At 35.2% G+C, this 72,089-nt stretch overlaps 1 protein-coding gene across 3 annotated transcripts; it reads right to left on the bottom strand.

The window, feature by feature from the left end:
- Window positions 1-2,022: 2,022 nt before the first annotated feature.
- Window positions 2,023-59,602, bottom strand: LOC131069146 (protein BTR1). 3 transcript variants are annotated; one of them, XM_058004494.2, is made up of 9 exons: window positions 59,115-59,602; window positions 50,309-50,547; window positions 50,072-50,175; window positions 16,312-16,505; window positions 13,378-13,487; window positions 10,323-10,487; window positions 10,155-10,216; window positions 2,942-3,051; window positions 2,023-2,759 (listed from the first exon to the last, which is right to left on the bottom strand). In XM_058004494.2, the coding sequence occupies exons 1-8, from the start codon at window positions 59,227-59,229 to the stop codon at window positions 2,964-2,966; spliced, it is 1,077 nt and encodes a 358-aa protein (XP_057860477.1). In that variant the 5' UTR covers window positions 59,230-59,602; the 3' UTR covers window positions 2,023-2,759; window positions 2,942-2,963. The 3 variants fall into 3 exon arrangements, with proteins under 3 accessions (XP_057860477.1, XP_057860476.1, XP_057860475.1); XM_058004493.2 differs by having other exon boundaries at window positions 2,918-3,051; window positions 50,309-50,550; window positions 59,115-59,601; XM_058004492.2 differs by having other exon boundaries at window positions 50,309-50,550; window positions 59,115-59,600.
- Window positions 59,603-72,089: the final 12,487 nt, after the last annotated feature.

The following is a 72,089-nucleotide window of genomic DNA, read 5'->3' on the forward strand; positions in this document are numbered from 1 at the left end:
TTTTTATTTTGCATCATTTTCTTTAGACACATTGGCATATTCAAACCATCATTTACACTTTGTGGCATATCTATTTACATCTCATTAACCTTGTAGTTAACCAAGCCACAATTTGGATATAACTCAAGGTTTATCATGTCATAAAAACTAGACATTATCAATTGTCAAGGTCTATTTTACTTAAACCTGCTCCTCTTTCTAATTTATTTAACTTTTTGTAGCAGCCAAACTCCCACAAAGGGAGGTTTAACATGCAAAATGTGTGCCTAATTTTATTTTGACCCATAAGACAATGCACACGAGCATTATAGATTTCAATTGATCTTTAAAAAAAAAATCTAACACCAAAATTTATCTATTCGAAAACATTTATTACCTAACACAACCTTCTCTTAACCTTTTACTAGGCTTGTCAACATATCATATTCTTCATTTGTTTAATTTGTGACACGCTTTTGTATTATTTCTCATCAAATTGTGTCCAAAATTTTGATAGAAAATTTGCATAATTTGTTTATATCGTCAACAATTTCAAAGAGATTATCGTCAACAATTTCAAAGAGGGCATCACCACTTGATGGTTCCAATTCCATCCTACAAAACATTCTATTGACTTCTAATTTTAAGAAACTTAATTCAATTTTTTGATAGAAAATTTGCATAATTTGTTTATATTAACAATTTCAAAGAGTGCATCACGACTTGATGGTTCCAATCCCATCATATAGAGCATTCTATTGACTTATAATTTTAAGAAACATAATTTGATTAAGAACTTTGTAGAGTGCATCACCACTTGATGGTTCCAATCCCATCCTATAGAGCATTCTATTGACTTCTAATTTTAAGAAACTAAATTTGATTAAGAATTTTGAAGGCACCACTTCCTATATGTCATATAATAGATCAAGCAAAGCGAACATTCTAATTAAGGCACGACTTGATGATGCACAAAAGTGCTTGATACCAAGTTAACTTACAATCCAAGTTTTATAGAAAAATGCATACCTAATATTTTACAAAAAGATACATAATTACACCTTACTAGGTATGCACATTGAAACAACTTGATTCAATTTTATGCGCATGTTATGAATGTGAAATTAAATAGTTTTATAGAAAAATGCAAACTTAAATTTTTTTAAAAAGATATGCACTAATAAGACACGTCCATTCACACAACTAGATTCACTTGGTGCGCATGCTATGACTGAAATTAACTGCTAAATACAACACTATCTAAAATGTTTGTATCTTTTTCCTCAACTAATTAACACTACACTAAGACAAATCAAGTAATATCTAATGCATACAATTAATTTGGCTTCTGCAATCAAATTCCTTTAGACTGTTTGTCATAAGTTTATATAGGCCATTGGCTTATTGAAAGTATTGTCCCATCAAATGTGCACCCACTAAGAGGTATGCTCTTACAGTTTACATTGTCAAGACTACATAATCGTAAACTTTTTTCCTAGCATATCTCTGTATTTTTCATTCTCTATCCCACTTTCGCAAAAATGCTTAGAGGTCCTATGCTCTTACAGATTACATTCCTAGAAATGGATACCAAAAAATAATGTATTTTCCATCTGCATTTGCTACCTTTTCACAAAACTTCCTACTCAGAGGTCCTACAGTTTACATTCTCAGAACTAAATAAATAGAATGTTCCTTCTAAATGATGTGTCTTTCCCACTCTTGAAAAATTGCAGTATAGATTCGCTATCAAATCAAGTGATGGCTGGTATAGGCAAAGCTATATCATTGCTGACTATCTTTAATAGTAGCATATTTCCCCTTATTTAATGAATGAAAGTTTACCTCACATATTTAGCCTTGTAGAATTGCACAAAACACAGAAGAGAGAACATGATATTTTTAGCCAATATACTGCTTTTCCTTTGACATTGTGAAAAATGCATTCTGAGACTGCTAATGTTGCTCTGTTAATACACTAAATTACTGGAAGAGTGCAACGAGCTAGACAAAACAAAGCAATACAAGTTTCTTTAGCAAGTATTTTGATGATCAATATTGTGACTCTTTTTCCTGTCAGCATTATGATAAAAATATAGCTTTAATAGTTCTTTTACAAATTCTGTGCTTTGCAAACCAAATAACATCAACACTTAGCAGCTGGATGTTTAATATTAAAGATATCCTACTTTGGCTCTTAATTTGGGGTTTATGGGTTTCATTATAAGGATTTAACATAGATCACATTGTAGTATCTTGTATGTTTTACCTTATACAACATGAAAAAAGCTGACATTTGGCCCATCTATGACAACTTGTTACTAAGCCTATTTTCAGGTTCCCAGGTACAAATCCCATTTAAGAACACAGTTTTGATCTTCAAGAATCTCATTGGAACCAATCCAAGTGTCAAATATGAGACCTCCCTCACTCCCCCTCTCCCCACAGAACGAAACCTCCCATCCCATCCAAAAAAAACAAATAAAAAAATAATAATTTGGGGGAGCTTTGAGAATGGACAGCATTCAACTACAAAACCATTTTTTTCAGTCTCCGAGTAAAATAAAATTATCATGACTACATAGATAAAAACAATGACAAGTAATCAGATAAAATATTAAGTTTACTGATAATAAGCTCCCTCTCCTCTTTCTCCTGCCATTTTTATGACCCGCATCTCTGCTTTGCATATCGATGTTACTATAGTTCAAGCTAACGGTTCAAATGAAGATCAAATCTTGAAAAACTCTTAAATATTTGAAGAACTGGAAATGTCTTCCCTGTTAACCCAAAAAAATTGATAGAATCAGTAGATAGAAACTTTAGCACCTAGACAAAAGTATAGCACAAATTTATGATATGAACATTGGAATGAAATCATCCCTCTGTTCAAATCCCTTTTACTAATAACAGATTAAATAGCAGATAGAAATTTTGCCTCAAACCCAGACAGGGCACGTGCCTTTAAAGACAGCTCCAATTTTTCATCTCTCAAAATCAGACTTAAGTCTCTGTTCCACCATACGCTGAGCAATTTGGATTGCGTCCACTGTACCCGATATTAACACTTCCCTGAAAGGAATACCATTTACTAGAAGTCATAATGATATTACGAAACAAGAAAACCTGACCTAAAGTCAGAACTGATAGCAACAATAAAGATACATAAATAATTATGTAGCAGATATTAGTCATTTGAATGCAGATAACATATACAGAAAAGGAACACTAGCTTGATCAAAGATTTCAATTAAGGAAATTTAATAAAGCAGTTGAGTTTTAACTTAAGTTGCCAGATCAGGTATGGGTATGCAGTATGGCAAAAAGAAATTCCCTAGGTTCATATATATATATATATATATATATATATATATATATAAAATAGTGATAAAGATAATTGATAATTCAATGTTATATCACATATGTCAAATCATCAAAATAGTAAATACAAGAAAAATCTGCATCACTTCTCATCAAAAGCATCTACGCCATCACTTAATTCAACTTCATTTGAGCCACAAGCAACCGCAGTGGCACTCCCAGTAGCTACGTTATGTGTAGGAGCCTCCTCACTATCTAAAGCATAGTTTAAAAACTCGTGGACTTGCCACGGACTCGCAAGTCCATGGGAGCCACAAGTCAACTCGTGAGGCGAGTCCTGGCGAGTCCATCTGAAAGACTCGCGAGTCCGAGTCCATGGGAGCCACAAGTCAACTCGTGAGGCGAGTCCTGGCGAGTCCATCTGAAAGACTCGCGAGTCTTTTGCACGGACTCGCGAGTCCCAGAACAAACGTAATGCAAGCTTTAAAAGTGAGTTTTATTTTTTTTTTTTTGCCTTCATTTGGAGTAATTGAGGGAGTGAAATATCTCATGAAGGGTTTTTTTGCCAATAGAAAAATAACGTCCGATGCCTATATAAAATAATAAAAGTATTTTTGGCCTCGCGGGGCGCTGCCCCTTGACCCCAACTTGGGGGCGCTGCCCCCAAACCCCCGTCAAAAAATATAGGGGGAAACTGCGCTGATGGAAGTAGTGAAAATTTAACCTCCGAGTCTGATTAGACTCCATATAACAACATAATTAGCATTGAAGAAATCTGGGTATTTAGATTTAGTATTTCAAATTTCAAATATTGCGCGTTTGTAAATCATATGACATGTGTAATGTTTCAATTATGGCTCTTATGTTCTCTAAATGCATTAATTTATTTATGTTTTTTTGTAAAATTACGGTTTTTTTTTTGCCGAGTCTTTCACGAGTCCCGAGTCCGAGTCCAAATTTTTGGTTTGCCGAGTCCGTGGCGAGTCAGAGTTTTTAAACTTTGATCTAAAGTGATTTTGGCTCTAAAACAAATGCATCTAAGTTTTGCACATTCAAGGGTTATCTCCTAATTCTTCAATACCTCTTGCTCATAGTCAACCTCCTTATGTGATAGGAGGCAGAGGTTAATAAACCAAATCTTCTAATTTTTTGTAGCCAACCAGTTGCACTAACTAGGTGGATAAAGTAGTATGAATATCAATTCCACTCATTTTAAGACCTCACAACCTATTGAAATTGGAGACAAAATCAATGACTTAAAAATGCAAAAGAACAGTAGAACTGTTAAAAATTAAAAAAAAAACTTACACCTTATAAACTTCTGATTATAAGAGACTGGAGGTACATATAACCTTGCTTGTGGAGGTACCATCCTGTATGAGTGCCCTCCTTATGCTTGTGTCAAAGAAAACAAATACTGTGATTTTGTGAGGAGATGAAGCCGCCAAACTCATTCCTAACAATATCGTCAACTTCTAGATTTGAGATGACCATGCATTTGTGTACCCTTAAGCAACTTCATACTCCTAAACAAAGAAAATATATCCATGCTGTAATGTTTCACCAATCAAAAATGATTTTTTCACCCTTCGTAAAAATGTCTCTTGGGTAATTATCGTATCTACTATTATGGCCCTTGCTTTTCTATCATGTAGTTTCCATCACCATATATTTCTCCCAAACATGGTAATCCGTATTCGCAAACCTGATGATAACTCATGTTGGGCTGAAACTCAAGATGCAATTCACACAAGCCCACCACTTACCTTCCAAAATTAATAATGTGACTTTTGAGACTGAATTTGCTTACATACATGCGCGCCATTGATTTATAATGACAATGGTGCATAAGACCTCTCACACCTTCACAAATCATTTCAAAACAATTGTATGTGAAAAGAAGTGAGTCTTAGCAACCTAATGTACAGTAAAAATAACAAATTATTATTTGAAAAGGTCCAAATTCGAGAGCACCTTAAAGATTTGTGGCATATGATGGTTTGTCACAAATATCTGAATCTCTATCTATGTGCTCCAGCCATTCCCACCCAACCTTTTTCGGGCCCTTAGAATTGTAGGACCCAATCTTCTACATTGCCAAATTGAGGGAGCTAATGATACATGTTCAAAAAATGTTTACCTTTCCTCAAACCAAACACCCATCGCCATACAATTTGTAGCAATGCTTGTTATGATATGTACACCATTTTCAACACCCAACATCTCTGAATCAATGAGGAATATGAAAAATGAAATTTGCATCATTAACTTGCCTGTCACAATAAACCACCTTCAAATCTATATCCCCTTTAGGCAACAATACAATGGCATTATCTAAAGGTCATTGATTTGTACAATCTTTTAACCCATCAAAAACAGTGTGCACCCATGTCTCAACCCATGAATCCCAGATTGATTTTAATGATGTCTGCACTTTCAAATAGACCAATTTAACGTAAGGGTGTTTGACTAATTTGTTCTCATCATTTCCCACTACTAAGGTGATATCACTAAAGTTGACAGGAAACTTGTTCACATAAATGCAGTGCACAATGAATTCATCTACACTGTCTATCACCTCATTCTGAAAATGTATTATCCAATGGGTGTCTTTTGTAGAAAGAAAGAGGTAAATCATCATTGCACTTGGTAAACATCATTGCAATCATTTAAATTGAAAAAAACCAGCAAGCTTCTAAAATGCAAAATGCCAACTTGGAATGATATTGGAGATTTTTGTGGCTTGTGATTGTCAAATGAAGTAAAAGCCAATGCTTTGTGTCACTTTTAGGGTTTTTAATGAAGATTAGGTTAGTATATGCCTTTTGAATACTTTATTTAATGTTAAAAATTTGTTTCCATTTTATTCACTCGTTTTTAAAACAGGTGGCTGTGGATTATCCTGAGTTCAGTTGGGCACAGCCCTGCTGCCCTGGGTACCCAAGGTGGCACCCTTCCTTGGCAATTCCAAATGTATTCCTACTCCTATTCAGTTTGGCAATGTGACTCAAACTTGCAGAGCCTGGTAACATAGGTATTAACACATTTACAAGGCAAGAAAGGAAAGCAATGATTCCCTTTTCTCACCTAAATTAGTTAATTCTATGATTAAATTTGTCAGAAGCAATGAGAAAAAACCAACAAGTTGCTGGTTATAATGCAAATATTATAATGCAGTTTAAAAAATTAAATATACAAAAATCAAAATACAGATTTGCAAAGTGGAATTGCCTTTGCATGCATTGCCCCATGGTAAAATGAACAAACTATCGAATTGGCGAAAATTGAAGACAACAATGTGCTCAATGGTGATCCCTGCTGGCATGAAAATGGGATTGTCTAAATTAAAGTATTGTAACAAGATACAAAATATCTGCTAATACGTATGTGTGAATAGGTTGATCAATGTAAGAACAGAGCCATAAAAACGATGGATAAACACAGCAAGAGCAATGTTTACACAAAATGTGTGTTTCTAATGGAACATTGCTTCTTGTTTAAAATATATATAAACCCACAAAAACTCTGCATGGAAACATCTACAGTGTTCATAGAGATAGACTACAGAAGAAATCCACATGGTAGATATACAGAAACGAGCAAACAGAATGAAAGAACAGCATGTGCTAATTGACCAAATGCAAAAAAAAATGTCACCCCCAAGACCAATGATAGTTTGATTAGGTTTATGACAACCCCAAATCTAATTTTAACTGAAATCTGCCTTATTTATAAGAATACAAGGGTCCATAAGATCACAAGAGCATAATTTTGACCATTCGATGGACAATTGAATATACGAAGAGTGGCAAAGGTTTAAAGGGTAGAAAATAACAATGATTTGGATGATGTCAGCCCAACTTTATAATAGTGCAAACCTTTGCCAAGTCTAATAGAGCTCAAAAGAAACTAATAAGTGTGAGCACAAAGAAGTTTCCCACATTTTGTTGCAAACCCTGAGACGCAGAATGCAAAGACTCAAGAAAAAGCACAGAACATTCAAATCCAACTCCTGAAAAAAAATTATGTGATACTTTCTAAGTTGCCAGATTGGACCCAAATTATAGTTAAAAAACAGGAATTAACTTCAGAATACCACATAGTATATAATAAACAAAACTGTGATAAAAATTAAAAATACAACTTCACTATCAATTTTAAAATTTAATAATTATTTAGTATTAAATATCAATATTCAAAATTTATTTATAAGAAATGAAATGTCTAAAAGCTGCTTTAATAAAAAGTATGGTCTAATTATTTTTTAAACAGTCAAACTCAAAGACCAACAAACAAAAAGTTTTACAAATTCAACAAACAATAAACAAATCTTCAAAAAGAAACAAAAAGAGTTGACCTAATCTCATTGTCGGTCAGTTAAAGAAAAAACTTTTCTCAAATAATTCACAGGTCAAGCTATTTGTAATTATAAATCAGAATCCTTTTATTTTATTATAATAAGACCAAGAAATTATTCACATGATGTACAAAAGTTCAGTAATACATGCAGAGACTCAATTTGTTCCCCACAAACAGGCATGGTAGAGCCACTGCAGGTACCAGACAGGCTAAACCTCCGCTCTACTCAAGCATTGGAGGATGTCGTGCAAAAGGAAATATAGAATTGAATGACATTGATGAGGCTAAGGAGTAGTCATTGTCATCTACTAGCAGGATAGAGGTCAAGCCAGAGCCACAAGCACAGCCTTCTATGCCAAGCAAGGATCCACAACAGACTCTAGGTTTAGAACCTCAACATCTCCCCATGTTTTCAATAGATTAGGGAAGAGGAAGGCATAAAATGCTGTATTTTGTAACATGTATTTTATGAATTATGATGATAAATCATAAATTCATAGTAGTCGTCAGCTATCTATTATATCAGCCATCAGGATTCCACACAATGATTTGATTTTGTACTCAAAATGTATTCAAATTAATCAAATTTAATAGAAAACACTTGTGCAAACATTTATGGACTCATTGGATACATCATGTCATTAAATTTTGCAGAAAAAATGTGTTTCTAAAGCAATTTAAGCAAATTTTTAAGTTGCCGAGTTTTCTCCGTGACAAAATTTTGAGTCTGCCGTGTCCAAGCCTGCAAACTATGCTCATTATATTTGAATTTAATATGCCAAAAAAATAAATTTTACAACCTGCAATCTTAGAGTCTACAGACAACTAGCCCACAGTGAATATGGAAGTTATCCATACAGTTATGTTCAATGATAAGTATCTTTATGCTATAAAGGCAGTATATTCAGCAAGATTTAGCATATTGATATAACTCTAGCTACATGAACATAGATGTGGAATGGGATTGTATATAAGGCCAAGGACCAACCAAACACCGTAAGGATGCCAACAAGATGAGTGAGTAAAGAATACAAAGTGTAAGTGGAAAGAGGCTTGTGAACCACAACATTAATCTCCTTATTCAGAAGAATGTCAGCCAACACAAGCTGTTTCTCTCAGATAATGAGAGACCAAGTGTTTAAGGATGACATAATCAAAGGAGGAGAGATATAGCATTCTTCTACTTATTACCTAAGCATGCCTTTCACAAAAGAGTTTGTCAATTTTTGTCTCACAAACACTAGGCCAAACTTGATTCTTTACCGCATCTAAATTAATGTCATGAGCCTAATGACAATTAATTTTCACTGAGAAACATTAGACTCTTTCCCTGATATATGATTTTAGCATTTCACAAGTCCGAATGGGAAACTCGAGCTGCCCAGAAAATAATTAGGAAATGTTTCAACTGAATCATTGATGTGAAAGAGCACAGTTAGATTACTATTTTAATTTCTTATGACAAGAGCTGCTGAGTGGAAGGAAGATCTTAAACTGTTGATATATGCTAATTATTTGATCAAATGGATATGTTAGCTTAATCATACTTAGATGGGCACTTTGATTTCATCATCACATGAGCCTTAAGATATGACTATGGAACAAATAGAAAGTCAAGACATATTCTAGAAGGTTCACGACTAGTTTACTCAGGTAATTCAGTCCCTGTTGAACAAAACACCTACAGTTGTCATTTATGAGACTTCCCATACCTTAAAAAACGGTATCCAATGCAGTGTACCCACATATTCTAGAAGGTTCACGACTAGTTTACTCAGGTAATTCAGTCGCTGTTGAACAAAACAACTACAGTTGTCATTTATGAGACTTCCCATACCTTAAAAAACGGTGTATCCAATGCAGTGTACCCTGGTAGTGGAGGGATATTAAAAACTGCAAGAGATGTTGAGCTCTTCATGCAGATCAATCTGTAGAATTATCCATCACAAATAGACTGCAGCTTGCTGAATAAGACAGACTTCGGCCCATAAAAATTTAAAAATTTCTTCGAACACAAAACAATATTGTGTCCACAGCTCATTCAATCTTAGCATGGAAGGAAATCTCAATCAAGAAGTATGACAGTAAACTTTATCCAAAAAATCTGCGAAAACTTCTTCCTTGTAAAAACTGGTAAATAATTCGTCCTAACCCCAGCCTCATGTTCAGTTTGCTAATATGACACTATCCACCACATCATAGCAGGCAGCTACATAGGGAAACGCATAATATAGTCCATGGACTTCCAATGTTTTATTTATTTAAAGAACTTGTGATATGAAATGACCTATAGGTAAGGCTGTAGAAGAATTTAAAAACTTCTGGAATAGCCATGCAATCCTTTTAACTGTCATTCATGAAACACTGAAAAAGTGCAAAATTCAAGACAATGTAATAATCATTTTATTTTCAAAATGATATTGATCTATAGCTGTATTTAACAAAAGTCTTTTCATAAAATGCAGTTTATATTGTAATCATGATTTGGTACTCACCTATCAGTTGTACCTGACACAAAATCTCCACGATCTGATATTTTTATTTTGGCACCGCTGATCTGTAAAACAAACAAGTTGCATTCTCAGGGCATCTATGCACAACAAGGTAACAACAAGAGACAAGATATAGAACTTTACAATGTTTCACAACAATGAGCACTCTACCTGTTGGATCTCAAGAATAGTTTTTCCACCACGCCCAACTATTGCACCAACACGCTCATCAGGAACTTGCATTTTGACTAATGTGTGTGTGCTATTAGTAGTCGGTAATACAGGTAACCTAACAGGCATAGGGGATCTCAAAGGAACCAGTGGTGCCATCAACCCCTAAAATAAATACATAAACGAGTTTCTGGAGTTTAGTTAGTATCTTTCTTGATTAGATGTCAAGTATGATTAGTCACAGCAAACATGTCTCCAATAAAAATTTCACACAAAAGGCCTGCTCTTATGCCATCAGAATTCTAATCTTCCAATCTCACAAAGCAAAGCTCTTATTTAATTCAATCATGTCAAATTAGATAAAGGATAAACAGCCTAAAGGTTAGGAGTCTGGATAACTCAGGTAAATTCCACAGTATCAAGAAATGGCACGGGAGTCAGTGACTGGGAAAAGGCTCTCACTTAAATAAAATACACGTCTGTTGGACCTAAATTAATAATTAAACATTTTATGTACACAGCAAGATGACTAACAAAATACAAGATCACTAAACCACCTTTAAAGATGTCAATGTACAGGATAATTCATACAAGTAAAATTAAATTTCTTAGAGTAGAGTATTTTGAAATGCATTCCATTAAAATACAGAATTTTCTTGAAGCTTGTTGTATTTTGTAAAATAACATTGGAATATTGTTGCTATGAAAATCAATAAATTAATAAGCATTCAGGCATTCAACGTTATTTTTAGATGCATGAGTCTTATAATCCAAAAAGGTAACATCCTGCTAGTGGAAACCAGCCATAAATTTTGCATAGAAATAAAATTAAAATGTGATCAATGTATAAATTATTGTCCTTTGTCAAATGTTATCCATGATTTGCAAAAGGCTATCACTGTTGGTTGTCTTAAAAATTTTGCTTGGCATTGATTGTTTAATATGTTAGTGAATATTTAAACATCACGGAAGAACTGTCCCATTGGACTCCTTGATCACCAGTGCTGGCTTAAGATTGAGATGTTCAGGATGTTGAATCAGAGTGTTAATTGGGTTCTTGTATGGCAGACCGAATTAGGTACAACTTACAGTGCCAAACTATTACCAAACTATTACTGTACGCTAACCTATCAGCCTGAGAAATAATCATTCATGGTACTAAATCAATGCTCCAAGGCTCATCAGGACTTGCTCAAACTAGACAAATCTCAAGCAAAGCAGACCAAGCCAAGTTCTGGGAACCCATGACATTGGCACCCAGTGAGTACGGTAAGACTCGCCAAGTCCCAACTGGTAAACTTGGCAGGTCTATAGATATCTATGGGAAAAAACAATAAATTTTGAAAATGATTAAACACAAAAGCATGAATGTCGGTGTTTTATTAAGTATTCTTTCAACTTTTTCCCAATTATATTCTAAGTAAGCTCCTAAGACTGTAGCAAGATACAAGCACATAACTACACATAGAGCTAGCAAAGTTGGGCTATGGTATAGAAGCTCCTTTCTACCATAGCTTGTGACTCTGTCTTGTGAATTTTGTTTCTGATGCCATGGATATCATAATCCACAAGTTTTGTACACCTGAAACACTTGACAACATTTATAAATTTAAAAAGGTTATTTCCTTACGTTAAAATCCACTTTATACTCATGTGATCAATGTATAATCGTGTACATGATCGAAGTAGCTTCTAATTGATTACTATATTGTGTCTTCAATTTTACTTTTGAACCATGTGTGATATTAGTTGTATATCCTTAAAAAACTTTATATTTCATGGTTTTTTCAACTTGCCGAGACTTTTCTTTAACGAGTCCGAGTCTTTTCTTTGCTTAGTCCAAGTCTTGTAACTAGCACACACATGAGAGTTCTATATCATTCATACCATGTCTCTCTACTGCTGCATGTTACTATGAATATTTATGAACTGCATGCAAATGGACTGAATTGTTCATAGCACCTTTGAATAAATCTTGAGGCAATAATAAGTCTCTTTGGAGATTGTAATGAACCCATCGAACTAACACCCCAAAGCCATGGAAGGCAAAGGGATGCACTGTGACTCCAAAATTGCAACAAGGGCTTCAATGTAGAACTCCAAAAAGCAATATGCATTTCTGGTGAAGCATCTACTAAAATAGTCACAGCCATTGATAAACACATACAAGAGAAGCCCACAGAATGAACAGTTTTATTGCTAATTCTTCCCATCTTGCAACTATGTTTTAGATTTTTCAATGAAATTCTAATTATCAATAATTCTAAAGAGAATTCAACTATACTCACTAAATTTTAAAATAATACTTAAATAAAACAAGGGGATTGAAATTTTGTGCTTCTTAAATCTTCCAGTTTCACTTTATTGCCCACCTGTATTTGCAGTCAATTAAATCAACATATTTTCCTCTAAATTTGCAGTTGTCATGATTCTAAATACTTTTTAAAATTGTTGCCAACAACAACTAGCTATTAGGTGACAATCAACCAGCAATTGGGAATAGGTGGTGGTTAACTAGTGAGGTGGAATATAGAATTTGAAGCCAGCAGCAGAAAATGTGGCTGGCTCCACCACCAACGGCAGAGTAAAGAGTTATCTATTCAAAGGCAGAGACCATGGGCAATGCTACAAACAGCTGGAAAGAGCATAGAAGACTAGAGGTGGCTCCACTGTCCACAAGACTAATGAACTCAACAAGCCATCTAATATATCAATATGACAACACAAACTAGGAGTTTGTCTCCTGTCATTTCATCAACGAGTAGCATGTAATGATCTTTATACCTGTAATCATTAATTTCAAATAGCACCTAAGCATCAATATTCTTCTTGAAAGTAGATGCTACTATCATTCCCATTAGGTCCCCAACATTTGTGATTGACAAAGTAAAGAACTATAAAATTTAGCAGAAAGCAAAGATATTATAGTTTATACAGTACTTTTGTCATGACCATCACTGCATGAAACACAAATAAATGTTGTTACAAAGAACGCACTATAATCAAGATTACTAAAGAGGAAATGATCAATTAGAATATAAACTCACAAACAAACCTTATTGTTCCGCAAATGGCCTCCAAAAACAGTAGGACCATAATTTGCCACCCCATACGCAATTGGGGCATAACCACTAGGGATCCCTTGCATTCCAGACATGTTTATACCTGTACAATAATAATATATTTTCTTCAAATTTAAGTATTTCAAAGAAATGAATAGGAAGTACCCTTTCAAAAAAATCACGCAGACATGCTAATAGAAGATACATGCCAAAAGAGATCAGATAAATTAGTGCAAAATACATGTTTTGAAGTTCAGGATAACGAAAGGAAGCATATTTCACAGTGATAAAGAGCCCTCTTAAAATGTCAAACAAATTACAATAGACAATTCCCAAGCATTCAAATCAGATCATGTAATCACATAAAGCATGTATGTCGTATGACTAATTCTTCAGGACCCTGTATGTGGTTTGTAATTTAAATATAGTTTAAAAACCATCATGGTGGATGTTCCATCGATAAGAGCGATGTGGAATAGGCAGCTAAATACCATTTTTTAACAACATGAATGAGACATCCATAGGCAGTTTGTAAAGGTTTAACAAACTCAATTTACCTTCTTCAATGTTATAATTCAGTTATAAATTAAAACTTAGATATTTTTATTTGCTAGTGTTAACAGTGAAATGTAGCAATTGTTTCTAGCCATTCTTGATGAGATGTGCCAGGCTCAGGCCATGTTCCTTCTTGAAATATACAAGACCGGTTTTGGTTTTTTGCTAGTGTCATATGGATGTTCATGTTACATGATGTCTATGAAGATAAAACCCATTTGTTTGAAGAATCCTACAGAATGTGGAAGAATAAGATAAGAACTCACAATTTGGTAAAGGGGGTGGAAGTAGAAAGATCGCTCTTCATAGAATATGCTTTAATTCCCAACAAACTACAAAAGTGTGACTTGAGTTGATCGTGAGGTAAATATATTGCCACCAAACAATACAAAAATGTGTTCAATGCGTTTGTAATGCCCCCTCCTTAAAACTAAAAGAACATTAACACAATGCGCAACATACATTCCCATGGGTCTTGGGAATTTGACATTTAGGGGATGAGCTGTGATTATAACAACAATACTTGGTGAAATTCACAGAAAATGAAAAGCTGGTCACAAGGCTACCGTAGTAGACGAGGAATAAATGAAAAAGGAGCCATTAGTATTAGGTAAATTGCAGAAAAAAGAAATCATTAGAGTTTCTAAGTCTTTCAGTTGCCACCAACTTAAAAACAGATCTGCCACCCCCTGTCATAACTTGCATAATTTAATCACTAAAAAAAATTATTAGAGCTGCCAATCCAAGGAGAATTGAATCATAAAGAGTTAATCACTATTATAAAATGAAATTATGATAGAAGTTTGTTTTTAAATGATAATATCAGTCAAGGTGCATTTTGAAGAGTAAGGACTGTTGAGAATAATCTCTTAAAGGGAGTCCAATCAAGGAGAAGTAAGGATTGTCAATATATTTTTGTATCTAATTATTACGCTTTGTGAGCATGGACTCTGGTTCAGCGACCTGACAAAAAAATCCCTTAAGGTCTGAAAGAGTTCAAAACCTCCCTAATTTCCGTTGCTGAGTTAGTGGATGAAAACCACTAATTCAGAAAAATTTAGAGACATTTCAAAGGCATTTATTGAAGATAAATCACTGCAGAAAAAAGACTTTTAGTGACTGTTGGAAGCAGACAATTTGCTCATTCTAAAACTACTTTTCGAGTATTAAATCTGATTTGAAAAATTAATTATTAGCAGAAATTGTCTCTTTCAAATTACTATAATTGTGAATTGGGAATAATTATCTTCAAAACAAATTAAGGAAAATTTAGAAGGGGCGTCACAGGATTTGATCAAAACATTTTAAAAACTTCTCTTGGTCAAACCTAGTATTTGGATCATCATCATTGATTTGCCATGTTTACCAGGTATATTACAATTTTATAAAGGACATATTATTGCTTGAATGCCCTTGAGTTGCAATCACTGGAAAATCAAGTTACTTTACAAGTCACCTATAAGCAATAATTTAGCACTCTCGAAGTCCCAATTACAAGATCATAACTATTTACAATTTTACACAAAACATGAGGGTTCCAGCCCTCAACTTCAAGCCTTTCCAGTGTTGAAGAATTGATAATTCTAGACACATTTCCAGTGTATCCTTTGAAGAAAGGTCTCTTATACAATCACAAATATTCTATATTGATTGGAATTTTAAGGCTATAATTTAGGACTTTATTGGCCAAGCCGGCATTGAGGGAATGCAGACTATCACACTAAAGCTGAATTTAAATTCTAACCTCTTAATCTAGAAGTGCCGTAATAGATAATTTATTATCCAGTATCTTCAATTAAGGTGCCTTGGTGATTCAACTACAAGATGGAAAAGATATCCTTATTTAGCTCTATGTTCCTTGGATAGCATCCTTTGGCCTCTCTAGGAAACAGTGACAAAGTATTCAAAAACTAATTTTAACTAATTTTCTTCTTCACTATATTGACATCTACATACAATGATCAGCTACCTTCTTTGAGGTGGTCCATAGATGCGCCCTCTAACCACATTCCCTTCCATGATCAGTAAAAGATAGACATAGCTCTAAGATTATTGATGAGGTTAAAATACCACGATATTCAGGACAGGATAAGTGGAATGGTGATAAAAGCATAATACCACGGCATATATCTAGTCAGGCACCCAATATAAGTGAGAAGAGCCAGTATAGGAGCCATAAAACCTCTAATAAGTGAGAAGATCAATTTTTCAGCATAAGGAAATTGAAATAATAAAAGATTTGGCTTGACAGCCACCATTTTAAGTGATCAAAAAAGAGAGATAAAATAGTTACTCTTAGTGAAAAACTACAAACAATAAAACCCAAAATAGCATCTGTTGTCCTATAAAAACAAACCAGAAAGACAATCTACCTGCATATGAGAGTGGAGCATTTGCATATTGTGCATAATTTGGATCTTCAGCCAACTTCGTAATTATAAGGAAAATTGCACGTAATTGTTGCTCCAGGGTGCCACTTACAGTCACAACTCGATCATTAATTCCAGGCAAGGCTTGCTCCTGAGAAGATAGCTTAATGCTGGCTTGTGAATCTTCAACAAAGGCTCTGCCGGGAAAGAAACAAAAAAAAAAAGTTACTCAAATACCACAATAAAGACTGATGAAATGCCAAAATTTCTAATGCAATGCAACAACCATTGAATAAGATAACACTGTTGTTTCATGGTAATCATTTTTCCAGGCATCCAGAACCAACAAGTACATGGAATATTCTTGACTCTAGCAGAATCTCAAATCAAAATACAAACAAGAAGAAGATAGCTAAAAATACAAACAGATTCTTTGTATAAAGTTCCATTAAAGGTTTACAATTTGAGTTTTCTGTACCCAAACTGAATTTCTCACATTACTATTATATGAACTGACTTCTATGGTCAAACTTATCAAATTTCAGCATGCTTCCTTTCTGAAATATTTATATCAACTGCAAAAAGTATATCAAGCCTATGGCATGCTCCAATTTAACTGTTTGAACTCTTTTTCTTCTCAGTTTTTTCCAACTGTCCAATGCAAAAATGGAGAATACAATCGAAAGCAGAAATGCACAACCATTCAATGACCAAGGTAAGTACAAGATCAAGATGTCTTTTCTATTTGAATACTTTGATCATTCATTTCGCATTTAACAGTGTGAGCAGTTAAGATTACTGAACAATCATGGACTGCAATTTATGAATCAATTCATCATATCACCTTTTCTGATTTCCCATGACACAGTTTGATGAATGATCATACACTGATGAACATGGTAATAATGATATCCAAAAGGACCTCAAGCATTTTCATGCAGTATACCAAAAAGACCCCTTATCCGATACTGTTATAATTTATTTTGTCCAAAGCTGTAATTTAATATCATTACCATCTGTGCCATCTACTTGTCCAGCTAACCCTTTAATTGGTTGATTTGGCAAGCATTTCAATTCATCTGAGTCTTGTTCTGAAGGGCCCTATTTCCTCTGGTATTTTCTCCATTCAACTCTCACCGTCATTACATTTTACACAGTTCTAAATGCTCTATTGTTGAATTAGCTCTCATGTTTACTGTATACTATTTTTACATGTCAATACAGAATATTTTGTCATCAGAAAAATTTAAAAAACTAGTTATGATTCAGCAGCATGCCTGATTACCCATTAAGTGTTATAGGTATTAAACTAAGTTACTGATTCATCAAAGATTTCTGCTGATTCCAGGTACGATGCATTACAGGGTTCCTGCATTTTGCTGCTGAAACATTTCCGTGTTTTGACCCACGAATCCCAACGCATCTGATGTAGACGTGGCGATTCCATCACAGTTTTTTATGAATTGGAGTAATGCACGATTTTCGAGGTTTTTTTTACTTTGTTGAATGAAAATGGGTCATGTAAACCCTAAAACGAAAAGTGAGAACATATTATTTTGTTTTGTCTTCAGCAGAGAGCAAGAGGCACGACAGGCACAAACAACAAGTTGAGGAAAGGGCACGAATTGGAAACGACCCAGGGACGAACACCAAACCAGCCTTCCAGTTCCTTCCTCCAGCTAGGGCAGGCTAAGCAGTGATCGACAGCAACGGCAGGCAGTTCGAACAGCAACGACAGGCAGCGCGAACAGCAGCGACGGCAGCAGGTATGTTTTAAATGTTTAATTAGTTTCAAATTTTTGCTACACTATAGTTTTAGATTTTTATTTTTATCTGTTTGTTTATTTCATTTGTTTATTAATTTAGATTTCTATCATTTTTCATTTTGAAATATATTTTTTTTATTTAATGGGTTATTTTTAATTTATATAATAGTCAATGTTAAATATTTAAATTTAATTTAAAGCGAAAATAAAATTACTCATAATTATTAAGTAAACATATATGCGATAATGATATTTTTACAAACTTCTAAATTACAAAATAATTAAAATATTCATATTTAAAATAATAATAATACAAATTAAAATTGAATATCATATTGAGTTTTAATTTGTATTATTATTATTTAAGTATGAATATTTTAATTATTTTGTAATTTAGAAGTTTGTAAATATATTAATATCGTTATAGGTTTACTTTCATAATTATTGATAATTTCATTTTCACTTTAAATTAAATTTAAATATTTAACATTTATAATTTATTGTTTAATATTAAATTTTAAAAATTATTTTTTGACTTGTAGATAGCATAATGGCAACGATTGCTAGCTCTATTCCTCAACGGACTTTCAAAACCGACCCAAACTCACCTTTATGGAAATACGTAAAAATAATAGACCAAGCAAAAGGAGTTGGAACATTTAATTGGATATGCAACTTTTGTAATGTGAAATATACTAGCTCCTACAGCCATGTCAAAGCCCATTTTTGTGCCATTCCCAACTAGGGAACAAACCATATCCTGGAAAGGATGATAATGGGTTACCACCTCAACAAATAGCGGGATTTATTAGAGAGCAAGAGGAAGTAGATGCAAGAGTTGTTCGTGCCTCAAACCATCCTTTGTTGAGAGGAAGAGGAAGTAGATCAAAGAGGCCCCCTTCTTCTCCATCTCATAGTAATTTTCTTAATATCATGGTAGAGAGCCACCCATTCTTGGGGCACAATGGATGAAGAAGAGCTTGTTATTATGAAGAGAAGCAAGGGACCATTAGAGAGAGCATTTAAGAATGATGCTAGCGAGATTTCAGACCAATCCGTTGCAAGATGTCTATTATATGCAAACGGTTTGTCATTTACTGTGGTACAATCAACATATTGGCAGGATATGTTGACAAAAGTAAATGAGGCTCCACAAGGCTACACAGGGGCCAGGTTATGAGAAGGTGTGCTAGAGGTAAAAAGCATAGCCAACGCATTGGCTCCCATTAGAAATTCATGGAAACAAACAGGGGTGTCCATCATTTCTGATGGATGGAAGGATACCAAAAATCATACATTAATTAATGTAATTGTAGTGTGCCCTAAAGGGGCAATGTTTTTGAAAGTTGTGGATTGTGAGGGACGGGTGAAGGATACACAATTTACTGCTAACATCCTTATGAAATGCATTCAGGATGTGGGACCTCAAAATGTTGTCCAAGTAATAAAGGACAATGCAAAGAATTGTAGAGTTGGAGGTATGTTGATTGAGACACGGTTTGAATGCATATTTTGAACACCTTGTGCTGTCCACTCTCTCAACCTCATGCTACAAATGTTGGGTAAGAAAATACGTTGGTCAAACAAATCTATGATAAGGCTGAAGAGATCCAAATGTTCATCACAAACCATAACATGTCACAAGCCAATTTCAGATCATTTTCACAATTGAAGTTGCTAAAGGTAATTGAAACACTTCAATTTTTAAAATTTGCATTTCACTTTAATAATCACTAACTTATTTTTTAAATTTGATCATGTGTTCTTTGTATTTTAATTTGTTAATAGGTTGTTGAGACTCGATTTGCATCCAACACAATCGTATTGATGCGACTGGTGAAGGTGCGGGAGCCAATTGCTAGAATGGTAATTAGTCAAAGTCGGTCCATGTGGAGGCAATCCAATACTGAAAGGGCAACAAATGTAAAGCACATGATCCTAGATGACACTTGGTGGAAACGAGTGGAATATCTTCTAAGTTTCACTGAGCCCATCATGAGTATGATCTGTTATACTGACATGGATCACCCATGTTTGGGAGAGGTATATGATTGCATTGACTTGACGATTGAAAAAATTGAAGTCATCATCAACACAAAAGAGCAAGATCCTAAAGAAACTTTCTTCAAAGGGGTTAGGTCAATTTGTGTTGAGCGATCGAACAAAATGACGACCCCACTACATCTTCTTGCATTTGCATTGACTCCCAAATTTTATAGTGATGAAATGTTTGCTAAGCCATCAAGAGTACCACCATATAGAGATTCAGAAATCAATGAAGGGTGTAAGACACCACTCTTACTAAACTCTTCCCCGATTCTGAAATGGAGGATTTAATGACAAGTGAGTTTGTTGATTTTGTAGCCTCCAATGGTCAAAGTGTTTCTGCTCTCCGTGACAAGTCTAAGAAGGATGTTCATGCTTAGTGGTACCTCAATGGCCATAGATCACCACACCTTCAAACTATTACAATCAAACTTTTATCACAAGTAAGTTTCTTAATTTTTATTGCTCTCTAAATTTATATTGTTTAATATTTTGAAATAATATAATTATTAATTTAAAATTTAAAGTTAATTTTATAATTGTAGCCCTCTTTTTCTTCAATTATTCAATAGGTTCCTAGTTCCTCTTCATTTGAGCGAAATTGTAGCATATACTCCATTATCCACTTAGTGAAACGCAACCGATTGGCAGCAAGTAAGGCGGAAGTAGTTTATGTGCATTCAAACTTGCGCCTTCTTACTCATAAACAAAATGAGTACAAGGAAGGGGGCACAAAGTTGTGGGATGTAGATCCAGAGAGAACTGATTTGAATTTTTCGATAGCCACACAATCTTTACTTTCTGGGGAGTTCAATAGGCAATTTGTTGTAGTGCAAGTGGCAGTGAGGCTGCATGTGGTTCCACTAATCTAGCTACATTATCTAATGTCAATGAAGATCTTGATCTTGATCTTCCTAGTGACCCATATGATGCTGATTATTAATTGTGTTATTTTATTGTTGAACCAATGAACAATGAATTCGATATATCTATCATAACATTCAAATTTTGACAAATGGATATCAAATTAGACTTATAGTAAATTCGTTATATTTATATGATAGTTCCAAGTTTTGTTTAGCATATGCATGATGTTTGGGATTCTAATTTTAAATTTTGTTTCTACTTTTTAGGCTGCATATATGTATATATTCATGACTTTTTTGTTTTTAGGCTGCATATAATTAGCTTTTAAGCTTTATTTAGCATTTAGATTTTTTTTAGTTAGTTAGCTTTTAAGCTTTATTTAGCGTTTAGCTTTTTAGTAGTTCACTTTAAACGACTTGTTCTTAATTTAGAACGTCGTCCTTGTAATCTCTTTATATACGTTTGTATATTGTTGAATAGATTATCCGATTATTGAATCATTCATTCAATTTATTTTTCAGTTCTTGTGCGCCACTGAAGTACCGTACGACCTCTCTCTGGCTATTGGGTGCCATTTGTCTTTCATGTATGGCGCCTGGATTTGTATTTGGCTCGCCCAGCTATCTGGTTTTTTTGACGCATTTCCATTCTAAACGTCATTTTTCATCCACAACAACAGGATTTCCTGCATTTTTTAGCCATGTTTTGGCTGCCTAAGCCCACATTCATTGTTTTGTGTCTGGTTTTTTCACAACTAGTTTTTTTCGCAATCTCAAATTGTCAAATGCGATGTTTTTTTTGCAAAATCTAGGTGTGATATGTGCCCAAGAACAAAGGTTTTTCAAAAAAACTGTGGGTTTTTTCTATTCAGATAGGGTTTCTTACAGAAGGATTTTATAATTTTTTCCACAAAAAATTATTCTAAATTCTTTATAATTGTCCTTGAAAAATTATTATTTTTGGGTTTTTATAATTTTGTTGTCCTTAAGAAATTATTTGTAGGTTTTTATAATGTTTCCGTTTTTATAATGTTTCCTCAAAAATTATTTTGGGTTTTGATCGATTTTTCTCCTCAGAAATTGTGTTTGGTTTTGTTCGATTTTTCTCCGAAAAAATCGTGTTTCATCTGTAATTCGCAAAGTTCCTTGTTCATGTGGGATTTTGTTACTCTTGGTTTTATAATTTTTTCCTAAAAAATTATTTGACGGGTTTTTTCTGATATTTTGTCCTCAAAAAGAAAACTATAAGGGTTTATAATTTTTTCCTCAAAAATTATGACAGGTGCTCTATTTAGGGTTTTTACTATTTTCTCCAAAAAAACGCAATTTGTAAAATCCGATTTTCAAAGTTTGACAATTTTTTCCGAAAAAATCGTGGTTTCTTGCAACTTGTTTTGGGTCACACCTAGAGTTGTTGGGGCAAACATATGCAAAAGTTTTTGCAGTTTTTGACAAAATCATGTTCATTTCTATTTGGAGGGTTTGCTGATTTTTCCTCAAAATCGTGGTTTCGGGTTTTTGTCAGTTTCAGTTTTGTTACCCACCATCAGGTTGTACGGATTCTGGTACTCTTTGTTAATGATAATGTAGCAATGGTCGGATTCCTTCAGGCTGAGATAGACTACATAAATGTCTAATTGGCCTTAGACATTTATATGAACCAATTCATTAAACATATGATGCCAACTTTACACATTTATATTTGCAAATAGATAAAACGCTTTGTTAAGGAAATATAACTACTTGTTAAGTTCGCCACCTTTGGGAAAATCGTGTTGTTTGCAAATAAACCCGACCCTTAATGAAGACGTGTTATTTGGCATTAACTTGATACTTGGAGAAGACATGATGATTGGAGTTGAGCCGACTTTTGGTAGAAGTCATGTTGCTTGGATCACATCAAAAGAATACATAGTGAAGCAGATTGAATCACCTACAGCAATCCGTGTTTACCTTCAGCAGTTCAATATCTATCTACAGCAGATCAAATATCATTCATAGCAGTTTGGTTACACACAAGCAGATTGAATATTATCTCCAGCAGATCAAACATATCTTCAGCAGCTCGTGGTTTGTATTGTGATCATCAATCAACACTTACAGATCGGGTTGAGTTATCAAGTGTTTGAGTCTAGCTTCAAGGAGTGAAGCGAACCTATTGTAAAGACAACTTGTAAATATAATAAGAAACATTTATTGCTGGGTTTTTTGACCTTCAAGTTGGAAGGTTTTCCTAGGGTATATGTTGTGCAATTGTGTTTGAATTATCTTCTATCTGCTTTCTCCTAATCTGATCTCAAAATTAACAGGGTTTTAACTGTTTTCTCCAAAACAACGACGATTTGTAAAATCCAATTTTCAAGGTTTGACGATCTTTTCCGCAAAAATCATGGTTTCTTGCAGCTTGTTCTGGGTCGCACCTAGAGTTGTTGGGGCAAACATCTGCAAAAGTTTTTGCAGTTTTTGATAAAATCATGTTTGTTGATATTTGGAGGGTTTGCTGATTTTTCCTCAAAATCGTGGTTTCAGGTTTTTGTCAGTTTCAGTTTTGTTACCCACCAAAAGTTTGTACGGATTCTGGTACTCTTGGTCATTAACATTCTGCAGCAGCAGAGTGTTCTGAAGAGAAGGGGCAGCTTTTTTTGTGCTTGTGATCAAAAGATCTGCAGATTGTCTATTGTAGGGTTGTTAGGAGTCAGGACGATGACCATTAAGGGAGGGTATTAATGTAATGTTTCTTTAATGGTCATCATAGTTAGTTTAGTTTGCTCTATTTCTAACTTCAGTTCACAATTTTTTCATATAGAAACATCCTCTTGTAATTTGTTATAAATAGAGCCTTTCATCTCTATTGTAGAGATCAGTTTATACAATTACCATTGTAATTTGTAACAATAAAGCATATGAAGGAAAAGAAAAATATGCATATTAAAGGATGATAATGGCAAGCATAATTCATCAATTGGCATAAAAAATATATTGGCCCAACTATCACACCTAAAGTAAACTTCCAATTGAATGAATGAGTTTTGATGTTCCAATTGAACATTTACACATAAATCTGTAACAATAAATAATCAGACCTGTTGTGAACGATTGAACCACTTGTAAAATTATCTCAATCCACCAGTTATAGAACAAGTCACCATTATTAGATTCAACTTGCTAACATTTTTAAACATTACAAGGGCCATGTGAATCAAGGTCAATTTTTTACAATCAATAGTCTACTTCTAAACATCAACTAGCCTGCTTGTTTGCAAAGAAAAGCAACATCCATGGATGAATCTTAATTTTTCAGTTTGTTGCCACAAATCGTGTCCTCATTAGCAATCATCATATCAAAAGCATCTATAAACTAACAAAAAATAGAGTGTACTATCTAAACATTTGCTTGTAATGAAATTAGATATTATCTTTTGTTTGCCCATCATCTACCATACCATAAAAAAGAATTTAAAAAAAAAAAAAAAAAATCCCCCAAGCAGGTGAGACTCACGAATCAAACACTAATCACCAATTATTACCTGATGTACAAAGAGTTGCTTATAGTAAACCCATTAACAAGGGCAAGACAGTTCCAATGGGATGGGACCAAATTACTTAAAGAATTTCTTCATCCAATTAACACTGAAATTCCAATAAAATAACTTCTTGGAGTCTTAAGAAAAAGAACCTACCATTTAGGCATTGACTAAATGAGAGTTTCACACCTCAAAGACCCACCAAGCTCTTGAGCCAAATATACCATCCTCAGCTCTTCCGTTCATAAAGTGCTTGCCAGTGCATGCGAGTTAGATGTTACAATACCACTAAATGGCACCAGACCAAATCTAGCAACTCTCCTCCATGCTACCATTACCATGTCAATAAACTAGATGCCTCCTGCTACATTTGCTGCCAAGGAGAATTCTCAGCCTACCCACATAATTAAGTTTGCCTTGTTAAGTATATGAAATTATCATTTCCCTTTGAAATTCACAGGCTGGTTCTAATTCCCCTCTAGGCCGACTACCAATTAGGAGGTATTATAATATTATACCTTTTTTATAATCTTGTTAGTAGATATATTCGATTTTAAATGCTTATCATGGTAGTTGGAATTTGGATAAATGAGGAGGTAAGTACCTCAATTTCATGATAGTAAAGGATCTAGTTAGCATTAATTTCATTATTTCTATGATACCTTTAGTTGTTTGAATATGTTTTTGTAAATTCCAAAGAATACAATAATTCTCATAATATGAGTAATGATGAGAACGGTTGGGTGGAAATTCAAATCATGTGGTAATATTTATTATGTGAACTATTTTAATATTATGGATAGATAGAATGGACAAAAATTTAAAAGGATAATATATGATGATTATAGGTTCATGTTACATTGACTATGGTACTATGTTGTATTGGCAATTGTAACTAAGGGTGATTCGACCTTAGGCTTAAAAGAAGTGAGTTGAGGGAAAGAAAGCTCATGATGTTAAGGTAAGTATATTTCTTAATTTGCCTTGTTTTGTATTTTGAAAGAAGATTAAGAGTATAAGTATGAAATAAAAAAATTGTATATGTACCTATGGAACCTTTTATTACTGGTTTCTTATAATGATTGCCTCTATATTAGAATAATGAACATAAGGTGCTAGAAGAATCATAATGAATAATTTTAATACTCCACTATCAACGCTGATTTCTATGACAACGTCTATATTATATATATATACAATTATGCTCTTCTTTGAACAGACTAAATATTCCACTGGACGTAGTCGTTTATAAAGGTCATCACCCCACCAACCATAAGAAAAGAAAGATCACTAAAGCTTGATTAAGAAAGCACGAGACCACAGAATGACTTCTTTACTCACATCACCAGCTAACAAAATTCTTATAGACTCACACAAGAATAATACTCAACAGTTGGACTTTTGTACTATTAATATTACTATAGAGATAAGGGCTAGTTTTAATGCCATTACTTGGGAAGTAAAAGCCTAGCCGACTGTCTTTACAAGATCCGTTAATTAATAGTGTGCCAACCATTAGAGGCAATTTGCATGTCACTAAATGTTAACTTCTTAAAGTTGTTTTGCCATTATTAAATTTAGCAGTTGGATAGTAACATAGTCGATCAATTTAATGCTATACTCCTCCCACATAGGCTGGGATTCAACATTTTCATAAATATGAGGAATAAATGATGTCAGGGGGTGACAATGGAGGTCATGGCGCAAGATGTTGAAATTAAAGGGGAGATAAGAAAGAAGTTAATACAAGGGTAGGATAGAGGTAAGGGTGTCATGATAAGAAAGTCATGGACAGCCTATGAGAAGTATGGGCTTTCAGAAAATAATAAATGGCACATCTAGAGTGAAGGAGGACGACCATTCAATTGGATGCATCGATAACTCAAATAGCCAAAACGTTGCTATTAGGTCACCACAATACCTAGCCGTAGGGTGTTTTCCCCAATGTCATGTATGGAGGTAGCTTCTAGCATTTTTGGGATTATGAGTCCACTTCTTTTTCTGCAGGCATTTTGGGAAGGAGATACATGATCGGCCAGAAATCTCCCTTATTCGAAAGCTTTGATGGATGTTGCCTGGATATGGTCGAACATCTAATGTAGTGCATCAATTATATTATTTAGGTTCTTCCATTCAGCAACTTTTGTTGGAAGATTCCTTCTAGTGTAGCTGGTCTAGAGGCCTCTAGAAGAAATTTGGCCTTATGCCTCTCAATTGAAATGGCTTGAAGAGTTTATAAAGCCTTTTCATCAAATCCATTTTCTGCACGATCTCGTAATCATTGTATTTCATGGGACTACATCTTCTTCAAACATTTTGTAAAAATAATGGTGGTGCATGGTAAATAATTCAACCTTTTTCCCTACGTGTCTGCCAAAAACATTTACAACTATAATATCCTCCAAAAATCTCCCTACCGTTATGGGATGAGGCGTGGCAATATGCCAGTTCAAAAGCTCCCATTTTGGCTCAGGCCGAGAGGACATTGTGAAAGACTTTGGCTTTACATCTGCATTTTTAATTTGCTTGAAAACCTCTAAAGCCTTTTTTAGCAAATCCATTTTTCTGGGTGCACATTCTACAGTCATGACAGCTGCAAAACAAAATCCCCATTAGGCACCGTATCATGTGTTCCACGTTACTAGTCTATTCCTCCATATTTTGCGGTGTTGGGCTTTGTTTGAAATTGTGAATGTCACCCAAGCTTCCATTTTGACACAACATGCAAGCATCGCATACCCTAGGATGACATCACTTGTGGTATTTCGTAACAATAAAGCTCCCACACATTGGGAGGTAACTGTTACGTGGCGTCGAGTCGAAGGTTGGAAGCTGGTGATGGAAGCAAGGCTCCCTTTGAGTGTTTGAATAATCTTGTCTCTAATAGTTCATTTATGTTGGAGAAACTTTCCAAAGGGATGTACCTGTGGAAAATCATCGAGGGCATTATATTCTAAGTTTTTATCCTAGAGCTAAAATGGTAAGTAGATTTTATACATCTACTTAAGAGTTATAAAAAAAAAAAATTTAAAAATCTCATTGCCAATTAAAATAGTGCAAGTAATTGTTTAAAATATTGTGTAATAAAAGCCACACTCGGAGTTAGATCAACATTGAGCCGAAAATAAGTCCTTAGTTCATGTGTTTAAGTAGATAAATTTTGCCCCATTTCTAATTTATTTGAGAATTGATTCTTGTAACTATAATACTGTAAATTCTGAACTTATTATACAAGGTACAATAACCAAAAATGGAATTGTGTAGTTGTATGTTCTAAATAATGTCACAAGATAAGTTTCTTAAACTTTGTTTTATGTATATAAGATGTGGCAAGAGCATTTGAATAACTGATTAGAGATAGGGCCTTATAACATATAAATTTGGGATATACTTACCCGAGTCTCGAAGGAGAATGGTTTAATTGTCAAGTTTGGGAATAATAGAGCAAAAGAAAATCATGGATTTGTTGTCATTAATATATATATATATATATATATATTACCCCTTGTTTTATACATGATTTTAATGCTCTAGAATAAAAGTACACACGTAGATTTAAGAGGAGATGGTTCCAATGTGTTTTATACTAAATTATTGCTTTGGGAAAAACATGTGCTTAGTGTACTTGTTCATGCTCTATGTGAGGTGTGTCTACACCGATAGATATCTAAAAGGAATTACTATCCTTTCTCAAAACATCTAATATGAGAATTGTTTACTACTTGATTGAAATTCTAAGAAATACTATATGTGCATTTCTAGTATTAATCTATTTTCTCAAAATACCATTTTATTACAAGAAGTGGAATAGAGTTAGCAAGATTATGACTTGATTGGTTTAAAGTTAACTTTTGAACCTAGAGGTTATACCACTATATTATCCAACTACGTGGTTTACGCTCATAGATCTCGTAGATGGAGAGTATATGTTTTGTGAGGTCTTTATCATCTACATAAATTGTGTCTGCACTTTTAATTCTTGAAATTTCTATATCCTCCAGTGAGTTATCATGAGAGTTATAAGAATTAACTCGTTGTTTAGAACTCTTGGGAGGTCACATAAGTGTGTTAGAGATAATCAATTCATGAAGCATGTAGATTGGTTTTTATTTCTATCATAATTTTACAATGTACATTGGTCTATGGGTTATGGATGGTCCATTTGTTCCAGCTAGGTCATCGTCTTTGTTTCACCTAAGTGGGTGGCAGCCGACGAGAAAACTATCTGGGGTAGGAGATCGTAGAAAGGGTTGCGTACCCGCTTTTGTTATTATTTTTAAGTCGAACTACGAAGTCTCTGAGCGTGCACGTAGGTAAGGCCATCTGCGATGAGCCCCCAAGACTGCAAGTCTAGCCCTTAGGTCCGTCTCATTTGATATGTTGGGTTGTGTCACTCTTCCTTAATTCTATGCTTTCCCTTGTGAGTTCAATGATTATGTTTGATCTCGTTGAAGTCATTGTATGGTTTATCCCGTGGAACATATATCTTTTAGGTGATAAATCTTATGTGTGTATCTAGTTGTATAGGCTTGTGTGCAAGATCATGCGGCAAGTTGACACATGTACTATACCGGGTAGAGAAATCTCAGGTATGGGGTGATAGGTTTGTTCGCTGAGTTTTGTAAATCATAATTTATTATGTAATAGTGTGCAGTCATAACCGTTTCATATTGATGTAGTATGTGAATGCTTTAAAAAAAAAAATTGTTGTTACTTTTTAGTGATGTTCGCTTGGGTAGAAAGTGGTCATTACACTGGTACACTCCATGATTAGAAGAAGAAGAAAGCCAACACCAACACTAAAATCTGGACTCCAAATTACACTCCATTTACATTACAACTCATACCATGCATCCCATACCCTCACCACAACCCAACTGACACCTACCACACACAAGTGTACACTCCACTTACATTAAAACTCTACTCTTACATTTACACTGCCATCCTTAACCAAAGGTATATTGGTGTTGAGTTACTTATGCATTCAAATCCAATTCTCCCCAAAATCTAGACTCGGTATCTTGATTGAGCAACTCAAACGCTGCATTTTTTAGAAATAGTATTAAATATGCTATGACAATTTCCTTAAATTGTAGACTAGGCATCTTACATATGTTCAAATCTCTTTGCAGGAATGTCAAGCTAATGCTTTTGATAACATACACCTCTTCTAAACTGCCACTTGTTGCACAGAAGGCTTTATATCAACATCAACCTGTTGATTGTAACTAGGTTTATATGGGTTCGGATTACCTTAAGGCAACATCCGAACCCCATTTAGGACCGGGTCCTATCCTAGGGTAACGTGACCCTATCTTATGCACAAACAAATACCACGCTATACTCACCATTTAATATTAGCGCCAAAACCCAAGGAGGCCGACTTGCATTTCAAGGAATAAAAGATGTATATATAAATAAGTGACAAATTGCAAGTTAAGACATATTCATTCATTCTTCACCTATGGGAATGAAAAACAGCTCTGCTTATCAAGTGCGAATTTAACAAGAAGGCGAACTAATTCAGACTTATGCGAATTGGTGCAAGATAACCTAGGTGATGTTGCGCATCTTGAAGAACATGAAAGAGCAGATCTGCTACACAGATCAGATCTGATACAAAGGAGCTAAGTATTGTAATTGTGCGTTTTAAGAGGAGAATATATAATCTGACCTGTGGGTCTTTCATGTTGGGTTTTTCCTCATTAGAGGTTTTCCCAAGGTATGCCTGTTGTCTACTGTTTTTATTTCTGATTTATGTTGACTAATTAAATACTGCAAATCTGATTACAATCTAGGGCATATTTAATTTCTGCTGGTCTATTAAAATACTGTGAATCTGATTACAAACTAGGGCATAGTTAATTATCTAAGTCTGATTAACATAACTAAGGTCTAAAATCTACATAGTATTAGAGCTAAGGTGTTATTAACTTCTGATTTTCGCAAATCAATTGTTGCATATAGCTGTTGGTTGTTTTCAGATTAAAGATGTCAGGTTTGAAGGTTGAAGATAGGCTTGAGGGAGCCATTGACTTTGCTGCTTGGAAAGTTCGTATTCTGTTGATCCTTGAAGAAAATGACTTATTGAAATTTGTAGAAGAAGAAAGGCTGTCTCCTCCAGAAGATGCTGAAGAGCTGAAACTGTTCAAGAAAGATTCCCTCAAGGCTAGAAGGATCATAATTGAGTCTGTCAAGAATCATCTTGTCACTGTCATATCAAAGTTTACATCTGCCAGAGAAATGATCAAACACTTGGAAGGGATCTACGAAGTCAACAATCTCAGCAAGGCTCTTGCCCTAAGACAGCAACTTCTACACATGAAAATGAAAGAAGAAGACTCAATCATAGCCTACTTCATGAAGATCAATGAACTAAAGGACAAGCTAAGCACTCTTGATTGCCAAATCTCAGATAAAGAAATTGTTATGATTGCATTAAATGGTCTACCTGATGAATGGGAACCATTCATTCGTAGCATTGGTGGAAGAGTCGATCGTCCCAACTTTGAGCGTCTTCAAACTGATTGCATCGAAGAGGAATCTCGAATTAAGGTAAGAGGAAAACTCAAGAACTCTCTCAAAGATAATCATGTTCTCTTATCTAAATCTAGGAAAGGTGGTCATTGGAAGAAAGAAAAGAGGAGCAAAGATTTTAGATCCTCCTCCTATGATCCAAGGAAAAAGTCAAGAGATTCCTCTCACATTCATTGCTTCAGATGTGACAAGTATGGTCACTATGCCAGAGATTGTCAGAATGACCCAAAGGAAAGGGAAGCTAACTTAAATGAAGTTGCCGAACAAAGTGAAGACTACCTTCTTATCTCTGCTCTTTCCAGCAATGTTCCTACGGACAGCAATACGTGGATACTTGACAGTGGTGCCTCCAGGCACATCTCAGGATTTCGTGAGCATCTCTCAGATCTGATTGAAAAAGACACCAATCTTCATGTAGTAATCGGTGATGATGCTCGATACTCGGTAAAAGGTTCTGGCACTACCTCTTTAAAACTAGATTCTGGTATTTCCTTACAACTCTGTGATATTCTATTTGTACTCGATATTAAAACAAATCTCATTTCCATTTCGGCTTTAGAAGATAAGAGTTTGCAAATAGCATTTTCTGAAGGTAAAGTACTAGCTTGGTCTAAGAAATCTAACTTCAAATCTCCTCGTATTATTGGAAATAGATGTGATAGTTTATATAAGCTTGCAGCTAATCCAATTCAAGCTCTCATTCATGAGACCCCTGAATCATGCGAGCTATGGCATAGAAGATTGGGTCATCTTCACTTTCAAGCTCTTCCCACTCTCGGTAAAATGGTCAAAGGTATGCCTAAACTCAGTTTATCTCATGATGATGCTTGTAAAGGTTGTGCAATGGGTAAGAATGTAAAGAATCCCTTTCATAAAAGCGATAGTAGGGCTAAAGAAAGGTTAGAGCTTATTCATTCAGATTTATGTGGTCCTATGCCAGTAGCATCTCCTAGCGGTTTCCTATATTATGTTATCTTCATAGATGATTTCTCTAGGAAAACATGGATCTATTTTCTTAAAACTAAAGAGTCTAAAGAAGTCCTAAACAGATTTAAAGAATTCAAAGCCTTAGTTGAAAATACTACAGGAAATCAAATTAAATGTTTGAGGTCCGACAATGGAGGTGAATACACCTCAAGTAGCTTCTATGACTTTTGTGTTAAAGCAGGAATTAAGAGGGAGTTTTGTGTTCCCTACAACCCTCAGCAAAATGGAGTTGTTGAAAGAAAGAACAGGACCATTGTTGAAGCTGCAAGAGCCATTATACATGATCAGGACTTGCAACCTTTTCTATGGGCAGAAGCATCCAAAACCGCAATTTATATTCAGAATAGATGTCCTCATCGAGTCCTGAAGGAGGTGACATCTGAAGAAGCCTTTTCAGGAATCAAACCAGACATCAGTCACCTAAGGATATTCGGAATCCCTGTGTATGTTCATGTGCCTAAAGAAAAACGAACCAAGCTGGATCCATCTGGAAAGAAAGGCATCCTAGTAGGATACAGCGAATCTTCCAAAGCCTTCAGGATCTACATTTCAGGTCAAAGGTATGTTGAGGTAAGTAGAGATGTAACTTTTGAAGAAGATATTGCTTTCAAAAGATCTTAAGGTTCGTTAATCAACAATGATGATATGGTGATGGAAAAACAAGATTCAATTGTTGATGCTAACCCTGAGTTACAGGAGGAGTCTACTGATCTTCCAGATCAGGAAGTTCAGAATGACTCATCAGAACCCATGCAATCTACCGATATATCTCAGGATATTGTGATCTGAAAGAAGAGACCACTCTGGGTTAGAAATACGATTCAAGATGTTGAAGGGTTTGCTGCTCCCAGAGGAGCCTTCAGAAATAGCAAGAGTTTCCAAAATCACGCCAACTACATTTCTGTGATGTGCAATATAATTGAGTCTGAACCCCACAATATCGGTGAAGCTATGCCCCATCATGCTTGGAAATTAGCCATGGATGAAGAGTATGGGTCTATCATCAAGAATGATGTATGGGACATTGTACCCAGACCCAAAGGTAAGTCTGTCGTTTCCTCTAAATGGTTGTTTAAAATTAAACATAATGTTGATGGTAGTATTGAAAAATATAAAGCTAGGTTTGTAGCACGTGGTTTTTCTCAAAAGGAAGGAATAGATTATGAAGAAACCTTTGCTCCTGTTGCTAGATATACCTCTATTAGGTCTATAATAGCTATTGTTGCAGCCAAAGGTTGGGAGTTGCATCAAATGGACGTTAAGACAGCCTTCCTTAATGGTGTCATTGAGGAGGAAGTCTATATTGAGCAACCAGAAGGCTATGTAATCCATAAAAGAGATTCTCATGTTTGCAGGTTGAAGAAAGCTTTATATGGGCTCAAACAGGCTCCTCGCGCTTGGTATGAAAGAATTGATAAGTACTTACTAAGTTTAGGGTTTTCCAAGAATGATGTTGATGCTAACATTTACTTGAAAGTTTATAATGATGAGATGCTTATTTTAGTTTTGTATGTAGATGATTTATTTCTCGCGAGTGAAAATAAATTAATCATAAGATGTAAAAAGGAATTAGCCTCAGAATTTGAAATGAAGGATTTGGGGCTAATGCACTACTTCCTAGGGTTAGAAGTATGGCAAAGAGCTAATGAAATCTTTTTAAGTCAGGGAAAATACACTATTGATATTTTGAAAAGATTTAGAATGATAGATTGTAAACCTATGCGTACTCCTATGGAATCTAACTTAAAGAAGTTAAGTGTTTCTGCAGCTAACTCGGATTTTGCAGATCCCTCTGAGTACAGGCAGTTGATTGGCTCCCTGATGTACCTAGTCAATACTAGGCTAGATATTTGTTATGCTGTGAATGCTCTCAATCAGTTCATGAGCTCACCTAAACATATTCACCTGGTCGCTGCCAAGCACATTCTAAGATACCTACGTGGCACGATTGGTTATGGGCAGGAAGTGTCAAGGACAGGAAAAGCACTTCAGGCATCTACTTCAACTTGGGCTCCGCAGTGATCTCTTGGGCATGCAGAAAGCAATCTTCGGTAGCATTAAGCACTGCAGAAGCTGAGTACATTGCCGCATTTGTTGCATCCAGAGAAGCAGTGTGGCTTCGTAAGCTCCTTGTTGGATTATTTGGTCAAGTCAATGATCCTACCACCATTCATTGTGATAATCAAAGCTGTATAAAGATGTCAGTAAATCTTGTATTTCATGATCGGTCCAAGCATGTGGAAACACACTATCATTACATTCGGGATATGGTGCAGAGAGGTGCCATTCATCTAAAGTACATTAGCACAGATGAACAGATTGCTGACATCCTCACCAAACCTTTATCCAGAGTGAAGTTCGAGTACTTCAGAAATAGACTTGGTGTCATGGAAAACGGAACCCTGATTGAGAGGGAGCTTCAATCTCAGTGACTATTGGTAGCACTTTGAGTCATTCTTTTCTTGTGTGCAAGAATGAATTACATCCAATCTATGCTTGTGTGTTAGATGGATAATTGTAATAATGTAAAGACCCACTGGTGTATTACACTTTCTATGCTTGTGTGCTAGAACCATCCTATGCTTGTGTGCTAGGTGGAAGATGTAATTCTATGCTTGTGTGCTAGATCCATTCTATGCTTGTGTGCTAGATGGAACTTAAAGGTTCAGATTATGTATTCTCCTCCTCCCTAGTTAAAAGGGAGTGTTGATTGTAACTAGGTTTATATGGGTTCAGATTGCCTTAAGGCAACATTCGAACCCCATTTAGGACCGGGTCCTATCCTAGGGTAACGTGACCCTATCTTATGCACAAACAAATACCACGCTATACTCACCATTTAATATTAGCGCCAAAACCCAAGGAGGCCGACTTGCATTTCAAGGAATAAAAGATGTATATATAAATAAGTGACAAATTGCAAGTTAAGACATATTCATTCATTCTTCACCTATGCGAATGAAAAACAGCTCTGCTTATCAAGTGCGAATTTAACAAGGAAGAAGGTGAACTAATTCAGACTTATGCGAATTGGTGCAAGATAACCTAGGTGATGTTGCGCATCTTGAAGAACATGAAAGAGCAGATCTGCTACACAGATCAGATCTGATACAAAGGAGCTAAGTATTGTAATTGTGCATTTTAAGAGGAGAATATATAATCTGACCTGTGGGTCTTTCATGCTGGGTTTTTCCTCATTAGAGGTTCTCCCGGGGTATGCCTGTTGTCTACTGTTTTTATTTCTGATTTATGTTGACTAATTAAATACTGCAAATCTGATTACAATCTAGGGCATATTTAATTTCTGCTGGTCTATTAAAATACTGTGAATCTGATTACAAACTAGAGCATAGTTAATTATCTAAGTCTGATTAACATACCTAAGGTCTAAAATCTACACAACCATGACCACAAATGCAAACCCAAAATTGAGTACCAAATCCACCAATGCTTTTAGCTTTGGACCAAATTGATAAACCTATCTATGCCAAGAAATGGCCATTGAAATAAAATCTGACACCTTGTCACATCCCAACCATTCCTTCGAAAATCATTCGCTTTGATATCTCAAAAGATGACTTCAATTCCAATTATTTATAACTAGCACACACCCAAATCTTGCTATCACTAATCTAAAATCTGTCCCTAAGTTCATATTGGCCATTAAAAATAACCAAAACCTAAAACTTGTTAGTACATTATGTGAATACTTTTCAGTGTCTCCTTGACGTCTACAATAGATTCTACAGAAACTAGATCATTTGTGAAGACTTAAATGAAAAGGAATTGTGGGAAACCCAAGACTCTGACTCTACCACCAGGTGAATCTTCACAGCATGATTTATCTGACTCCCATAGTTACAAAGAGATGCAATGATACTGATACAGGGACAGGGATGTCAATCGAATTAAGTTCCACAAATAAATTAATAAGGCAATAGCTTTATTATATGTAAATATAATCACCAGAAATTGTGTGTATGGGAACAAAGATGCAGTCCTCCTTCCTATAATGGAGCTTCCTGGAAACTATATTTAAAATATGTTGAAGAGAATGGGAAGGACAAAGCACCCTGCCTTACACCTGGTAATACAACTAAAGAAAGTCACAGGACCCTCATATCTTTCTTGATTTCAGAACTTTGATACGAGATCAGATGGAAGGAACTTTGATACGAGATCAGATGGAAGGATATTCAATAGAAACCTGGCAGCCTCAATTTTCTCATTAGAGCTTCATGGTAAGCCACATCAAAAGCTGCCTTCTAATATATCTGTCAAGACATGATGACTAGATATTACCTGAAGACTTCTAAAGTCTATTAACAACCTTGCCAAAAGGACAGCCAGAAGAATCAAAAGGATCAAAGCATAACCTGCACCATGAATCCACCTGTCGACAAATTATTCATCACAAAGGATTTAAACTCTTCTGGTAGCTCATATTCCTTTCAAAGAAAACAGTTTTGCAAGTTAAGTAACTCATATTAGTTCAATTTCAGCTAATTAATTTCACAATGTAAGCCTTTGATGATTATCTAATCTTTTGACATGTCTTGATCCTTATTTTGAATGTGTTATATCTTTTGACATTTGTTAATCCTAATTTTGAATGTGTACATTATTAACATTCATGAACACTATTTTATCTGAAAATCAATTTTATTACAACCTTATATACATACACTTTTTGTAATGTTTGTAGAAAATATTAAAGAGACATGGGATCACACAACATAAACTAATTTTAATATGCTCAAGGCACCTAGGATTAAGGGAAACTAGACGCAGAAAAATTGTCTTGCAAATGACAACTCCCAGTTGGTATTTACAAACCAAACTGGAAATGTTGAATCATGGCATCACTTTCAAAAATGAATTAAAGCATCTATTTTTTCACCCATGTGGCAATCACCATTCTCCAGCACCATAAGATGCCCTCTGCTGGAAAGCTTCTTATGGAGATCACACAAACAAATTTTGACAATATTTTAAATAAATAATCTTGTGATGAAAAAAAATTATAAAATCAAACTATCATATATTCAATCTCCATGAAAAAATGAAAATCTTAGTTTGTAATAATACTACCAACATGTACAAGATAGATGAGGAACAGGGTTGAAGGATTTACATTAGCAAAGCGCCTCTGACACCTAGCAAATCTTGGGCAAGATGGAAATTTGATTTTGGTACACATAATACAAGGACTAACAAGTAAAACTATGATGTTTGAAACAGTGCCCTTATAGTTTTTGATCAAGAACGTTCTTTAATTTTTGCCTTGGTGAAAAGGTCTTGTGCTATATTTTATTGCATATGGAAAAGAAATCATAATGTGTTCGACCGATTTACATTAATAAAATCCTTTAGGTGGTTAAAATTAAATTGATATAAAAAAGTTAATGGAAATATATTAATATATTAAGTATTAGTTGGTTGAAATGAATTACCTTTAGTGTTGCATAGAGATCTTTTGCAAAATAGCCGTTTTTAAAAACAGCTAGTTCAAATGTGGAAGGATGGAAAAATAGAAAAGGGTTTAGGGATTTTTTGAACAAAAACAAAAAGAAGGGTATTTTTTGAACAAGTGTTTCTTTTTGGTTTCAAATGAAGAAAACCTCTATCCTCTTCTCTTATGCTTGGAACTTGTGAAGCTTGGAGTTGCTTTGATATTGGATGAAGATTGTTAGTGTGTACTTGCTTCCAAAAGAAGCCTTCTTTCGTTGGGGTAGCTTTCATTAAGGCTATTCTCTTTTGTTTTATTTATGCAATCTTAAAATGAATTCCTTCATTAGCCATGCCCACAAAGGTGAGTTGCATACAACTCCCCTTGAATAGGGTTTGTTTTGAAATTTGAATTCATAAGATTAGCTTTAGATTCAATTTCTTGTTGCAGATTTCATTAAATTTGAAAAAATGCAAAATTAAGTTCATATTGTGGTTAAATTGTACAAGATTCATATTGAGTAGAAAGAATGCTTTTGTGCATTTCATGCTTCTCAGGGGATGCTTGAAATTTCATTATTTTGAGTATTTTGGATTTTGGAAACTGTAGGTCATAAGATCCTTCATGGCGTTTGAATTTTTTAGAAAATAAAATTTTAATTCAAACCTTGTTAGCTTACTTTATTTTGTGGGACATGTAGTATCCCCCTATGGAGTTGTCATTGTCATGACTTTTTGTATATATATATATATATTTATATATATATATATATAGTGTCATGACTTTTTGCAGCGATTTACATGCCACAACGACCTTATAATTTGGTATGTTTGGCAATTAAGAATGAGGTTTAGAATAATGATGTGGCCCCCCACCACTGGAATAAATTTAAAAGGAACTCATGAACCAAGGCAAATGAGAGTCTTTTGCGTGTGTGTGTGTGTATATATATATATATATAGTGTCATGACTTTTTGCAGCGGTTTACATGCCACAACCACCTTATAATTTGGTATGTTTGGCAATTAAGAATGAGGTTTAGAATAATGACGTGGCCTCCCACCACTGGAATAAATTTAAAAGGAACTCATGAACCAAGCCAAATGAGAGTTCAAACTTTAAATAACTTAATGACTAAATTTATTGGGGATCACATCAGACACATAATTAAATTTAACCTTCAACACGCATTGAATAACTTAATAGGATTCATCACTTGGATGGTGTTTTGATGCACTATCGAACACAAAATAAACTATTGAATACTCTATCCTCTCTTGAGTAAAGACTCTCAAATGCTGAAGATTCGCATAAGGATCACTTGAGATGACTTAAAGGTTCTTTTATGTCAGGTCTTGACTTGTTGGATAGCTTCAATGGTATTGATGTGATTTGTTGTACCAGCGAGGGGACTTACGTTGAACACCTGAATGCTCAAATGATTGCTGGAATGTGGGATTTCACTTGATTTGATTTAAAAAAAGGAAAAAAGAATAAGGGTTAGGAGAGATCTAATTCTAACTCAAGGAATGTAGGAGCAATGGATGATCTTTGATGAAATTCTAACTAAGTCTTGCTTCGACATGCAACGAACATCTCCACAACGTTAGTGCAATCTTCTAAGGATAGCTTTATGATTTTCAAATCATCACCACAAGCATGGACACCATCAAGTTGATGCATATCAATGAAGAATGATAATTGAAGTTAAACTTTAGCTAAATGATTCCAGATGACCACACAAGGCAAGTTTGCAATCAACAAACCGCTAGTAGTATGGAAATATGAATTTCACCATTAATCATACAAAGCCTTCCATTCATCTAAACAACATGAAAATCAAATTGAGGAGTAGAGATCATGCAAATTGTTGAATCAACACATAGAATTCACTTTTAATTCTCCATGTTGATGTCTATTATGGGGCCAGCAAAGAGATTTTCTAAAAAAATTTAAATTCTCCATATTTTAAATCTGAAATGGGGCCCAAGTAATGCCACGTAAGTGGGGGTGGAAATGCTGGAAATAAAGAGTGAGATGGATGGAGGGGGGATATGGCGAAATAAGGGGATGACGATGGGACTTAAAAGGAATAAAGAAAAGGTAAGGGTGACGGTAGGTGGTAAGGGGTTTAGAAATAGGGGTATAGGGGCTGCAGGTTATAAGGAGTTAATAAGAGGTTGGGTGTAGGGTGTAGAAATTAAGATAGGGGTAGATGATAGGTTAGGATGGGTAGGATAAAGAAAGGGGTAGGATGGAAGGGTGATGGGAGATTGGGAGATACAAGGGATAGGCTAGAGGAAGGGGTTAGTGAAGATAGGAGGGTAGTTTAGGATATAAGGTGTAGGTAGTGAGGTGTAGTGGATAGGTAGGTTTAAGATTAGTAGGAAGTGATGGTAATGGAAGGTAGGGTAAATAAAGGATAGGAAGGGTGTTAGGGGATAGGTTAGCGTAGGATAGAAAGGAAGACAATTAAGGAAATGGATGAAGTTAGGAAATGGGGGAAGATAATAGGTAGTGAGGTGGACAGGAAGCAACGGGGCTTGGGCACCCACTGGTAGTGCTGGGAGAGGTCTCATCCTAAAGAGCGAGATTAATCTTGATCACATCATAGACACTTGGGATACTACACTTCTTCGAAATGAAAGGTTGATAGCTGAAAGACTCAAAATCTAACCTAAAAAGCAAGAAAAAAGTGGGGGTCCCTATTTGCAATGGGGCGATGTGTGAAAACGTCACAATAGATGGATAGGGCATATCGCAACTCATTGAGATTGGTGTATGTTGTTAAGTACCCCTATCATTAACAGGAATACTACTCAACAACCTTCATGTTTGTCCTGCCATAGCATTGACACTCATTGGTTTATGTCAAGAACCCTCCTACTATTGCCTCATCAGGTTTTGTATCAAATGTGTGTTGAGGAACCTTGTATGTGCATTAATGGTGTTGTAGAACCCTTTTTATGTATGTTTGTTTGATATTCTTTTTATCTACTTGATTGACACGTGCACTCTGATATATCCCTTGTTGTGCTTCTTGTGTTTGCCACCCAATTGACCATCTTCTAGTATATACAGGTGGGCCTAAGACTTCCACATGATAGTGTAGTGTTGAACCACCATTGGGGCCAGATAGATCCAAAGAATGCATATTGGAAGGTATATTGGGCTCTCATGTCATCGTGTTATTAGTAGCTTTCATTGTTGGGCCTTTGGAAACATTGTAAATTGAGTTATTTCAACCATTATAATAAATGATTATTCATGGACCATTGAGATCTATTGGTTTTATTATGTTCCACACATGTTTGGGATGAGACCTTTTATTATAATGATCATATGGCATCATACTGATTGATTCCACACCTTGTCTTGAGAGGGTGTTAAATGATTTTCTTTCAAGATCAAAAGGTATCATATGATTATGCTATGCAACCCTATTATGTTAGTTCAAGGTATCAAAGGTTTTTGTCCCTAACTCAATAATGGCAATTAAGGGTTTTTGTCCTTAACTTGCAAAGAGAATTTAAGTGGTTTCCCCTTAAAGCTCTCAATTTATCTTGGAGGGTTTTTGTCCTCTTTGCCTGTATTATATACTTGCAAATTTATAAAATATTTATTCTTTACCGGTGTCCTCTCCACAATGAAACGATCTCCCTTTTATATGCCATGTTTGAGGAAGCCACAACTTTTCATCACAAATATTGCCCTTACATCTCCAATAGACACAACCCTTCATTCATTGCCCTTTGTCCTTTTTAATTAATTACAATTTAATCTTTAAATATATATTTCAGAGGGATCGCAAATGTAAGAACAAAACCCCTAATTTAGTTGCCATGCACCACCTTTTAGATATCAGTATACTTTAACAAGGGACCCACAGTTTGGTTATTAATATTGTTATTTGTATTTGTGGCGGCGGCTTGACGGTCTGTCCTTCCCAAAATTGGGATGATCATGTTCAAGATGACTCTCAATAGGAAATGGCACATACATGAACTCATTATAATATTCTTTACCAGATACATGACATAAAGTACATTCTTTCTCACCTTATCAAGCAGAGGTCTATTTGCAGGGCTCATCATTTGGTGAAGTTTAGTAATGGGATAGTCGGTGTGAGCCTTTTCATGTCCAGCATAATACTGCATACTTATGATAATAACCAAGTGTACCAACCAAGACCACACCTAGCTTAATGAAATTGTTGATGGATGACAGTTTTCTAATATGTTGCAAAAGTAGGTTTTTTCATTAACCAATTCTTCATTCAACCCCTCTCGTCTAATTCAAATTATGAAATTATTCTTGATTGAATCTTTCTAAAGTTACCTGGATCCCCAATCAATCTTGGAAATACGATGCATTTCATTAACTATCTATTTGTTGCTAGCTCCGATTGATGGTTTCTTAGCAACAATGTCTTTCTTGTTTTCAAATAACTTAACTTGGCTATCCATATTGCCTTACAAAACTCCTCAAGTCATACCTAAGTCTGCTAGTGCCTTGGTCTTTGCAACTTCTAACTTTCTTGGGAATTGTTTTCCATGAAGATCTATTTCACAATTCAACTTCCTTTGCGCTTATCTGATATTATCACAAGTCGCAAAACTTGAACGAGGATATGTTTTTGCCTTTAATTCAAAAAGTGAGTTATCCCAGTAACTCTCAACAACATAACCAAGAGTTGGAAATTCGCAAGATCTGTAATTTACGATAAGTTTTCTCTCATCCTTAGAGAGAAAAAACGAAAAGAGATCCTGCAATAGCATAATTTGAAACCTAATTAGGGAAGCATTAATCCAAAAATCGATTTCCCCTTTGGCATCAACTGCATCAGCAAAGAACCACTTTGCTTGTTGAAACCCTTGCATGGTTTTGTGGATATTTCTTTGAGGCAAAGTAGAAAAATGAGCTTTTCAGATATTAAGATGATAATTAGAATAATTATAGAAACTCTTTCATTGAACTAGCTACAGAATGTGAGAATATTGAAAGTGGACCAAAAAATTATAAAACTATTCCAGAAAAGAACAACACATTTAAGGTCAAAGGCTAAAGGTAAGTACTGCAAACTTATTATAGACAACGGTAGTACTGATAATATTGTGGCTATTGACATGGTGAACAAACTAGGACTAAAGAGAACTAATCAAGCCTACCCCTTACAAAGTTTATTGGTTACAAAAGGAGCATCAATGGATGGTGGATGAACAGGCCTTAGTAGAATTTCGTATAGGTAGGTATAAAGATAGTGTCATGTGTGACATCATGCTCATGGATGTGTGTCACATGTTGCTTGGTAGACCTTGGCAATTTGACCAGAAAGCCATACACGGTGAAAGAAATAAAACTTATACTTTTGAGAAGGATGGTATCAAGCAGAGTTCCGTGACTCGCGGCGAGTCACGCGAGTCAACGGGCCGGGTGGCCGGGTGACCCCTGCCGGGTCACGGTGACCTTGACCGGGGCTCAGACGGGTCAAGGGGCGTGACTCGCCTGACTCGCCGAGTTAGCGAGTCACTCCCTGACTCGCTGAGTCTAAGGGTCATGACCCGGCCAGAGTCACTTAAAACAGTGCAGTAAAAAAAACAAAAAAAAAACATAACATTTTTTAATGATTTTTTGGCCTCGCGGGGCGCTGCCCCTCGACCCCGCCCTGTATTGCGACAGGGAACGCGCAAGGGGCGTTGCCCCTTGACCCCAACTTGGGGGCGCTGCCCCCAAACCCCCGTTGAAAAATATAGGGGGAAACCACGCCGATAGAAGTAGGGAAAATCTAACCTACGAGTCTGATTAGGCTCCATATAACAACACAACTTAGAAATCTTGGTAATTGGTATTTAGATTTAGTATTTCAAATTTCCTAGAGTCTCATTTGACAATGTAATTCTTATATTGTAATAGTGTCATACATCTTTTCAAAACTAGTTTTTCAAGTACTATATGTATATGTATAACTATATCAGCACCACCACCCCGCCACCCCCCCGTCGCCGTCCCCTTGCCGTCCCCAAACTTAGGCCCTTGGTCCCCCCATCCTGGAAACGTGTCCCCTTGTCCCCAACGCCCGTGGAACACTGGAAAAATAGGAAGCCATAGTTTTGCAACCAGCTGAGAGGAAGAGGTAAAAAGCTTGCACAAATCACATTGGGGCAACACTACAGTCTGACTGGCTCACTGAGTCCACCGATCCAGTCTTCACTAATGAGGACCTTGAGTGTGTTGACCAGGCAGACAGAAAGGCTGAGGTTGTGGCTATGGCAAAGGAGGAGGATAGAGCACGATCAGGCACAACACCTATGGCTACTCAGACTGGCACATCACAGGCAAAGACTATGGCTACTCAGTCATCCAGGACCTACCTTAAACGCCTTTCTAGGAGGCAGATAGACGAGGCTGAGCCAGAGCCTGAGCCATAGACTTGTTTTTGTTTACACTTTAGAGTTACATATATGTTTGGGAACATTTGAAGTCATGGATTTTATATATATTGGACTAACATTTATAACTCTATATATCTATGTTTTCTAATTCCTTCAACTACAATTTACATTTCTACGCATGTGATGGATGTATGTTTATGTATGTGATCAAATTAGCTTCTATTTGATGATGTTATAGTGTCTTTAAGCTTAATTCAATAATGGGTGTATGAAACAAGTTTTAAATCGTTAAAAATCTCTAAATTTCAAGGGTTTTCTTATTTTGCCGAGTCGTTGCCGAGTCCGAGCCGAGTCGCGAGTAGAGTCAGCCTTGCCGAGTAAGAGCCGAGTCCGAGTCTGGGAACTATGGTATCAAGCATACCTTGTTACCCTTGTAAGAACAATAAGAGAACAGAAGTGGTAGCAGCAGCAGCAAGGTAATGTAAGTGAGTGGAAAAGAATTTCTACATACAATGAAGAATGAAGAAGTTGGATTTGCTTTGGTACGAAAAGCCAAGGCTGTGCTTACCTCTACAAAGTTGGATGGATTACCTAAGGAGATATAGGATATATAGAAGAACATGGGCATTGTGGTAGCTGATTTGCCTACTGAGTTGCCTCCCATGAGAAGTGTTTGTTACCACATGGATTTGATTCTAGGAGCTAGCCTTCCAAACAAGGCTGCATACATATTGACTCCTAGGGAGAATGAGGAGATAAAGAAACGGGTTGGAGATTTACTTGAGAAAGGATTGATAAGAGAAAATCTTAACCCTTGTGTTGTTCCTACAGTCCTAGTACCTAAAAGAGAAGGTGAATGGAGAATGTGTACGGATTCCAGAGCCATTAATAAGATTAGTGTCAGATATAGGTTTCCTATTCCAAGAATGGATGACTTGATGCACTGTTTAAGTGGTTCTATGTAGTTTTTAAAGATTGATTTGAAAAGTGGCTATCATCAGATTAAGAACCGACCTAGGGATGAGGGGAAGACAGTGTTTAAAACTACTGATGGACTTTATGGATGGCTGATCATGCCCTTTGGGATCACGAATGCACCTGGCACTTTTATGAGTCTTATAAATGAAGTCTTTAAACCATTTCTAAGGAAATTTGTTATAGTGTATCTTGATGATATACTTGTTTTTAGCAGGTCTAAGTAAAAACATCTACAGCACTTAAGGCTACTGATCGATGTCAAAAAGTGTGTGTTTATGAAGATCATATTGGCTTATTTGGGTTTTGTAGTAAGGAATGGATTGAAAATGGATAAGGAGAAGATTCAAGCCATTATTGATTGGCCTACACCCAAGAGAGCATCTGATGTAAGGAGTTTTCATGGACTTGTCAGTTTCTATAGAAAATTTATTAAGAATTTCAATCATATAGTTGCTCCTATACTTGAAACAATCAATGGTTACGAAAAGCAATTTGAATGGACTAAAGAGGCTGAAAGGAGTTTCAAATTTCTCAAACAAAGAGTAACCAAACAGCCTATACTTGTATTACCTGTTTTTAGCAAAGTAGTCCAAGTTGAATGTGATGCTAGTGGCTTAGCAATAGGGGTTGTTCTTAGTCAGGAAGGAAAACCAGTTGTTTACTCAGTGAAAAACTAAATGATGCTAAGAGGAAATATTCAGCCTATGACCTTGAATTTTGTGTGTTGGTACAATCTTTGAAGAAATGGAGACATTACTTGCTTCCCAAGGAGTTTGTTGTCTACACAAATAACCATGCACTACAATTCCTTAACAGCCAGCAGAAACTGAATCACAGGCATGCAAAATGGGTGGAATACCTTCAAAGTTTTAATTTGTGTTGAAACATGAGATTGGGCAAGCAAATAAGGTGGTTCATGCATTTGATTCAAAGAAGTTTGTTGTTACATGAAACTGAGTTTGAGAGCTTGAAGGAACTATATGTGGATGATCTTGATTTCAAAGAGGTATCTGAGGCTTACAGCAATCCTATCAGCGTGGACAGAGGACTATAGATTGATTTTATGTTGCAAGAAGGTTTTTTGTTCAAAGGCAATCATTTGTGAATACCTAGGGGGTCAATGTGAGAGAATCTCCGGAAGAAAAAACATTGTGGTAAATTAGCAGGACATTTTGGACGGGATAAGACTTACATACAATTAAGTACACATTATTATTTGCCAAGGATGCATCCTGATGTCAGGAAGTATCTGGAGTGGTCCAGAGTATGTCAACATGCAAGGGGGAGCAGTCAAAACATTGGTTTGTACCAACCATTACCACTTCCATCTAGACCATGGGATACTGTAAGTATGGATTTTGTTATGGGTTTCCTTAGGACTCAAATACGCAATGATTCTATATTTGTAATTGTCGATAGGTTCTCTAAAATGGTTCATTTGTTCCTTGCAAAAAGACTAGTGATGCAACAAATATTGCTAATTTGTTTTTCAAATAAGTGATGAGATTACATGGTATACCCAGGACTAGCATATCAGATAGAGGCATGAAGTTTGTAGGACACTTTTAGAGAACACTTTGGAAGAAGTTGGGAACACATCTTAGTTTCAATTCATCTTATGATCCCCAAACGGATGGCCAAACTGAGGTAGTCAACAGAAGTCTAGGTAATATGTTGAGGTGTCTTATCGGAAACACACCTGGAAATTGCGACATGGCCTTAGCACAGGCTGAGTTTGCTTATAATGATTCTCCAAACAGGAGTACAAGTTTCAGCCCATTCTATATTGTCTATGGCATGCATCCCAATGGTGTATTTGAACTCAGAGATCTTGGTCATTTGAAGAGAAGTGCATATGGAGAAGAATTTGCCAGAGTTATTCATGACCTTCATGAGGAGGTTAAAATGAACATTGAAGGCAGTAATCGGCAATACAAACAATATGCTGATAAGAAGAGGAGAGAAGTTCATTTTCAGTTGGGTGATCTTCTTTTGGATCATCTTAGGAAAGAAAGATTTCCTATGGGTGAATACAACAAACTCAAAATGAAAAAGATAGGTCCCTGCAAAATTCTCAAAAAGTTTTCAGCCAATGCCTATGAGAACAACCTTCCTCCAGGCATGGGTATTTCCCCTATCTTCAACGTAGCTGATTCGTATCACTACAAGGGTGTTCAAGATGAAGGTACAATAGAGGTAGAGATGAAATCCATTGGGAAACAGCACGTGACCAAGCCAACTCCACTGGATATTGAGTGTATTTTGGAGAAACAACTTTTGAAGAAGACCCGCGGAAAGGAGTACTTTGGGTATTTGGCGAAATGGAAGGATCGTCCTTTGGAGAATGCTTCTTGGTTGTCTACATTTGAGACCTCCAAATTTGGTCATTCCATTGATGACCTCATCAGCTGGAGCTTATAATTTCTTTTGTCTTCGAGTTACCCAGATGCAAGAGGATCAGTCCCGTTGTTTTGGTTTTCTTGTTTTTGTTGTTGTGTTCGTTCCCGCTTTCTTTGTTCCCAATTTTTGGCCTCCAGTAATTTGGTGTCCATTTCATCTTTTCTTACCTCATTCAACATGTTGCCTAAGTTTGGGGAATCTCCTTCGCCATGTTTGTTGGAGGAGGATCCAAGATCTCTCACCTCTAATTGTCTTCCTATTGCGAGATTCAGTTTGTGGCAGTTAGGGGCATTTGGAAAGCGGTGGAGGAAAATGGTGTGTGCAATGGTGAGAAAGGGGAGACTAATCAGGGGAGTTGGGGGTCGTCTGGCAAAACGGATTGGTGGGGAATTTGTCCTCTAAAGAGGGTGTGTCATCAAATCCTTGAAGTCAATAAGTTGTAATCATTCTTCTATATATTGCCAAAATGAGACAATCATTTCAGGTTGTTTTCCTGATTTACTGACTATTTCAAAATGCACAATCAGATGACATGCATTAGTTCATTTCTTCTGCCTAACACATAGTGTTGAGGTTATTAATTCCTCCTTTAGTCACTTGATCCTTCTAGTATAATCAATTTGCTTATATATAAATTGCTGGGTGAAGATGCACAGCAAATGATCTTTATAAATTACACAGCAATTGTAATATCCTGACTTCACATGTCTATTTTCTGCAGACCACAAACAGATATATATGTGTTAGAAGAGAACAGCATAACCCTCTATATCGTATACACTAAATTTACATCAGCCTCTCCTATGACGTATATGTCCGATCAGTATTGGTCTCTCACAACCACACGCCTAGCAATTGCCCCCGATAGAAGATAAATACTCGTTCAATTTCGGTGAGGGGTTGTGACCTCAATCGGGGTGGCATACCAAATGAGGGGGTGCGATGCGTAATCACCGATAGGCAAACAAGACATAATACATGCTAACTAAACATAAATAATTAATGAAAGCAATGTGCATATTAGTGATTAGAATGATATATATATTATTAAATGTTGAAGGCCTTAAGGCCAATTTAACATTTAATTTTATCCGACTGAAGCTATAAATCATCAACACATAGATTATCAATAGTTGCTCTGTTTACTTCCTGTCACATTTAGGAGATACTGTTCCAGTTCAAGGTTCATGTAGCAATTGTGAAATTGTAGCCATTAACAACATGTTTAGTCTTAGCCATCTTCTTCTTATGATCTGCCAATAATGTGGAATTGATAGGCTTTGCAACTAAATTCACAACAAAGTCTCATGGATCTGATATTTCGATTTGTATCCCACATTTCCACAGGACAAAGATAGAGGAACCTTCCGATTTGTATTCCTATCTAAGACTAAAGGTGGGCATATCGTTGAATTGCATTATCCTCTAAATAAAAAAAAAGACAACCTAACAAACAAAAAAATTATCATGTCCACTGTGCTTTCATCAAGTGTGGAACAAGGTATCTAACCCCTGAAAACTTCCAACAGCTCCTCTCACAGGTAACAGCCCTACTATCCAATCAAGGATTTCTAGAAGGTTTCAGTAAACTTTTCTAATACCATGATAAGTTTTCTAAATCATGGCAAACAGATTCTGCAATCTTTTTTTATTTTTATATTGAGCAACAGATTCTGCAATCTTTTTTTTTATATTGAGCAACAGATTCTGCACTTGGTATCTAGTTTCTACCAGAATGAAACTGAAACTAATACCTATCCTAATACACTTTATCTCAGATGCAAGAATCTAATTAACTTATGCTAAACAAAACAATTAACAAATACCATTGAATGATTCTCAAAACATCATCACAATTTTCACTGAGTATGTACATAAATCTGCTACAAAAAATTTTAAACTTCTCATTACTAAACCACGCCTCTGCATTTTCAATTTATAGATCTGGAAAGGAGCATACAAACACAAGATCTGCATGATCTACATAATCCACATTTTGGGACAAGATAGCGCACTCCAAGAGACAGTTAAGTGTCTCTTGGAATATGTGCTGCATCTCATTTAAACAAGACAGTCTATCCCAGTTAAACATTAAACAAGACTATACTAAACTGGAGATGACTTCACTCAAACCCAGCTGCCACTGAGGACTTGAACTCCAGTCTTTATTTGATAGATATCTAAAGCTGGAACTCAGGCTAAACTACAATCTTTTTTAACAGCTATTAAAGCTGCACCCTAACTAGAACTGCTGTAGAAAACTGTCCAAGATACATATTCTAACAATGCACACACATTTGCTGCATTTATGCAAATATAGAAAGAAAATTACCCAAAATGAAATGTGGTGTATAATTAGTATTAAGGTATACTGAATTCAACAGGTAGTGCATGAACATTTGACCATCACATTCATAGAATCGGGACCTTAGATGGGCATGAGAAAGACTTAAACATTATGAATATGATTATAAATCAGAAAATTTTACATATAATACAATTAAACCTATGTATATACAAAATGGGGATAAAATTGCAAGCAACTTAATACACTAAGCCTGGTGAAAGGAATATTTTGGGTACATTTAGAACTAGGCACATCCATATTAAAATTCTAAATGCATGAACAATAAATTTCAATGCTGGATATCATTACAATATAGAAATTTTAGAACCTAAGAATATACACTGGTAACATACAATACAATGTGCATTGTGAAAGCAAACTTTTAGCCATATTCAAGTTTAGGAACATGCATGCTCCAATTATAAAATTGTGTATAACATTCTTAATAGTACTTGAAAAAAGACATACTTAATTGTAGCTCCCCCCTTGCCAATTATGCCGCCACATACAGAATTAGGAAGAATAAGTCTAACTTGACCTGTCTTCTCATCTGCATCATTGGTATCCTCAGCCTGTCCAAAAAGGTATTTCATAAATATCCTCATTTAAAGGCAATACACAAAACTCACATTCATAAATGTGCAGAGCATGAATATCTCCAAATTGAAGATCAACATAAGATTTGGGAATTTTTCAACTCTTTACCTCATTCAATAGTTTTGCAAGAATAAGATTGGCTGCAACAAGCACTTCATTGATTGTTCCAGTTACTGACACTATCCTATCTGTTGTACCAGGGAAATATTCATGAGTACGTGACAGCTGGATCCTAGCTCCTGACTGTGTCTGGAAATCACTTACAGTTGCACCACCCTTTCCAATTACCGATCCTGCTGCTGCATTTGATACGAGAAACCTAATACAAGACGATGATTTGTTCCCGTCTTCTGAAAAGAAAATACAGAGAGTGATAAGAAACAAATGTTGCAATCACACGTGCTCTTTGAAGATAAATAATTAACTGATCTAAGCAAATGACTATTAAGAAAACAAAACGCAAAAATAGTTCTCTTTGAAAATATATAAATAAACAATCTAAGAAAATTGTAAAGATCATTGATTCTAATTTCTTTCTGACAAGGCATGAGGTACATTTTCACATGGGGCACATTTCACTCACAACATTGTATAGGGTTTTGGTTTGTGGATCCTTGATAGTTTTTATCAACCAGCTATTCATTTTTATACCATCTTTTCCTCTTCACATAAACATTATATTACTTTTCCTAATTTGTGCTTATCCCGATGCTTCAGGATAATGAGGGGTTGAATGGAGTGTATTGGACAACAGAGGTTGATTAAAATAGTCTCATATATTGATGTAATTTTAAACAAAAAAGGAGAAAGATTCCTTGCAAGGATAGAGTATAGAAATGACATCCCACCACTGCCAAACAAAAAGAAGAGATCATCACCAATTCACAATATGAGTGGCCATTGAAGATCATGCAAATAGAGAGCTTAAGCACTTGAAGGTGTTTGGTTTGAATAGGTAAACTAACAAGCATATCAAGAAAACTGTGAATAAAGAAAAAGAAAAAAAAGGGGACCTCATTGAGAGGAAGGGTTCAACAAAGGGGTGCCTTACCTAGAGGGGGATTCTCACAAATTGGCAAAAGTCCTCAAGCAGATGAACATGGTAATAATGGTGACACTATCTATTGGGCAGGAGCCACAACCGAAGCATACTCTAACATGGGTACCTTTTATCTCAAAATTTGGAGGCAGCAATTGATTGGTCAGCTACCATATGTGGGACAAGGCATGTCTTCCAAAGGCACACATTTTTTCTTGGCTAGCTCTACATAAGAGAACTCTCACTAAGGATCAATTAAGAAAGCAGGGGCTAGAAAATGACTACAAATGTGTGATGTGTGACAAAGCCAATGAAATCTATCGATTGCCTCTTGATACATTGTCCCTTTGTAATTAAATGTTTATCATGACTAGTGCATGCCTCTATCAATGTCCATTTTGAAAACTGGTGATGGTTAGCGCTATGCAATCCTCCAAAAATAATCTCCAATTGGGATAAGCATGTGCTAGTTAATGGAGTAAATATTATTTACTCATGCTCAAGTCCAACTTAGGCATCATTATTTAATATTTTGCATTTAGGAGAATATCAGTTACCTTGCAAATTTGTAGCCAAGCAGTTGTCAATAGTTGTACTTTACCTACCCTACCTACTTTCGCATATAATTGAGACACATGTCCATACCTTGTGCTCTCTTCTCTCACACTCTTGCCTATTTAATCAAGGCTATTGTACATTTGTAAATCATCTCAGCAATATCATTTATCTTTCTTGGTGAAATATTTTTCTCTCTGATTCTATGGAAGCAGTTGTAATCGTGAACTTGGCTTGGGAGGTTGCAAACTCCAACGTGGTATCAAAGCCTTTCAATCTGCTCTTCTTTCCAGTCTAAGACCCTTCACCAATTTGGTCAGGGCCCCCAAAGTCTGCAGATTGGTGATATATTTGCGCCATTTCGTTTGGCACCGCCCAATCTGTTTCAATCTTTCCTCTTGGTTACTTGCAATTGCATCAATATTTTCTCCAGTCTATTTGTGGGCCCATCATCCATTTCCCACGATTGCTACAGACTACATATTTTGTCCTATTCGAGCTCTATTAGTAACCAGCTTCATTCTTTTTGATTGGTTGCGTTGTTTGTTTTAGATGTTTCCATAGAGAAGCCGTATTATCATTAGCGCTTTTTGCTTTAATTTTCTATTGGTTGTGTTTTATTTGTTGGGGAGTATAACCACGGCAATAGCTACATCATTTATTGGCTACGTTTTAGACAATCTATTACATCCTCCCTCCCTCACAAGCAACATTGGTGGTGTTGAGTCTTATCGTGTCATATCTTTTTTTATTGGTGACAAAGGTATGCTTTATTGGTTGGTATATAATATTGGAGGCATCGTAATATTTTTTGGAGTCTGCATGTTCTATTGGCTGGAAGGTGCATCATTTTCAAAGACTTCTTATGTTGGCATCTTCAGTCCTCATTATTGTCTAAACAGTGCTTTGGTGGTTGTCACACCAAGTTTTTTTCCCTAAAGCGTCAACTTCAATCCCACTGGTCCTTCCATCTCTGGTCAACGCCTTTCAATATCAGCTTACCTATCATTGTACCTCACATCGCTTTGTTGGCATAATACTCTTCCATGTGTCTTCTCATTAATCCAAGCCATTGTGCATCGGTTCAAATTCACTTGGAAGCAGATATGGGTGGTGATATATATATATCAATTGTGTCGTATATCATTTAGTTTGAGGTTTTTTATATCGTTGGTTGAGGATTGTTGGGGTGCATCGAATTCATTGTGTGGCATTTCTTCATTGGCAGTAAGCCTTATTTGTTTGCAAGTCAAAAAATGTTTAGTGGAGGATTTATATCTTGTGGCTGCCATTCTTATCCGTCCATGTATTCTTTGAAAGCGATATAACATATTTCCGTTTGTGTTGTATCTCTTTTATGCCATGTCCAAAATGATTTTGGCACTCTTACATTTTGGTGATGACTAATCTATTTTTGGGTGGAGAATATTTGGTGGTCAATATTGTTAGGTTGCCGTATATCGAGTGGTGTGTGCAATGTGCAACTACCACCACACCATCCTCCTCTTGCCACCATCATCACTCAATCAAGTTATTTGCTGAAGCATACATGCATCTATATATTGTTCTGTTTCTTTCTAAAGAGTGACAAGTTGTTTGTATGCATTGGATTATGTTTTGCCTTGGAGATTATTCACTATGGGTGGGCTACATAGTCTCTCACTTTCCCTCTTATAGGGGGTACATCATTTGGATTCTCATGATGGATATAGTTCTTGAGGGGTATTGATGTTGAGACCTCCATTCATCACTCATCCTATCATTTATCTTCATTTGCATATCTCTTTTTTGGAGAGGAGTTTTGTCCCATGAGGTTTTCTCCTTTTCTCCATTTGTAGGAGATTAGTTGTGCATGAGTACCTAACATGGCCTAGTTGTCAAGACTCATATATTGCATTCACATAGTAATCTTGCATAATAATTCTCCCTAAGTTGCACTTGGGAGGGTGTTGGAGTAAATATTATTTACTCATGCTTAAGTCCAACCTAGGTACCATAAAAAAATATTAGTGACCTTGCATTTTGTAGCCAGGTAACTGTCAATAGTTGTACTTTACCGACCCTCACATATGATTGAGACATATGTCCATATCTTGTTCTCTCTTCTCTCACGCTCTTGCCTATTTAATCAAGGCTATTGTACATTTGTGAATCATCTCAGCAATAATGTATCATTTCCTGGTGATATATTTATCCCTCTTTCTGAGGAAGTTGTCGTTGATTGCCTCACTCCAACCTTGGCTACCTAGAAACACGTTAGGCTACCTCTACTCATGAGGTTGTGGATGTCAAAGCCACAAAAAAAGATAGAACCCAAGTTAAGTGGGAACCTCCTCTGACTAGATATTTCAAACTCAATTTCAAGGGCTTATATAGGAAAATTGGAACTATCAAGTGTAGCATGTGTGATTTGAGACTCGTAGAGTTCATCAATCAAGCCAACTTTTTTAAAGTTGGATTGGAGAACAAACCACAAAGTGGAAGCCCAAGCACAAGTTTGATAGCTCTCCCTAGCTAGACAATATGGCATTAATGATCATAATACATGCTATCTAGAAGAAGGGGACACAAGATTGGTCATCACTAAGAAGATCACTTGTTGGGACAACTTGAGCCAAGTATGGGAACTTGTTTGGAATGCACAATAAGCCACAAGAATTTGACAAGACGTGTTCCAAAGAAAGGAATAAGTTTGGACTAGATTGGCAAAGGTACTTAAGCTCCCACTTTTTGAGTTAGTTCAGACATATGAACGGCTAGAAGAAAATGATCTAATAAATTTGACAACTAAGCTAAGAATAGAAGGTTTGGAGATTTCAACTTCTTTCTCTCAAGATACATTAAGGAACAAGCTTTCTTTGATTACTAGCATTGTTGGAGATGGAGCATAACATAGGAGATTTTGTCAAAGATGGTTGCATGTTGTAGTTATTTTATAACTCTCTTTGTAGGAGTTTGAGCAATCGTCATTGGGAGCCCTTTCGTGATCATGGAGTTTAGGCTAGGTACTACATAGAACAAGGAAATGGATGATCCATTTGATGCCAAATAAATGGGAATAGGAGAATCTGGCTCGATTTGAGCTGGAGACATTGTGGGAGGCCCTCATGATTGACTCTACACTTGTTTAAAGTGCTATCAAGAAAGTGATTTGCAAAAATAAATTGTTAGAATATCCAAAATAGAGACACAAGAGTGAGGTTGTTTTGATCTTCATTTCTAATATAATGAAATTCATGTTGGATGTTGGGTTGGTTGAGACAATGGCAAAAATTTATGTCTACAAGGAATATCTTTCAAACATTACAAGTGCCATTGCAGAGTATGATGTTCAAGCCAGTTCAAGGAATGTAACTAATATATTACCATGGAATAGACTTCCCCTATTTAACAAACATTGCAAGGATACTAAGGGTTGCTACAAACGGGGATCACAGTGGACTCAATCAGGGATTTTGCACACTACTTAGCAACAGCGAGAATTTGCTCTTAGAAGCAAGGCATGATAAGGTGAACGCTACTGTAAAAGCTATTTCCTTTCTACTAAGGAATTTGGATACTAAAAAAGCCATTTATATAGTTCCATTGGATGCAATTAATTTATGTATTCATTGGATGTAGTTAATTTTTTAGTTGATCAATCTTGTTATTGAATTTATTACATTTCTCTAGTTTATTATATACATATTTATAATAATTTAAACAAAATTATTTCTTTCTTTTCAACTCAAAATTGAATAGTCTCATTAAAAAGAAACAATATAATTGCTTTCATAATTATATTGCTTACATTAAATGCAATGAGATATCCAAGTTGAGTTGGATATATTATATGTATATGATCTAAAATAGATTTTGTGATAATGAGATGATGTTTTATTAGTCCCATTGGATGTAATTAATTTATGTATGTTGATTTATAGCTAGGTCAGATTCCTAGCTTGGGCCGACCTAGCTCTCTAAATTGGCCTTTTAGCCTTAGCAATTTGTCATCATGTTGACTAGGCCCTATTTGGGCGATTTATGTTAATACATATGTAACGTGTTGTGACTTGCATGTATAATGTGTAAACATTATGTAAAATATGGCTCGGCACCAAAATTATGTAACTTGTAAATAGGTCATGACCTATACTTTTAACTTGTAAAATGAAATTATTTGTTTATATTTTGGCGGGAATTTTCATATGGCCGACCTAGCAAAGTTAAGGCATTGTAACTCATATAAAGTCAAGGCAAGTTGAAGCCTTTCACATAGATTTGAATTATCTTGAAGATCAGCGAGTCCTTTTGCAATATCAGCAAATCTTACTTGGAGGTCAGTGAATCTATCCAAGGCTCAGCAAATATATATTGAAGGAGAGCAACCATATCTTGAGATCTGCAAAATCCTTAAGAAGACAAGCAATCAGCAGAGCAGCGATCAGACATTGGACATCGGCAGCGAATGTCATCTCAGTTGAGTGAGTTCATCCAATGTGCAACTCTGGAGACCTCTGATCAAGTATTCCCTACTTGGTGGTAAATTCTGAGCAATGGATATCTGCCCCAGAGACTGCCCTATATGTGATTGGGATTTGGTCAAGTTCTGATCAGAACTTTTCAGATAAGTTGATTTTCTCAAGCCCTAGGTGGGTGTACTTGTAATTAGTTACATTCTGACATTAATATAATCAGATCTGAGTAGTGTTGCTGGGTTTTTTTTCCACCAAGAGGGAGGTTTTCCCAGGGTACTGCTATGTTCTTGTGTGTTGCTCTTATGCTATAATGTGTTGCATTCTCAGTTCCTGTTATTTACTCTCAGTCTGATTACTAAAATTAACAATGTATTCATTGGATGTAATTAATTTTTTAGTTGATCAATCATGTTATTTAGTTTAATACATTTCTATAGTTTATTATAGACATATTTTAATAATTTAAAGAAAATTATTTCTTTCCTTGCCATTGCAAAGTATGATGTTCAAGCCAGTTCAAGAAATTGAAGTAACATATTAGCATAGAAGAGGCTTCCTATTCAACAAACATTGGAAGGATACTAAGGGTTGCTACAAAGGGGATCACGGTGGACTCACTTGGTGATTTTGCACCCTACTTAACAACATCAGGAATTTGCTCTCAGAAGCAAGGCATGATAAGGTGAAGGATACATAAAAGCCATTTCCTTTCTACCAAGGAATTTGGATTTTGAATGATAACTCTATGGAAAGCTCCAATGGGAGTTCATTATTTGTATCAAACACTAATTTGCTTTTGGAATTGAAAGTTTTAGTTTTCAAGGTTGTACTCTTTGTTTGCCAATTTTGCATCATTGAAAACAATGATTTTCTTTGCAAGTTTGCCCATTTAACCAAAGCACATAGACCCCTATGTCCACATTCACATATCAAAAACAACAAATTGTTTTTTTTAAATATAGGAAGCTTGGAAATAAATTTTAAAAAATTCTAGAATGATTAACCTCCTTGATGAAATTTCTTTGATCCTATCAAAAATGCCTTCACAATCCTTCAACGCTCAACAGAAAACCTAAGCAATGACAAACAGAGAGTTTTGAAAATTTGGAGGGCTAGTAGGAGTGTTTGTGTTTTAAGGTTGCATTTAGGTTTTGTTTTGACATTTTAGGTATACCTACAATGTACCTAGGTGATATGGGATGTACTAGGATAGACTCCCAAGAAACCATCCTAGACCTAGCCCTAAACATGTCCAAGTTGGGTATGTAGATTTTGGATGTACCCAATGACATAGGGGTTAAACACATCAAAAAGATTCATATCTACAAGATCATTAAAGAAGTTTGAGATCCTTTTTAAGGGGAATGGTTCCCTAAAGCCCAAGTTGACAACAAGTTTCCACATCATCTTTTGCAACTTGTCGCATAGGGAACCATTATTTTTCAAGGAAGGACAGGTAGTTCCTAGAGGATCCAGCACTATAATCATCTTAGCTATAACAGTGGTATCCCATGCATGGGTCACCTTCACCACAAGCTTAAAAATCTTCCCAAGCACATGTGATCAAACCATGAAACCCTAACTACTCTTATTCTATGCCACAGCTCTAAGAATGTCAACTCTACTATATGCAGCTCTTCTGTAAAATTTCGCAATACACCAATGTTGGCCCTAGGCTTAGCTGTTCAGCACAATACAAATTTGCACTACAGTTCTAGCATGGTGTTCTACTTCTACTTGCTCTTATACTCTCCTTGTCTACAAACTGAGTATTGTTATTCGTACTCTCTCATTCTTTTATTGGCTTTTGTTCAACACTTTTAATTCAATATAGGTGTGCTGTCCCCAAGTCACCCTCAGACCTTGGATCAATGTGTCATTTCTCAAACCACACAAACAGCAAACAAAAGGAAAGATTAATTTATAGATCTGTCAATGTTTATCATAGAGATGCTGACTCTAAAAATCTCATTGGGTCATCCATACTACAAGGGCTGAATCAGAACAGCCAATTTTTATCAAGTAAATGAGCATGACAAGAAAGCGTCTTAGAAACTCACCAAGTCCCAAACCAACATTGTCTCAGAAGTTCAGAACAACCAATTTGCACAAAGAATGTGGTCATGACAAGAGGCAAGGATCTCAAGAAAACTCCTCATCTCCATGCCAACAATTCCAGTGATTCTAAAGGACAATTGCCAATCCATAATATAAACCTTAAAAATAAAGAAAATGAAACTCAGACAGTACGCAGGGCATCCACGTTTTAACATATAAAAGTCTGCTTGCAGCACCTGCAAGAGTAAAATGAGATGCAAAATGAAGAAGTTTATAATGAATTGAGGTGATTTTATTGGGTTTTGGCCAATATAAATTGTACCCCAAATAAATCACATCAAAACTGAAATTCTGATCCGACAGCTATTCGATTACGACATGTTTCAACAAATGCAGAAGCAAATACGTCAATTTAACGTCTAATCTAACCCCCCCTAACCTCCAAAACGCTCAAAGGCCACTTAGGGTTTATAAATTTCAAAAAAAAAGAACCAAAACCACCCTAACAGAATCAAATCCCGCCCTTACAATTTCAGTCTTGGATAGTCTCTAAAGAAGAAGAACAAAACAGATCTACTAGACCCCGTTGGCCGCCATGTACTCATACCCTAAATCCTAAAATACCATTACATCCGATTTCCAAAGCCAAACACCAACTCCAGTTTACCACTTCCACACTCTCCCGCTTGTACATTGAGCAGACTATTATACAGTGATCCTAATGTGATTTCGCACGAAACACAAACAAGAGAACACAAGATATAAATTTGAAAAAAACGGATGAAAACAAATCTCAGCTACTTGCCTGAAGGCTCGTAGATTAAGCCATTGCGCCTGGGAGAGTCGGAGGGCGACATGGAGTAGGGAGAACCAGGCGACTCAGGCGTGTCCGTGGGAGAAAGATCAAGTGCGTCACCCATTGCAGAAACCCTGCAAATTAGCTGTTAAATCTTGATTTAAGGTGTTAAGACCGCTTCTTCTCCACCCTCTGAAAAAATAAAACTTTCAAAAATACTGTCTGTATCGTCTGTATGCCCGCCTATATACGTAAAATAGGTGAAGGACAGAAAACTGGATTCAAGCGAGATTAGATTGTTCGCGAAGACTGGTCAAGTCGTAAACCCTATTTTTGAGTAGGGGTGCTACGTAATTGTTGTTTAAGATATACCAATCCATTTGTCGGTTTTTTCAAAATGCAAATGCGCCTTGACTTTCTTCATTTTCTGTAATTCTTTTCTCTCTTTTCCTTTTTAAAAACCGATCGTTACCGAATGCCCTCCCTTCGCTTTAAAAAAGTGAATTTGTTTTCATTATCAACAAGGTCAACTCCTTATGCTTGTAGATAGCAGGGACACATGATTAACGGAGGTGACTAGTGGCTTTCCATTAAATAGTCTCATTAAAAAGAAATAATATGATTGCTTTCATAATTAGATTGCTTACATTAAATGCAATCAGAGATCCAGTTGGAAATATTATATGAATATGATCTAAAATGGATTTTATGATAATGTGATGATGTTTTATTGGTTTTATTTGATTTTTGGGCATATATTGGATATGTAATTAATTTATAGTTGATCAATCATGTTATTGAATTTATCACATTTTTATAGTTTTATTTTATATATATTAAAAATTTAAATAAAATTGTTTCTTTTTTTAATTGATTTATACTGCTCATTTTTTTCCTTCTCTTTCAAACAAATTATTTGTTTCTATAGTTCTATCGAACAAGACATGGAAAATGAAATTTTGGAAAAATCTAAGAGTATATAAGAAATCTTATCTTCTTTATTGCAAGGACAAATAGACCCAATCGGATCCACCCATTTGTTTTAGCAATATTCAAAAATGTGGACAAATCTTATCGCATTGAATGCAATAGAGTTACATGGAATTACTGTTGGGAATGATTTTTTGATAACCTTTGTTTAAGAGGCATAGAATATAACAATGCAGCTACAAGTAGCTTCCACACATACACTTGCAAGCCTTGTTTTTGCGTTGCAATTTAGTAGCCTCTTCTCTGCAAAAGGATTAGAATTTGCATCAACTAATTGTGGGTTCATAAGAGTGCCAATTTGTCTAGAGTCGACAACTAGTAAACCCAACAGATTACAATGCTTTCAAGGCGATTCCAATTTATTTCTACATTGATTCTAGTAAGTCAGATTCTACAACCAACTAGTATCTTCACTATCGGATTAAGTTGAAAGAGTAAATTTCAATTTAGGAACATTTTGTGTTGTATCTGGATGTAGGATATCAAACCAATTTTCAGGTCCATCTTCCTAATATAATTTTATATTATGTTTGGTGTCATCCTCAAGCCATTGGATATGTATTTATGCATTATTATTCAACATTATTTTGAGTTGAGAGAAAGTTGTGTCTTTAGTTAAAATAAATTGGACACAGTGGCATCCATACTCATAGATATTTTCATTGATTCATGTAATTACTATCAACCAACAAACATTTATGTTCCATTACTAAAGCATTCTACCTTTGAAATCTCATTTTGGATTTTTCATGTTCCTTTAGATAGAGCCCTACTGTGGTGTTTTACTTTTTGATATTCATAATTTAACCAACATTTCCATTTAATTTGAGTTAAAGATTGGCATTAATGATAACTAAATCAATTTCAAAGTTTTTGTCATTAGTTTTAAGCCCCATAAAACTATTTAATATTAGAAATATTTATGCAATAGGTGTGAGAATTTTCGCCAAACTTGTGAAATTTGAATGAGTAAAGTTTAGATTTCAATATTCCTAGCCTATGTTAATTGTTCAAACATTTTTATAAAAGGGTATTGTTGATCCTTTGGTGATTCAATTGGAAAGGTTAACTTACCTAAATCGAATTTCAAAAGGCTTATTAGAAACTTTATCTTGCATGTGTGCATGGGTATGGCTATATAGTTAGATGAATTTTGAAAATCATTGTTTTGTTCCTCAAATGATTGCATCATGTTTTCATGAATGGTGTTAATCTAATTTATGCTAATGTGGTTTATTTTGATTTGGCCTAATCATCACATGCATTGAATGCTCATTTAATTAACATTGTCCCATAGCTTAAATTTCCAGTTATTTACTTTCATTTTCCAAAACCCTTTATCCTTTTGTAGCTTATTTCATTTATAGATAGAATGAATCGTTAGAGTAGGTTTGGTGTTATTAATTTGTTCATACATATCTAAGCTAGAAAAGATCCCAAAAAAGAGATTGAAATGTTACTAATATGATCATTCAACGTGTGTGACAATTAGACCACATCAAAAGAAATCACATTAGCACAAATTAGGTTAACGCAATTCATGGAAACATGATACAATCATTAAATGAATAGATTAAAATAATGATTTTTAAAATTCGTTTAACTGTATGGCCATACCCATGCACACATATAGGAGGAAATCCCTAATAAGCTCTTCGAAATTTGATTTAGCCAAGTTATCCTTTGCAAGATCAAGAATATCATTTAATAAAGTTGTTTGAACAATTAACACATGTTATAAATATTGAAATTTGAACTTTATTCATTCAAACTTCACAAGTTTGGTAGAAATTCTCACACAAAAAAAATCATATATATTTTACTATAATGTTTGCATTAATAATCCAACTCTTTCTTAAATCAAATGAAGGGTCTATATAGAATTTACAAGACCCAATTTGCAAACCCAAAATTAGGGTTTTGGGTGAAATTTGGGTCAAAATTTATTGAAAACTGCAAATAAACAACATAAAACTACTCCAAAACTAAATCTAAGACTCTGTAAGACTTGTACAAAAGGTAAATGATAGATTTGGGTATCCAAAACTGAAGAAAATAACCCATTTATTCATTGTTTTGACTCACAGTTAACTGTTGTTTCATTTTTTTCGAGTTTCTTTTCCCAAATGTGGGCAAAATATTCCTCTTCTTTTGCTACCTCTAATTGGAAGTTGATCCAAAGATGGATATCCTCTCTTGAAAAGTGAGGAAAACTCACTCCAAGGTTACAAAAGGCTAGGTCTTATCCATGTAGGGAAAATCAATGGGAATATATGTGGATTGTATTAAAGGCGATCACTAGTTTTTTTGGCACTTCAAGCTAGAAACCGTGCGAAATTTTTTAACTATCTTCCCAACTACTAAAACAATCTCATTTTTGGAATATGAGTTTCAAAATTCATCTACATGGCCATACCCATGTGCACATACAAGACAAAATCCCTAATGAGCCCTTTGAAATTTGATCTAGTGAGGTTGTCCTTTGCAATTGAATCACCAAACAATCAAAAATACCATTTAATAAAGTTGCTTGAACAATTAACATAGACTAGAAATATTAAAATCTGAAATTTATTCATTCAAACTGCACAAGTTTGGTTGGAATTCTCACACCAAAAAAGCATAGACATTTCACTATAATATTTACACTAATAATCCAACCTTCTTTAATCAATTGAAGGGTTTTATATATAATTTACAACACACAATTTGTAAACCCAAAACCAAGGTATCAATACTGGGAAGAAACCTTGCACAAAGATCCCTTTTTCTTCGCATGCAAGAAATGTGGTTCTTGTTCTAGCATACCATCACGGGGTTAGTTAGAACTTTTGAGGCTTGTTCAAAATCTAAAGATCCTACAAACTGGAAGCAATGAATTATGTTCCTTAAAAAGTATGAAATTTATGAAACAACCTAAATAACATCATAATTTAACACCATCCCCAACAACAGTGCCAAAAATTTTGAGCCTTCTAGTTCTAATTAAGATTTAGGGCTAGTTAAAGGAGCTTCACAACTTAGGGATAATCATCAAAACAAAGCAATCCTTAATGGTTTAGAGACTCCATTTACTTTTCAAACTAGGGGTTGTACAACTTGAAATGGGATAGCATGGTATGTGCATTATGAGTTTATTCTAGGTTGTTATCCTATGTTAAATGCAAAGATTGAAGTACAAGAAAAAAATTGATATAGACTATTACAAGTGATAATGAAATGTCAAATAAAGAACAAGTGCAATGGAAGAAAAACATGATAATAAGTAATCCTAACCAAAGTAATCATACCAAGGATATTTTTCAATTCACACTTACACTATTTAATGGATCGAGATAACATTGCTACAAGAAACCAACAAGTGGTTAAAACACTATACAACTACTATATGAGATCTAATAGTGAACTAAACTAAAAGATCTAGCTAGACTATATGCATATATGAAACTAAGAGTATTGTTACCTCAAATGGGCCCCCTTCGGTAAGCACTAATTTAGAACATCATGGAATCAAATAACTAATTCAAAAAATGCATGGTATTTGTACGTTACAAGTATACATGCTTTTCTTATAGACTAGTATCAAAAAAAAAAGATGTTACAATAGTCATAACGTTGTTAACCTTTTTAAATTACAAGTGGACTCGTTTAAATCCTCAAATGCACGACTCAATTCACAACTAGCTGTCAATCCCTGCATATTGAGAGAGATTCATTGAACGAATAAAGAAGCATAAACTATCTAAGAGTCCTATTAGGACCTAAATTCACAACCAGTCCAAGGCATAAATATACACTCAAACATCATAATAGACTATTAAATAACATGCCACAAGTAGTTGGTAATGTTATGGAAGAATCCCACGCTTGAGTGACACTCTTCAATAGCTTGGAGTGCCTAGAACCGCTTTTGACTAATTCAAAGCCAATTCTACCTTTGGTTGCAAGAACTTACACAATATCAACTTTAAGAACATCCACATTTGGTTTGATTAGAGTGTTGCATATCAATTGAGTACACACAACGTTGCAATTCATAACATTATTTATTCGCATTGATCACACACATGTAATTATAAACATATATATCATATTTATATCTATTAAATAAGCATATTGAAAGTGCTCATATGAGGTCTTAATAGCATAAGAAGTAAAGTTATAACTAAAGTCTGTAGCATAAGTCCCATAAAGGCTTAACTAAAGTTTGGTATGCATATATGAAAAGAAGACAAAACATGAACCTATCAACATGCCTTGTTCATTTATAACGGTGATGGTTTTTAAGAAATATATAAGTTGGAAGACATGTCCTGATTTTTTAAAGCTCAATAAACTCGTCTTCATGAACAACTACCCCATTTCAATAATAAATGATTTATTAAATGAACTTTGCAAAGCCTTTTTTTTTAACGAAAATGAACCTTCATTATAGTTACCATCAATATTGGCTCAAATAGAAAGATATTCCTAAAGTGGATTTTTGCATCCATGGAGATCACTATGATTTTTTAGTGATTTTTTTTATTCTCACCAATGCTTCCTTTACATTTCAAAGTTTAATGAGTATAATATTTAGTGGATATTTTCATGTTCATTCTTGTATTTCTAACATTCTCGTTTACATTCCCACTTTACATAATCATGTCAATTACATTGAACTACTTTTAAGGTTTTTGGGTCTCCATTCTCTTTTTCCTAATCACTTGAAACATGTCTTTGGTGTATTAAGAAGTAGAGCATTTAGGTTATTGTATTTCACAAGAAGATGTGTAAGATGATCCAAGAAAGATTGAGGCCATGCAATATTAGCTCTAAACTCAATCCAACAAGAGTTTCTAGGATTTCTTAGGAATAATAGGATATTACCACAAATTTATCAAGTATTATGATAAGATTGTTATAACCTTGCTAAAAAAACTCCTTTGTTTGGAATTAGGATGTAAAACAAGCTTTCCATGTCCTCGAGGATACTTTGTGTTCTACCTTTTTTCTAAAATCTATAAAAGTATTTGTCTTGTAATATTGTACATTAGGGCGTGAATTGGAGCATTCTTGATGCAAGAGGTTCAACCACTATATTTCACTAGATAGCTAACAATTGATTGTGAGTAATTTTGCTAAATAAACCTATGAAATGGAGATTATGGCACCTTACGTGTTATTTAATAATGGTGTTTATAATTATTAGGCTGTAAATTCCAAATTCAAATTAGTAATAGCTTTAATTGTTTCTTATAACAATGAGTCTCCTCCTTAGAACAACATTAGGCTGAATAGATCTTGGCCTATGACTGTGAAATTTTGAATTAAAATGAAATAACATAGTGATTTACACACTTTCATGTGACGTTAGGAGGAAAAGTTAGTGTTTTTAGGACTTTGGTTATGGTACTAACTTGATTCATAGAGGTTGATCAAGAATTGGAGGTAGATCCTAAGCTTCAAAATATTATCCAAAAGTTTGATGAAAATCATTTATTGAGACAAGAATTCACCTAACAAGGCGACTTGTTAAAGTGTGGCAATATAATTTACTTGTGTTATAAATCCTAGCTCAAGAAATAGTTTCTCACTAAGCTTCCTCCACCCATCTCCAATAGTAAATAACTTTCTATTTTTCAAACTTGCATGCACTTCAAATACATTTTTATCTTGGAACCAAGTAAAATGTCAAAAAAATTATTGTTGTTTTTTTTATTGATAAAAGGCCGAAGCCAAAATCTGATAATAAAATATAATGGAAGGAATTTAAACCTTTGCATTACCTCTTCTGGAGCATTCCCAAACTATAATGTGAACCTTCAAACAGAGCTAAATAACCATGTTAGATGTATTAATTTACCAATTCCATTCATAAAGCCAAATAACTTCTAAACCATCTAAAACCATCCATAACTATATTTATAATTGAAAGTTTAACTTTGCTTTAAAATAAATATATAACCTTCGTAGAGGAAAACATACCAGTCATTATCAAACATACTTGTCAACCAATAAAGCATCCATTTGAATAACAGAGAGCCTCTCCATGTATATTTCAAATTGAAAATATGTTTGTCTACCAAATATGTCTATATTTAAACCAATACTAAAAAATGGCTCATCATAAAAGACCATAATTGACCTTCTTAGAAAATCCTATCTCGACAAATCAAAAAACCTATAGGATACCAATCTATAAGTAATGTCGCCTAGCACCAAAAGTAAAATACCTCTGCCTGTAAACTTACTTACCTCATGCAGGCTTACCTCCTATTCCTTAAGAACTTCCATCTAACCTATCATCATAGGGCAATGAGATTAGACCCAAAACATATATTTTGCTACATGATAATCCACAATAATAACCTAGTTATGCGTTACTCAATACTGACAAAACATTGGACCCCAAAATCCATTGGGACTTCCAGATTTTATAATTCACTCGTAAACTTAAGTTTTTAAAATGTTATCAACTCATAGAAACCTCAAAGAATTCTTTCTAAGCTAACATATTACCGACTGACATTAAAAACTGAGCAAATATAATGCAAACAGGAGAAATCTTGATGCTTCTAGATAATTCAATCATATATTTACCAACCATACTGTCATTTAATGCTAATTCAAGACTCAACATAGTCTAATAACTATCTTACCCAGTCATAATTAAAGACACTGCCCAAATGCAGTTTCACCCTTACTCAAACCAATATACCATTTATCATTAAGAGCGTAAGTACTAATTACTTACTATTAATGCCATATTGGTTCTATAATGTTGAAGATAAACCAGAACATAAAGGCCAACACATCTCCATGTTTCAAGAATTTCCAAAAAACCACATTACAAGCATAATTCAACATTGTCAACATAAAAAATCAATGCATTTGATATAAGTATCTAAACATTGTATATTAGTAATATATAACCAGCATACATATATTGTCCATAAGTCTTAACATACACCCTTGCATACCATATATCTTTGAATCCTAAAACAAATATTATCAAACTAATCAAGCTCGATTAAACTATACTAATCAAGCTCGATTAAACTACCATCAACATAGTCACTGGCCATATCCTCGGTCTGGGAAGAAGACGACCCAACTTCCTTCATGGGAGAGTCCTGATCTTTCCTTGCCCTTTTGACCTAGCTGGCTTTGATGATAATTGGGGGGAGGACCTGGACTCTTTCTACCTACACCTCTTCTATGTCTTTTGGAAGTTGAAATCCCTTTGCAATGAGATAGTTCAACCACCATCTATTCTCTGTCACTTCCTTTAGATGAATCCATTTAAGCAAAAAATGTATGTTCCTCAATATACTCTACCTCCTTTGATCAAAACCTTCTTGATCTTTAATTTTGAGCAGCGGTCGCCTCTTAATTCCAACCTTCGGGTTTCTATTATGCTCCACACCATAGTCCTCCGGAAACAGAATGGTGAGATTACGGTCCACACTATCTACTGCTAAATCTAGGTTACCCAGAAATTCCTCCTTAAACACATTCCTAGAAAGCAGTTTGGTATCATCCTTAGGGATTCCTACAAATAGTAAAATAGCAACAAAGGTAACTGAAATATCATAGTTTACATAATAAATCTGCTCATAGTTGAATAAGTCTACTTCCATAATCTCTTGAACAATGTGAACCGACAAATCATCCAGTTTCAATAAAATTATACCCCATCATTCAGACTTAACTCCGCCCCTAAAAGCCATGAGTCGATTATCGTTTGTAGAAATTAGCTTCAAATTAGACTCCATGCTTCTAATGTGGTTTACTGAATCCTTACCGCTTCAATTAAAAGGAAATCTATATCTAGAAGTTTCCTGAAAGCCATAATTGGGAAACCTAAGAATGATGCTTCACAACTTGCATGCTATGAGTAAAAATAACTATCATCTAATGATTATAACTTACGGTGCCAATACATATCACCAAATGCGAAATATTATAATTATTGTCCTTTGATGCTTACCCAATGGGTTTTGCCTCAAATACTTACCAATTACCTAGTCCGATAGATACCCAAAAATTTTGAACTGGATGATATAATAGAAGATGTACCCACCAAAAGAAGGAATATTCCATAGAATTTAAATTTAAATACTGATGTAGAAAACACACCTCACCAAGCCAAACTAACTCAATTCAAGCATCCTATAGCCTCAATGTAGTTACCGTCTGCACCCAAATTGGCTAGCTTATCGATTTCCACATTTCCTTCCCTATAGATATGATTAATCAGAACTTCATCAAAGAGGTCTATCAAATCTAAGGCTCTTCCCAATTTAGAATTGAGTTTCTAATTCGGAGTCTACCTAGTTTTTAAGGTATTGACGATAATTTGAGAATCGCCCTCTATAGCTAGTTTTTTAATTCCTAAATCCTTGCATTGTAATAATCCTTCAATGACAACCTCTAATTTGTCCAAATTGTTTGTAGTCTTATCAATAGGTCTAGCTAATTTCACACATATGGAACCATCCCAGAGGTGTATGATACACCCCATGCTTGCTACTCCAGGGTTGCCTCTAGAGGCCCAATCAAAATTGAGCTTGTGCCAACCAAATTCCGATTTAGACCATACACATTGTTCCCTAAGATTCTTGCTTACCTTCCTTCATTTGCCATATTGGGGGGGATTATTAATCCATACCATTCTTTCCTAATCTTACTATCCCAAACCACGAAGGATCTGTCCTCTAATATGTCACTTCTTAGCCTATTGTTTGTGACTTCAATTATGAATGCTTCCACTTTATTGGTGAGGTTATTAACATCCATCTTCTTATCCTAGAATAGTCTTTTGTTCCTTTCCTTCCATATTTCCCATACCAAAATAGAAGGAGGAATCTTCCATATGACTTTGTAAAGACTACCCTTGCAAATATATGGCCAGCCCTTCATAGCCTCTAAAATATCGTTTGATAATGTTGTTTTCTAGTTCAACTTATTACAAAGACAATTCCAACACTCTGAGAAATAAGGACAATTCAAAAGTAAGCGATTAACTGTTTCCTCACTTATTTCACACAAAGTGCATCTAGAAGGGCCTTCAAAGACGAGTTTTTTGAACCATTTTGTTGTTAATATTTTCTTTTGAAGTGCAACCCAAAGGAACATACCTGCTTTAGGTAGACATTCCTTATCCCAACAAAGTTGCACTGGTAGCTCTGTCCTTTCCTATTATTGAGCTTTAATCAGCTCTGAGTACCCATCTTTAACTTTATACTCGCCTGAGTTGGATCCTACCCATATCAATTTGTCCTCCCCTTTCTTGGTGGTAATGTTTCTAGTGGTTAGGATATCTCTTAACCCTCGTTTTTCTCCTTCTGAAAGTGGAATGTTATCCAAGCCTTTCCACTTCCAGCCTAAAGCAGGGTCCTCATTAGGGTATTCGATGCAATCTTTTAAGTGCATACCCCATGAATTCTATAATACTTATTTTATTTTAGGGGATATGGTGTATCTATCCAAAGCTACATATCCTCCCCACGAGTACCTCCAAAATAAAGCTTCGCTGCCATCTGCTATGTCCCAAGATAGTTTATCCAAAACCAGCTTCCTGCATTCCAGGATAAAATTCCTTCAAACCTTAGAACCTCTAGGGGAATTTGTTGATCTAAAAATACTACTCAGATCTATTCCACACAAATACATGTTGTAAAATTCTCGCCCATTTTCTATTTGGTTCTTTATACATAGTCCAAACTAATTTTGCCCTGAGAACTTTGCTTTGCCAACTTAGATTTCTAAGCCCTATATCACTTGTTCTCACTGGTCTACAAATATTATCCCAGTTAATAAGGGCTAATTTTCTATCCTTGGATACCCCTTTCCAATAAATGGTCCTCATTTTCTTCTCCATTTTAACTTTAGCCCCTTGGATTAATGGTAGACAAGACATCTGAAATGTTGGAACTACTGATAAAATAAACTTTAGCAATGTAGCTTTACCTACATTGGATAACCACTTGCCTTTCCAAGATTCCATTTTCCTCTCAATTTTCGTCACAATTGGGTCCCACAGCTTATTAACTTTGCTCCCCTTATGTAATGGTATACCAAGGTATTTACTAGGGAATTTGCCTTTATTAAAGCCTAGAATTCGACAAAGTTCAACCTCCTGTTGTTGAGCTGTGTTAAAGAAGTTTTTTTTTTATTTATTATCATTGATCACTTGCCTTGATGTTGAAGCATATAGGTCAAGAATTTTCCTAAAAGGACTTGCATCCAGTTTACTTCCTTCACTAAAGATCATCGTGTCATCATCAAATTGTCAAGATGGGTTACATTATCAACCCCTTTTGTTACTTTAATACCTGTAATTTGTCCCATGGATTTATCCCTGCTTATGCATCTGCCAAAGGCTTCTTCCATAGTGATGAAAATAAATAGGGAGATGGGATCTCCTTGTCTCAACCCTCTAGAGGACTCAAAATACCCTTCTAAGGAACCATTTACCAAGATAGAAAATCTAGTCGTGGAAATAAAACTAAAAATCAGGTTAATATATTGCTTATCAAAGTTGAATGCTTCTAGACACTTACATAAAAACCTCCAATCTACTATGTCATATGTTTTTTTATTATCTAGTTTGATTAACATATTAGACTTTTGATTGTGTTGAACCATATGAATAGTTTCTTGAGCTATAGCCACTCCATCTAGGATAGATCTACTTGGGACAAAGCATGTTTGCTCCTCTGATATAATAGAGGGAAGGATACTTTTGATTATATTGGCTAGCTCCTTAGACAAGACCTTATATATTGCATCGCACAATGAAATCGGTCGAAAGTCATCCAACTCCTCTACATTGTCCTTTTTGGGTATGAGTGCAATAAATATATTGTTAATTTCCTTTAGGACTTTGCCTGCATTCCTCATATATTCTATTTCTTCCCACATTTCCTTACCAACAACATGCCAACATTTTTGAAAGAAGCCAACAACAAATCCATCCAGCCCCAACGCTTTATCTGGATGTAATTGGTTTAAAGTTGTCTCAATTTTAGCTAGTGAAAAACTACTATTAAACATTTTATTATCCTATACGGAAATAATTCTAGGTAGACTACTAAGTAATTCTTGTTGATCAATTAAATATGAGCTATCTCAATTGTTGAGATTATTCTTAAAATAATTTGCAATTTCCAATGCAATCTCCTTTGTATCCTACAATAAGATGCCTCTACCTCCCTTTATCCTGCTAACTCTGTTAACATTTCTTCTATATTTGACACTGTTGTGAAAGAACCAATAATTTCTATCATCTAACCTTAACCAATGTTCGCAAGACTTATGTTTCTAGAAAATCTCCTCTTTTGTCAATAAATCTTCATAATTATGGAGCAGTTCCTTTTCTTTGAAATATTTGCTTTGATCCATACCCTCCTTAATAATACTGCCATTAATTTTGTCCAGCTCTTCGTCAGTTACTTCTTTTTCTCTACAAATGTTTTTAAAAGGCTCCTTATTCCATCAAAGCATATTCAGTTTTATCTTTTTCAATTTAGAAATAAAACAAAATATTTTAGATCCTTGAAATTGTTCCTCATTCCACCATTTATCTACCAGATCAATAAAATCTCTATCCTGAAACCACATATTCTCAAACTTAAATGGGCACCTCCTAGGCCTCTTTTCCTCTGCCATATCTAACTACCATGGTTAAAATGGAAGAGCTCAAAGTATGTTGAAATGCTACTAAATCTCCTTTAAAGAGAAACCTATCTAGTTTATCTAATATATCATTTGTTACTATCCTCCTATTGCTCCAGGTGAAGGAACCCTTATTCATCCTAATATCCATGATATTATTTCTGTTGACCCAATCTCCAAACTCTGTTTGGGCTTGAGATATGGTTTGCACACCCCCTGCTTTTTCTGCCAGACTCAAGATTGCATTAAAATCCACCCCCCCCCCCCCAAGTGTATAGATTAGATTTGAATTTTGCATCATAAAGGTGTCTAATTCTACCCAAACGTTTGTTT

Source organism: Cryptomeria japonica, chromosome 1 (genome assembly GCF_030272615.1).
Source record: "Cryptomeria japonica chromosome 1, Sugi_1.0, whole genome shotgun sequence".
Lineage (NCBI taxonomy): Eukaryota > Viridiplantae > Streptophyta > Pinopsida > Cupressales > Cupressaceae > Cryptomeria > Cryptomeria japonica.

Coding starts and splice junctions, on each gene's coding strand:
- LOC131069146 (XM_058004493.2), bottom strand. CDS start 59,229: ATGGGTGACGCACTTGATCTTTCTCCCACGGACACGCCTGAGTCGCCT. Junction 13,488..16,311: donor TGCTCCACTCTCATATGCAG/GTAGATTGTCTT, acceptor ATTATTGTACAG/GTATAAACATGTCTGGAATG. Junction 3,052..10,154: donor GTGTCAGGTACAACTGATAG/GTGAGTACCAAA, acceptor TATTCCTTTCAG/GGAAGTGTTAATATCGGGTA.